This window comes from Rhamphochromis longiceps, linkage group LG12 (genome assembly GCF_057381845.1).
Source record: "Rhamphochromis longiceps isolate RC_006_pf linkage group LG12, R_longiceps_female_GT1.1, whole genome shotgun sequence".
NCBI lineage: Eukaryota > Metazoa > Chordata > Actinopteri > Cichliformes > Cichlidae > Rhamphochromis > Rhamphochromis longiceps.
In genome coordinates, this window is record NC_140568.1 from 19,797,618 (window position 1) to 19,869,706 (window position 72,089).

Here is a 72,089-nt window from a genome sequence, read left to right on the forward strand (position 1 = left end):
CCTTGCCTCTAGCTGAGGTACGGAAAGACAGATTTGATGTGCGGCTTCCCTCTGAGTGCAGCTCGGGGGCTTGTTAAGATGGCGGCACAGAGAAGACCACACGTCTAACCTCTTGCTTTCAGTCTCAGTGGGGCACTCTAAAACCTGATGATGTCACCATGGAACAAAGAAACAAGAGGCTGACAGAGGTAAGCAGTAAAAAAGTACAACCCGAGCATCTTTATTTCTTAGATTACACTTATTCATTAATTTTCCTACATGCTTTTGCTGCCCATGAAGGAAAAGCAGAGGTTTTGGCTTTTGAATAAACTCTGCGCTCCCTATTTGTTTTTAATCATGGAAGTATGAGGTCAGCAAAGATAATGCTGGAGCTCTGCATCTTCTGGTAATGTGATTCGATGCATCACCTGCTTAAGATAGTCCACTTTGGGTCCATCTTGGTTCTGAGTGTGCTTTGACAGGCCTCCTGCCTTTACTGCTTCACCTCACTCAGTCTCTGGTCACCACAGCTCAGGGGGAAACAGAGCTGTCAGAGGCAGAGTGGCAGTCTAAGCCTGTCTTAACACAGCACCTCAAACCACCTCATAAATACAGGCTTCCTTTTCCAATTTCCAAGCGGCCCATCCAGCTCTGTCTACATGCTTGCTCACTGCTCCATGTCATGCACCGGGGTGTGAGTTTAAAAATGACCATGGGACATCTGGTCGACTCACAGAGGGTGGGGCTTTGATGTGCTGCTCTGCAGCTCAGTTCAACTTTAGCTGAGCCAAATCCTCCAGGCAGCGCAAAGCTATTGACTGAGAAGCCTTAAGTAGGTCTGGTAGGTCAGAGATAACTAAGGAGTTCAGGTGCCTTGAAACAGATTTGTCACGTGTGAAAAGCTTAGAGACAGCAGCTCCTAACTACTGCACCTTCATCTAAAAACCAGTGCGGTCCAAAGGCAGGTTGTTTCATCATTTCTCATATCACGAAGCCGAGCAAAAGGAGGAGTGAAAACATGTGAGGCTGTTTTTTGATGGACAGCACTCTCGAGGCTGGTCTTTGCACTGCCTTTGCCCATCTGGAGCTTTCAGCTACAAGACTTCTTTTACCATGAAAGCAGAACTAGTGATAGGCTTCATCTAAACGTGCACATCTGGCCTCCACGAGTAACATCTCACTCTGCCTGCTGTCCATCTCCAGAAACAAAACCTTGTAACACTGAGAAAAACAGAGAAAGTGCAGTTTCTGCAAATTAGGAGCTGCATGTTTCAAAGCTGGCAGTATTCAAAAGTTCTGTAATTCCCAGCACTTCTAATGAAAATCCTATGATGAAAAGGAGATTTGCTGGGGACTTTTTCCAGTCAAACTTGGCGCTTTGGTGAATATATATATGTATGTATTCAGCTCTGGGCCACAATGGAGTCCGAGGCGCTCTGCTGGACAAACTATGTGATGACAGCATTTCTAAATTAGCCATAGTATTTTTTTCCTCAGCATGATGTTTTCTAGATTAAAGCTTTTAGACTTGCACATATTTGAAACTGGTTCCAGTTTTAATGACCGGTTGTTATAAACCCGTTAAAATAGCTCTACAGATGTCCTGGTCGAATAGCAGAAGGGTATGAATGAGACTGACTCTTAAACTACAGTACCCACGGTCATTCTAATCAATAAGTTTGCTTACAAGTCTTCTATAATAATGCTCCATGGCACAGAAATAAGATATTTGCTATCTGTCATTTTTTAAATTACTAATTAAAAAATAATATTATCACCAAATTTAGTTAAAACAAAAAAATATAAAAAAAAAAAACATGGCAGGGGATTAATTATTATAAGCACTATTAATATCAAATTAATCAAATACTTCATTGTTTACATACATTAATGATCACCTTTGCTTGTACAGTGTAAGTGTGAATCTGAAAACATACGGTGAACTGTATATGTGCACTTTACACGCAGCGGGGGACGGGGCTGTCACCGTGCTTACATAAGTGTCACCTCTTCACGAAGAAAGCGGTCCTCTGTGCAGAGGAATCCTCTGAAAAGGGCAGTCAAAGCAAACGCTCACACGGAGACATCACCTGTTGTGTGCTCTGCTGGACACCTGCAAATATCAGAAGTCTTCAGTAATTCTGAATGCAAAAGTTCACAATGCAGTATGATTAGCACTATAAGACTCTAATTACCAACAGCGACATTTATCTATTCACGACTTTCTGATACTAATTACCCCTGCACAAATGTGAGAATGGATTCTTTTGCAATTTAATTAGTTGCAAATTACACATGAAGAAAAAGGAGGCAAGTTATGTCTCAGTACTCAAGTGTAAATTCTGCTTCTAAATTTGACCTCTATGTGGCAGCAGGGTGTTGTTTAGTTTATTTTAAAAAAAGATAAACAAATAATTTCATGTAGGTTTGTTTTTAATGTTTTGAATATTAAGAAAAAAATGTGCAAATAAATATTACAATATTTGAAAATCAGCTTTATAAAACCCTCGAATTGATTTTCCTAACCAGTTTCCTGTAGCAAACTGCAGCTGGGTGAATATATATGGCATCTGAAACTGTTCTCGGTGACTCAGTGGAGGAGTCACTGCTGACGTGGGTGGGCGCCTGGGGTAAGCGCTCCCGTGTCCCAAGGCTCTGCTCATTCTTGCAGCGTGCTGCTCATGATAAACCTCTTGACGGAAAGATGCTTCTGCTGGGAAATGAACGTTAGACCGGCCTTTTCGTGTGTGATGAAGCTGCCTCTCTGTTCCACTCCGACTGCTACTTACTGTCAGCATGTACCCGTTACCCTGATGAGCAATATGTGAGTCACAGCTAACATACTTTCATGAATGAATCTATTCAGGAATACTAACTAGAAAAGATGAACTTTGAACGTGATGGGTGAAATAAGACAAAATGCAAATTTAGAAAAGTAACCGTCATGAAAAATAAATTATTTTGTCAAATTTAATTGTGCACATTTGTAGCAACTATTTAAAATATTTAAAGTATTGAATTATTTAAATACAATCCATCATCCCAGTATCTCCATAAGGACTATTTTTTCCCCCTTTTTTAAATTACACAATTCAAAATTGTGGTGTAATTTGATAGTTCATGATTGTTCTGAATAATCCCCTTTGTCCGTCTGTACTCTCTCAGTCGCTGCGACTCTGTCAGCTGAGACGAGGCTCGGTGACAAGTTACAGAACAATGCTTCGCTCTGTGCTGAAGTTGTACTGAAACTGCAAAGAGAAGAAGAAGACAAAGAGGTACACACACTGTTAACAGAATAAAAACATCACCAACAATTACATCAAGCAGCAAATCCACCAAAAATCAAATGTTACAGTCAAACATTTTCATAACTATAAACTAAAAAACAAACTGATTAAACATTAAAGAATAATTTGCTACTTTCCCCAAAGACTGAGAAACTAAACAGAACCACTGCCCCCTTGTGGCTTGGCATGGACAAGGCTAGAAATAAAGTGAGAGCCTGAAACACTGTTGACTTCTGTGGCGTTAACGACAGGAAATGCTTCATTTTTTTGTTTTGTTTCAAAGATTTTATGCATGTTTATTATTTAAATTCGTTTTTCCAAAAAGATCAAAATCCAACTGAGTAGAATTAAAATTTTAGTGCCACAAACCTGTGATGTCATGTTTAAAAAAACAACACTGAACGTCAAAGACTGTTTTTGGCCTTGATATGGAAACACTACAGACTGACATTAATGAATACCTCTGCAAAAGCGTGGTTTATAAATTTAAACGTTTTCATTCAGTCAGTTTTCGGAGCCACTCAATCTCTGGCTTCGATTAACCATCATAAAAAAATGACTGCAGAGCTCCTGGGGGTGATGTGCATATGTTAAATTTGTGGTGGCTGTGGTGTGTGATCTGAAAAAAAAAAAGCCAAAAACAATAACACTGTTGGCCCTAAATTATTAAACGACATCTCTGAAATACTGAAGTTTTCATGATTTTGTTTGTGAGCGCTTTCTGGAAACTTTTGCACCAAAAGCTGTGCCCACTCCACCAAGTTAGACAGCTGTTATTACTGCAACGCAGCACTAGGTGATGCTGTATGATCACTCAAATAAGTTTCTCCAACTGACTCCACAGAGCCACAATGGCTGAAATCGGCTTCTCCGGATTCAAAGCACCACCTTTCCTCATTTTCATCTACTTGAGGGGGGAATCTGCAACTTACCCAAAAGCTGTCACATATCACAAGCCCGTTATTTGCGAAAAGAAATTCTACCTCCCCCCACTTCACCGCCACCAACACCACACAAAAATTCAGTCTCTAACATCTGGCACAGTAAATAAATATTCCTGCGTGTACGTGTGTGAGTGTGGATGATGGATGGGGGAATGGGGTGTTATCAGGGAGAGCATGTATCAATGTCTGCCAGTTTTACACACAGGCTGACAGGACAGTGACACACTAGAACATGGGCGGCAGTCACCCAGACGAGCCGGGCTTCATTTCCTGTCCCTGCTCCACTGCCAAAAATATGTGACATGTTGTCTTCATTAATTCCACCTCTATTTGGAGCTCTCCCTCTCACATACCCCCTGTACACTACTGTCCTGCCATACATTCACATGGAAACGCACAGTCACGCAAACATAAGCAGGAAGAGAAGCACACACACGCACACACACACACACCCAACTCCCCACAAGCACTGAAAACTAATCATACATAGGTGCTAATGAAAATCTTGTCATGTGTGGATACACACTTCTTTTCCACCCTAACGTACTCCCTCTGAAAATCATTAGCCAGCCGCCAACAACATTTTTCAGCAGAGCAAACTACATAAAGACGTCACTTTAAATCGCTTACTAATTAACACTTAAAAAGACACAAATTAGATATGCGTGGCTAAAAGCAATTATAATATCCGCAAGTTTTGCGAGTCATTTGGGAAATGAAAAGAATGCCTAATTGCTGGAACCAACATCATCTGAGACATGGCTTAAGTGATGCCTGTTAGGAAATGGTCTTATCTACAACTGTGGCTGTGATTACAACAGTTTTCCTCAATTACATGTGCATATGTAGAATTCTGGAAAGCGCATCTCTTCCATGAATCTATAATTTTAAAGGGATTTAAAAAGGAGGCAATTAGGTTCTGTGCAGAAAGCGCCTCCAGTTTCTGAATAAGGGAGGAAAAAAAGAGAAGGAGCCCTACAGTGAGGCACGGACAGTGACCTCTTCTGGACAAGAGAAGAAGAAATCTACTTCCAGCTGAGGGACAATTAGATCCAAAACAGCTGCCTTTTTTTGTCTTGTTTTGTTTTATACAACCACGAATAAAGTTCTGCTTCTTTAGCAGCCTGGAGAAAAGAAAGACAAGAAAAGAAAAGAAAACACGGTGGATATTAAATTAATAATGTAGCACAGACCCGGAAAAAAAAAGGAGAAAATTTACAGACAGGATGTTTTCCAGCGTGTTTGCGAGAATATCACAGACTACGTTTCCACCCCCCACCCCCTCCTTTGTCCTGCAGATATCATTGTGGGGTAATAATAAGAGGAGAGAAGTAAAAATAACACAATGGTGAGGGATGTTTCCACTTGGAAACTAATTATCAAGCTAAGCTGTGACTTCATCCTCATCAGCCTGGCCCCACCATTAATCTTGTGCTGTCGTCCACTTCACTAAATCTTGTGTGTTACACTATCTCACATTTACTTCATCAGCTCCAGCGCGGCTGTAATTAATGATTTCTCATGCCCTTCCCTTCTCTTCCCCAGCTCAGCTCACCATGTGTCCTCCTGCTAATCACACTCTCGGAGAAGAAAGGAAGGAGGAGGAGGAGAGGAGGAAGGATGAGAAGAGGGGAGAGGAAGAAGGGGGGGGGGGGGGGGAAAGAACATATAGGATGAGCAGTCAGGCTGTCTCCAACCGGGACACACACACACTCACTCACATACACATATATGTACATGCCATTAATACCTGTGCTGACAATGAGCTTCATTCAGATGACCATATGACAAGATGGCGACTCTGTGTGATTTGGATAGTATATGACAGAAGACAGAGGCAGAGTGCAGAACAGACACCCGGTTTGATGAGGGAGTGTTTGCTCTGTAACACATCTCAAACCCAACAGCACCTGTTCTTTTACAGTGGTCTGTCACTTCCTGGCAGTTCTGATACCGAGATACCGTGCTAATGAGAGAGAAGGGGGGTTGTCACTCTCTTTAAAGCACACGCACACACACCTACACACATTCGCACGCGCACGCTCGCTCACACAAAGACATAGCGGCTCTCTTTCTCTTTGCCATCACAAACACATGAGCTCCAAAGAAGGAGCTGCTGCACACAGCTGATCTGCTTCATACGAATGCCTGTAGGCTACAGTGTTTCATCAGAAATGTGGAGGGCTTTGTGGCGCTTTCTACTCACTCGGCGTGATCTCTTAACTTTTTATTTATTTATTTTTAACTGCAAAGCTGATTGGAAACTTAAAAAGTTTATGTGACCGGAAAAAGGCTCCTTAAGATGTACAGCGCTGCTTGCAAGATTCTCGATTGAGCTGTGTGAGAGGTGGGGGGGAGAGTAGAATTGGGGGACTATAAGTCAAGTGTTTTGGAACAGGATACGAAGCTTTTAAGAAAGAATGGCTGCCTAGCTTGGCCGTGCTTTTATTCAATTGGGGCTTAGTGGAGCCAACAGGGCCTCGCTGTCTCAGACACTTAATTACAACCCCAAGACCGTTTGCTTTGCATTCTGGGCCAGCGGCGTCAGCGGCAGCCGAGCATTGCAGCCTCTACTCACTTCCTCCTCGATGTCTGCCAGGGATTTGATCGTAATGCCCATTAAATTGACTTGCTGCATCTGAAATCAAAAGCAGGGGAGAGGAGGAGGGAGAAGGAGAAGGGGGAAGAAAAAAAAAAACACACACAAGAAACATGGCGGTTAGGCTCATGGCTAAGTAAGCATGCTTAAAATCTTTAATCCTCTCCCTCTCTGTGTCAATACAAACGGGGCTATAGTGACAACCACCGCCAGCCAGCCAAATGGACTGCATTGAGCCAGCTCTGCCTGACTGCACGCATTCATCACTCAGTCTGGAGGAAAGGAAAAGGAAAGAATAGGGAGAAAAAAAGGCGAAGAAAGGAAGAAAAGGACAGAACTAGTGTTCACCTGAAGAGAGTTTGTAGGAAAAATCATCGGCACCTTCATAAGAAATCATTTTGCAGTTTGTCACTAGAGCCACGAAACCTTTTGATTTATTTATTTATTTATTTATTTATTTTTTTACCTCTTTGGGGATTTTTTGCGAAAACTTCTCCGAGATCACAAAGGGCACATCATCCAAAGCTGCAAAAAAAACAAAAAACAAAGTTGAAGTCTGACTTTTATACATAAACATAATACTCCCCACTCTTGATCCCAAGAATCTCCACGAGACTAAACGTGGGATTATAAAAACAGCAAAGCTATCAACATCCCCAGCCACCCTGACACCTCCCTTCCTTCCGTCTACGGAGAGAAGATGAAAGGCTTTTTTTTTTTAATTCTCCGCTGTATTTGAGCACCTCCACTCTCTCTCCTCCAACCCAGCCCTTTCCTAGCCCTCTTCCAGTTTAATTACTCTTGATTATTCCCGATTCCGTCTTGTCTGAGAGATGTTCACCTCCGAAACAAAGACACACTCACACTAGGCACAGAAAAGCGGAAAGAAGAGAGACAAAACATTCACCAGATATCAAATTTGCATGAAAATAAGCCGCACTGTTCAGCTGGCAAAAAAAGTGGATTGAAATGAGGACTTGCCAAGAGCGTGGTGGTATAATTAGCATTTGACCAAACAAACGAGCTTCAACAGAGCTATAATTAAGCAGGCCTGTAATTAAGTGTATGCCCTTTATCATAATGATCGTGGTTAAAATGGTGTGATGGCTGCCAGTTGATTATTAATGGTGTAACCCCGTCCTGCATGCATCCTGCACTGGAATCAAGGTGTCACGACTGTCAGGCTAGAGAGCAGCCCTTTGTTTATAAAATACATTAGGGCCCAAATTAACACAGGGTGACAAGAGACACAAAGCCTCTCGTTTCCAGACTGAAGGGAAAACTGCAGCTGCTCGGCTTCATTAGAAAACTCCCAAATCTGGAGGCACAAAACTTGCTGCAGTCGACTTCAACGCGAGCCCCAAATATCAAGAGGCCGAGCTTCCAACTGGTGTTCTTTCACCCGCAGTCCATCAGGCGCTGGCACAGGAAACGGAACTCATAAACGTAAGCCAGAGCTGTTCATGAGTCATCGTTTTGGGGGTGGAAAGGATGGGGGGGCTGAAACTCCTTTTGGCCTTTTCCTGTTCACACAGCAATATCTGAAAATTATGAAATTCTAAAATATCCCTCACTTTGACACTTATGCGAGTTGCTTTCCCTTTCTTTTTTTTTCTAGGTTATTACACAGATCCACGGTTTGGCACTTTCCGCACAAGTGCAGCACAATGTGATCTTTGTAATCAAAGCGTGACCCGCGCCCTGCGTGACCGCAGGAAAGCTCGCTCACTTCCTCGGATTCCAATCATCTCCCGTAGTAAAAAGTGCAGCAGTAGCAAGACTCTGCGACCGTGATAGCCGTTTTGTACTTAAACACAGCGGCGTTTTCCCCTGTGCTGCTGTTCTCCATGAGCCCCTGTTTCCCCTGCCTATCCCAGCCCAGAGCGCTCCTGCTGATTCAAACTCTCTCTCTCGGGTAAATAAAGGTAAAAAAGTTCTGTGTACATAATTGCAAAAATAACAGACTAATTTGGAATTGTTACACTAATTAGCACTTAATTAACAAATTAACAAAGCTAGCACTTCTGTGGTACAGTTAACACAGGATTCCCGAAGGAGACACAAACACAGTCTTAAGGCGTCACAAGCCTTTGTTGAAAAAAGTCATGTGAGTCAATATATGATATAAATTTGAGCTGATTGACACTAGATGAAGAGTTCATGCATTATCAAAATGATTGCATTTCAGGAAAGTCGGTGGATCACCAAAGTTATTACTCCTCTGTGCACCACCATTCAATTTTCTGGTAACAAATCCAATATTTAGAATAGTTCAGACTGGTTCAAAATCAAGAGACATTACTATCAAGCAAGCGATGTCACAAGTAGGTTTTATAGGTGCTAGGAGTAAAAACACATTGAGCCCGATCTCATCTCCCTGCAGCGGTTTTGAATGCGTTGCTATTTGAAGCAGAGGGCAACTAGGTAGGCATGATGGCTTGTTCAAGCTCGGGACTACAAGTGAATAAACATGCACTCTGTTGCTGGGAGTACCAACGCCAGGCACAAGTAGGCAGGGAGAATACATCTGAATCAATAGCCAGCAATGGGAAGCAGAGATTGTAGCTGCTGATGGATCTGCGTGGCACAGACAGATGAATGGACAGTGCTGAAGGCCAGAGAGTTTCTTTATTGCTCAAGGATTACATTTAAAACCAGATCCCACTTTGTATTCCTCCCCCATCTATACCAGAGAGGCTATCTTACATCCAGACAAATGGAAAAGCACGGGTGGTGACTTGGTGGTAAGGAATGGATGCTGTACTGAGGAGAAATCTGAAGGTGCAAAGGGCAAAAATAATGTAAATCCAATCTTCTGAGCAGGAATCCCAGTATGAAGCATGTTCTAGCTGCTTAAATGGCCCCGCTACACTCCATTAACTCATGAGTGCATTGCAGTGCGGGGAACTGGGCAGTTATTTGGCATTTGGAGCCTGTCAGTATATTCAGCACAAAAACATCTGGAAGGAATTTTGGCATAGCGTCTAAGATGATGATGGTGATGATGATGATGATGATGATGATGATGATGATGATGATGGTGGCAGTGAACACAGAGGTGGTGTTAAGTAAGGAGGACCCTGCGGATTGAGTGATTGTAGTGTAAAGAACGAAGTCAGCACAGGCCCCGTGTGGATCATCGCCTTATTAATGGCTCCGTCAGGTGCGATGAGCAATGGCTGCATTGTCATCTCCAGCCCCTGGGCACAGATGAATGGCTGTTTCAGGGCGGGAAGGGCTCCCTCGTACGCTGGGCTGAGCACTAATCCCTCACTCTTCCATTGTTGGATGCACTGTCACCCAGGATTTCAGCAGTGCCATACATTGCATTTCCAGGGCTCTAACAAACATGGCCGCGTGTAACGCAAGTGGCGGCATACCCACAGACACACACACACGAACACATAAACCACACCGAGTTGTGCTCCGACACTGACTGATGGAAAAATATGCGTGGGTGATCGAGCATACCCCATATTACCTGAACCACAACTGGAGAGTCGCACTTTAGGAATGTTGATGAACTTTTATTTTACACTTCACTAATTCAGCAGAATTGCATTGATCTCTGTCTAGTATGATTACTTGGGTGAATCTGTCTCGCAGCTGAATTGGAGAGGGGGTGGGGGTGGGGGCGGGGAGGCGGAATCAGGGCGATTATGCGAAAAGTGCAAATGAACGTCTTTTACAAGTTTTTACTCGTGATCGAGCTGCCATCTATTGTTTTGTGTCACAAAATAATCTGAACATAGAAATAATAATTTTTAAAAAAAGTTAAAGCTTTATCTGGTGGCTGCTGCATTTCATATGCCAAACAATTGGATGCTGCTTTTTTCTCTGTGTGTAGCCAGAGCTAGACATGGCACTGCCTCCCCTGTCGGTGCGACTCTCAATTTGAGTTGGATTCTTTATGCAGACCATGGAAATGCTATTCTAGCTGCTGCAGACCCTGCTCTCTGTCACCTCTGCAGATAATGGTGAGTAGATGAACAGAGAGCTGGAGGAGGACCCCCTATGCCCACTCACAGCCCTTAGCCTGAGTCTGACATGAGAAATAGTGCCCAGGCCTGACAGCATCTCGGAGACATATTGTAGTTTATTTTGTCGCCCGGGCATGCCATCTGTGCCATTCCAATAGAGGGTGTGTGTTCAGGCTGCTGCAAGAGAGAGGGCGCGAGGCTCTGGGTCCCTCAGTAGCTCTGCAGCCACGGCAGGTCATTAGTCAAATTGCCTAATGAGAGAGAATACAAATGGCCCCCTACCCTGACAGGAGGAATTTTGGAGGTGTCAGAGCTCCTGACCCGTGCTATGAGAACAGATGATAGCGAGTTGCTATTTTCAGATTCTTTTAATGACTATGGCTCTATGAAACCCATTCTTTTTCTTTTATCTTTTTTTCTCCTCCTACTTTTTCAACCCCTCTAGACAGATGAGTGAAAAAAAACTTTGCAATAGCGGAAATGTAACTTTTTAAATTATTAAAATGTTTACCGGGGAGTCGATTAACATTCTAAAAAAGAGAGTAAAACGCTGATATTAAAATAGATCCCGCGCTGAAGTGATGTTGAGGGTTTCTGATAATCTATTTTTATTTTCTTTCTGCCGGCTGTGTGCAGTTTGTTTCCGCAGCGGTCTCACGGCAGCAGTGTGTGCGAGCTTCTCTCGCAATTCTCCCGACAGTCAGTCAGTTAGTTTATACTGAAATATTAATTTCATTTCGTCCTAACGCTTAAAAAACGTAAACAAGCTTAAAAGGTTTCTGAAGCACTAAGAGTTCGCCGCATAAGATCCAGTAGATGAATGCATTTATAGTTGCATGCTACAGGCTGGGGCTGCTACAGAGTTCAGGAATCGTGGAAGGAAAGCGTTGAGTGAGTGGAGAGAAACTGCACCATTTTTTAAAACTCACTCTTTGCCCACTTGACTGCTTATTTTGATCTTTAATCCATTAAATTAAGTAAAACAGTTACTTTCCTAACATATAAGATAAGATAAGATAACTCTTTATTGTCATTGCACAGTCATACATAGTACAGTAGTACAATAAAATTGGAAAACTGTCCTATGTCGGCACTACATATAACACAACACGACACGATATGACACATCACAACGCAACAAACAACACAACACAGTATATTAACTTAGTATAAAAAAGAATAATAATAATAAGTGTATGAGAAGAATAAATGTATAAATGCAGTGTATAAATAGAATGAGATATGAAATTGGCTTTATAGTCAAACTGTAAGCAGAGCTGCAGCTGAGATTTTCGTGACAAGTACCAAAAAGTAATGAGACAGACTGGCAAAACTAGCAACAGACTCAAATGGAGTCTGAATAAACTGCTTTATTGTTGAATTCACCAGTGTTAAAATTTTGCTCTTTGTTACCAGAGGGGTGCAAAACAACATGCTTATGTAGAATGACCCACTTATTTTTCCATCTGTGACAAGCAGTCCTTGAAATCTGGTTGTGGGTAGGGAGCCAGCCGACAGCCTCAGTCGGGCGCTGGTCCATCAGTCTTCCAGAAAGTGGGCAGAGCCAGCAACACTTACGGTGCCTTGGCCACGAACACCGCTGCATAACGCAGAGCGCTCTGAGGGGGTGCGTACATGTGTGATAACTTCTCAAGACCGAGCCTGTATATGTAGCACAGGCTATTTAGCGTGAAGCACCGAGGCTGTTCGGTCACTTGGTTTAAAACCTGTTTTAGTCATTCTTCTAAAGCACTTAATGCTAGAGAAGTACAGAGAGAACCCTCCTTGCTGGCTGGGCTGAACTCTCATGAAATTAAATGGACAATCAGATTTTAATCAGCAGCACAGTGTGTTTTAAGACACTGCCATGGCATTGGCATTGATCCCTAGCTGTGGCTGCTGGTAAATGTGCAGCAGAATGTGTGTATAAATGGGGTACGCCTCTCTGGACAAGTGTAAAAGCTGGCAGAGGGCTGACAGTAAATTGCATGTGCCGGATGGGACACAGCAGAAGGCACAATTATACAAATCCCCTCTTAATTAGCGGTTCTGTGGGCAAACTAACCCGTAATGATGCGAGGGATGTGGTGAGCCCCAGAAATCCTAACAAGAAACACTCACCAGCACTGGAGACTTGGTCATATGGCCCCAGCTCCCCTGAAGTATCGACTGACGCGTGATCTGTTTTGATCAGTGCAGCTGCAGGAGATGATTCCCATGTAGCCCTGCTCCTCCACAACCCCTAGCCCTTGCTGAGCTACTTGCCCTCTGGACTGTGGGTAAAGCAGCAGGCCCTATGTGGTTGTGGGTGGTATTATTAAGTTCTCCATGCTCACAGTACCAAGCAATGTAAAGTGGCATCTCACACAGTGAGTAATGAACTGTGCCAGAGCGGAAGCAGGAGGGATGACAGCCAAAGAGGCCTCCTTGGCAGCCACTAACCTGGGCATCCACCAATTTATCATCCCCTAGAACCAATCCACCAATGCTGCACTGCCATTTGTCATTAATTATGCTAATAAGGACACCATTACTCTCCTGATGAAACAGGAGACTGTTATTAGTATAATGCATTTACAGTCTGATACATATTCACTTGCTTATTACTTTTACAGTGTGAGGATGAGTGGACTTTGAAAAGAGATATTTTGCAGCACCTAAATAAAAGTGCTGTTACGTTTGAGCCTGGAACTTCTCTGTACACGCTAATGGACTATTGCAAAACGATAAGCCAGCCATTTCATAATAATGCAATATTCCCTGCGCCTCAACAAAAAAATGGCCCCATCTATGCAAGCACACGGATGTGTTTGAACCTTTTCACAGCAGACTTTCATGGTTTTAAGCAAACCAGTGTGAGCAGAGTCATTTAATATAGCTTCTGGGAACCCCAGATGCCCTTTTCCAAAACGACTTCATTCCCAGAATCTCATTGTGCTTTCTAAATCACACCACAGTATGTATTAGAAGATCATTAATTACAAACTTAACAAGTCAGCAGAGCCATTAAAAGATCTTTAAGGCATATTTGACCATAAATCTCCTTAAACTATATTTAATGACTGGATTTTTGTGAAATATTTTTTATCAAGTTCTAATTAGATGTGTGATAACAAACCCTGCTGTACATGGGGCAAATGAGGGAGCCGTGACAGGCCCATCCATTGAGCCTGTCCACGTCTGGACACTGAAACTAATGGAGCACTGCTTCTATCTCAGGGATGGATAGAAAGCAATGAGGGATGAGACTCCAGAGTCCAGTCTGGCCTGCAAATGCAAAGCCATTTAAAGTCTCTTATTTGACTGTAATAAAGGTCCAAAAAATGCCCGAGGGCCTCAAGGCTGGAGTCAAAAATTCCATTAGGATTTATACAGGATTGATCCTCAAATACTTAATGGCACCGTCGCACCAGGATCAATCATGTTTTGCTACTAAACCTGGATCGTCTAATTGAATAAAAGTGACTGAATGGCGTGAAAGCCTTTAATCCAGATGTGCTTTTTGACACTGAGTCGTACTCCACAACGTCTGACTATATCTACAACTGGAAATACTTGTTGTGCCTGTCATTTGTTTAAAAATAGAAACTGACACTTTCTGGAATAATGCAAAAAATGTGAAAACAACAAGATCTACATAACAAACCATCCAAACTTTATTCTAAATAGGAAGCAACGCTTGAGATGTGAAGAGAAAGCAACCTTTTTCGCATTTCAAGAGACTTGGATTAAATTTTCTTTTTTAACACAAAACACATTATTTCTTGCTTTTATATTTTAGCACAGGATTTGCACCGTAGTATTTTGTGCCAGTGCTTCGCTTCACTCGTGCAGTATCCACCCAAGACATGCTGCCATGTCAATATGGAAAACGTACATATAGGTTAATATGAGCACAGAAGCACTAAACTATATGCCATTCATTTATTATGAGGTAATCAGGTGCTTCTTTGTATCAAGACTTGCTAGCAGTAGTTTGAGAATGTCTGTACAGGCATTAGATGTAAATACTACAGTTCTCCCTGTGAACTTTCCCTCTCTCTCTCTGTATGTTTCGCCTTTTGCTGACCAGGGGAATTAAGAAGCAAAACGTGGGTTTTAAGAGCGTTCCTTTCATGTCTTGATGCAAGCTTTGGCATTACTTCAGACATCAAGATCGGTTTCATAGAAATCCCATTCCATCTAAAGTAAAAGCTCGGCAGTAAATCTGCCCATACCTCCCCCATAACACTTCCATAAATGATTCATTCAGCTCAGTTTAGCTGATGCAAAACAGAATGTTAGTGAATTGTGGATGGAGCCCGAGCTGCAAGTGGAGGACAAACCCAGCTGCTTAGCAATTTCATCAATCTTTGGAGAGAGAAAGGAGAAAGAAGCGAACGCTGTACACTAATAATAACTTTTGTGTCACTATCCAGAGGTCGTGTTTTTTAATCCCTCAGCCTAAAGAATTGTGTTATTCTAAAATATAACCCCAGCGGTGCAGAAGCAGTTGAGATCCATCATGGTTTGAGATAAGAGCCGGCTGATCTCCTCCCTCTGCACAGCCTCGCCCAGAACTACACAGGGAGATAAGATGGAACTTTTGTTTGAAACCTGATGAGAACCCTCTTAATGAAAGTGCTGCGCCAAAAATAATCTTTTTTCTCCATGTTAGTCAATCAAGAAATAGTGTAGTTGGTAGGGGGGGAAAAAGGAGAAAGAAAGTAATTTTGCATAATCAGTGAGCACCATCTGGAACAATTAACCAAATTCCACAGAACTCAGAGGATCAGTCATATTGGCTTATTAAAGATCCAGAATTATACAAGTAATAAATCCATGGAAAAACGAAGCGTACCCCTGCCTGTCACGACTATTTTAACTTCAAATACAGTGGAATACTTGATAAGGCTGAAAAGAGGAGATTAATATATGCAAATTATGTCGAGCATTTAAAAGCCCCCCAACAACTGTCTCGTTTTTTTTTTCCTCTTCTTTTTTTTCTGTCTCTTATTACAGGGCTTTATGTTTTATTCATACACCAACTCACCTGTCATTTCATAAGCTATAATATTATGAGGGTATTATTAAACAGCATAAAGTGGAGCTTTAATTGGAAAGCTCCATTGCATTTTCCAATTATTTGCAGCAAATTAAAAGCAGATGCACATAGTTTAATAAGAATTCTAATATTGTTTCCTGAAAATCAAAAATCACTGTCATCCTGCCAAGATATTTTGCAAACCCAAGTTAATTTTCAGCTCCCTATTTTTTTTCTCTCCCTCATCCTCCTCTGAAGGATGAACCTTCTCGTGTATGTTAATTGAAGTTCCCCTAATGGATAGGGAAATAATTGCTCTCCATATTATGTTAGATCAGGGCCAATGTCAGTATTTATTTTTGATTAATGCTATAGATATGTAAATGTATTACTTTTTATTACATTTACCGTTTTATCAGATGGATGCCTGCTGAATGCTATATATTGTCCAGCAGGTAATAAAGACAGACTGCGATGCAACGTGGTTTTATTTTAGAGTTTGGGGCTGCTTTTTTGTGTTTTTTTCAAAACATTTACATTTATTTATTTATTTTATCAGACATATGCTTTTTAGACAGATAGCTCAAATGCATGTATAATTACTTTTAAAAATATCCTGATTTTCTGCCAAGGTATGAATAAAAGACCTAATTGGCAAAGGGACTTGGCATGGATCAAAGCAACGGCGGTGGAAGAAAAGCAAACGGTTCGAGCTGCAATGAAAACTTGATAACTTTTCAAATGAGCTCCAACTGTCAAGCGAAAGAGGGCTGCAAAATAAATGTGAATTCGTTTTTAATATTCTGGTAATAAATGTCAAAGCTTCTGCACATCACATCTGTACATGATGTGACTGCAGATGACAGATTTCCCAGACATGTTACCTCTCCTCCCCTCAACTCGCCTTTTTTTGTGTGTGTGCGCGCGTGTGTGTTGGGGTTTTTGTTTTGTTGGGAAGTGACGGAGGGTTTAATCAAGAAAGCAGGCAATTCATCAATCCTAAAGAAGGCGCCTGTACAACCCTGACAGAGCGCACATGGTTTTAGACCAACTCGAACCTGGCCAGCTGTCAGCCCACACACACGCAGGCGCGCATGCACCAGCGCACAAACACACACCGGGGCTACCGACATGCTAACAATTAACACAAATAGGCTGTCGGCTACGACCTCACACTTGGTCCGCGGGCCATCATACTGTTAATGAAGGGAAGGCGCGTCCTCTCACACTCGCAGTGTGATGCTGCGAGGCTGACGGGTACGCAATCTCAAGTAATAAAGCGAGAAGCGTGTCAGGCTAACTCCATTATCAATTTTTCTTAAAAATCTCGCCAGCTCATAAAGAGGAGAAGGAAGGGGAGCGTGCACCTGCAAAGGACAGTTTTCTGGAGATAAATGGTGACTGCTGCCAGCGCCGTGTACAGTATGTGCAGGTTCCTTCGCTGTCACTCAAAACCCCGTCCCAGCGGAGGAATCCCACACCAAATGCCACAAACTGTTCAGCTGTGTGGTAACGTCTGCTCCTTCAGGGCCTTACTTGTCCTGACCATCTAAGAAAATGACTGTCATACACGCACAATGATGTATTAATCAGTAATTTTGTCAATGATACGCTCTTTGTCTCTTCTGTATTTCTTTTCCTTTTTTTTTGTTTGTTTGAACATCACTGGATTTAAATTCAGGGTCCTTAAAAGATAAATACATTTTTTTTTAAAAACTGAAATAAAATCAGCATCCTGAACTGCACATATCCACATGTCACATCATGTTTTTATATATTTAATAAGATGGGTGTAGCACGGCTATAGCCTGGGACTCTGCTGGAGCAGCAGGAGGATTCCTCACCACATGGTGTCTCTCTCCAGCTGGATAAAAACCTGCCTCATTCACCTCGTGTGGCTCACACACTCTTTTAGACTTGAACATCTCAGCCGGCTCTGACTCGGTGGTGCTTAGGCTGTCATAGTCTAAGCTCTGTTTCCTAATGAATTAGCCTTTTTTGTGTGTGTGCGTGTGTATGTGTGTGTGTGCGCGTGTTTTAGTCACGGAGCATTGCAACTGTTGTTGAGTTTCTCCTTGACAAAGCCAAAGGAATACCTCCAGTGCATGCAAAGGTGCATATGTAAGTATGGCATGTGACGGACCGTCTTTGACAGCTGTTAAATGTTCTCTTGAGCATAATGCCGAGCTCCTCCGGGAAGCCACGTTCTCTGAGACGAGCAAAGCTCTGTCCAGCATCCAGCAGTGAGAACATCTGAGACAGAGCATTTGTAGATCAAGTGCCATCGGAGCTGCTTTTCCAAGTACAGACAGAAATTTGTGTTGTTTTTACAAACGGCAAAAACGACACAGAAAGCATTAAGCATTATATCAACTTTGACAGCAGTTTAACAGCATAGTGCATTCTGGGAAATATTCAAATATTCACTTCATGTAATTGTCTATAGTGACAGCATCATAAATAGCACTGACAAGCATATTTGTGTGTGTGTGTGTGTGTGTGTGTGTGTGTGTGTGTGTGTGTGTGTGTGTGTGTGTGTGTGTGTGTGTGTGTGTGTGTGTGTGTGAGTGAGACACCTTTTACCTGTCATGGTGTAGAGTCCAGTGCCGTGACGCTCAGAGTAAATCCTCGAGCTGGAGAGAGAAAAAAAGCAACAATATTCAGTCACGTTACACACAAGAAAAATGCTTGTTAACTTTGTGTTTTGGAACACCTGTGCTCCCAAAGACATCCCTCGGGAATTCAAATATAATAAAGCAGGAAATTTATTTACGGATTAAAAGCATTAGAACTCCTCCAAAATACAAAGGGCTTTCTAAAATGTCCAAAGGCAAAACAGAGCACTGAAATAACAGGGGGAACTTGAAGAGGAGAAATGATCGAAGTTAAACTGTGCCTCAGCTGCCCAGGGGCTCGAGCAGACCTTTAGCAGGGGTTTGGAGCAGGATCTTGTTAATTCTGGAGGAACTGAGAGATTCCATTATTCAAGGCAAGTCTGTTTTTTTCCCTCTTCTCTCCCTCTTTCAAGGCCTTGTATTACAGAAAACAGCACAGAATGCACTTTGCAGGGAGTTGAAGTTAACAAACCATATAAGATTGAAATCCTCATCAATCAAGCTATCATGAATTACACCCTGTGACTCACCCCTACGGATCGATAAATCCACAGCAAGCAGTGGTGGTGCTGGTGGGGGGAATTCACAGCTTCAAGAGAGCTGCATAACATGACATGCTTTGTAGGTAAAGGGAGCAACGATGGCATTATAAAACAAATGCTCTTATAACGATAATGCAAAGCAGTTGGCGATATCAATAAAAAAAGGGGGAATTGCTTTCATTAGAGCACACGCGAGTTTGTTGTTAGAGACCACGAACAAGACAAGTCGGTTATAAAAGGAATCTGAATTATAACGCAGACAGGACAGATTCTGGGAGTGAGCAGGTGTGAAGCTGCAAATAACAAAGTGCGTCCTGCGTATTATGTACTGTTTTTGGTGTGTTTATGGGAAAAAACATAATCAATTTTTCACTGACGGAGAGTGTAAAACTTTAAAAAAATTAAGACTAAAGCCGGATCTGCACATTCTATTAGTACGTGTGCAAGTTGTGACTTGCAAAGACTCGTATCTACGGACGACATAAATAAATGCAATAATTTCCATCAAGAGCAATAAAACAAGACTCGTGACAGGCTGTGGTATTTATGAGCTGAAGCCTGCAACTCAGATTTATTTGCAATGAAAGGGTCGACTTTTTCTCCTCCTCATTTACATCAGCATTTGGCCATGTTAAATCCAGGCCAATGGTGAATTTTTAAAAGGTTGGCATCAATCTTGTGGGAACGATTGCCATATTCAAGGCAGACTTCTTTTACCCTGCAAAGGTTGATTCCACAGCTGAGGAGCTGAGGAAGAAAGGTGCGCGTCTCTCAAAGCACAGAGACGTCCCTCGGAGTGATAAAGTGGAGGCAAACGGTTTAAATGTCTTTTAAGGGATCGCAGTTTGTGGTGTTATATTAGCGCTCGGAGGAGACGCAGAGAGCAGGGAGCTCCGCATTAAGTCTGGCTATTTATCTGTGAACCTAAAAAGTGAATGTGGTACTCGTGGAAATCCCTACTAGGCTCGTGGAATACTGTTCCACAGGCAACCTCCAGGGTTTCTTTTCCCATCTGTTTGAAAAGCTCAAAACTGTCTCAGTCCAAATTGGTGATTTCTAAATACAATTTTAGGTGGATTGGAGAGGGTAACATATGGCAAATCAATTAGACAACTAATTCTTAAAACAAAACAGGAAAAAAAAAACATGGCAAGTGCATTTGCTAATCAACAGCAGTGTTATGTTGGCCACAGGAGTTTTGACAACAATTAATCCTCATTTCAGGCAAGGAGAGCCATATTGACACATATTCCTAATTTGAATATTCAATTATGGTGTAGTTCCTCATGAAATTAGAGTAAAACTGGGAACGCGGCCTGATAGATTTACACAATTACAACGTGGATCAAGAGTTCCCCGTGAAATCTGCCCGAGTTAAAATCAGTTAAAATAAGAAAGCAAACCAAAGCACAAAGGATTATTCGACAACATGAATTACGATTCAGTGGTGTTCGTTTTTTGTTGTTACAAATAGCAAATGCGGAAAAGAGTTGTCTACTTAAAAAAAAAAAAAGGAGGAGAAGAGAAAGTGGAAGAGACAGTGGCGACAGACAGGCAGGTAGGTAAGATGAGAATGAGAGTAATATCACTGACTGAAGAGCCAGAGCTGCGATACAGAGAGCTGGAAGCTCTTGTTTTGACACACATCCAGCCTTTGCCGTGACAACATCTCCACACCTTCCTCTATGTGCCAACAGTGCTGCTTTGTGGGAGCTGCTTTCTCACCCATCATTATCCTTCTTTAAGTTCAGTGTCAGGTGTTGAAAAGAGAATCTCTTAGACTTTGGTGGCAAATCACCGAGTAGTCTCTGCCCATCAGATCTTAGCTGATCATTCGATCATTTCTGGCACCGCTCTGCATCCATTCGCTTGATCTCGGCTAGTTTTTGCAACTTTTTCCAAAACGTAGCAAAGTAATGAGTGAGATTGAGCCGGGAAGGATTGTTCTTCAACACTTCAGACAGGGGATCTGTCATGCGACACGCTGACAGTCACCGTGTCTCTTTCTCTCAAGAGTTGTGTGCAGTGGGAAGTCTTGGTTAACCAGCGTGCAATGAAAGCTGATACAATAATCGTGCGGAGCAGCAGCAACGCGTGAAGTGTCACAGGTAGAAGACTGTGCAATCCTAAATGTATTGATACGCGTGCCATTTCTGAAACTGATGACTATCGAGCCTTCAGGTGTTAAAGGCAAAAAAACCTCTGAAATGGAAGAAAAAGAGACTTTGCCTTGACATTTTTATCACTGCACAGATTGATTTAAAAAGTGTCCGTGTGTACAGTGGCCCATTATTTTAAGAGAAATGTCAAAAACCTTGATTCTGAGTGAGGCAAAAGAAATTGCAATGTTAGAATAAGGCTAATTTATGCTAGCAGTCACTGCAGAGGTCAGATACCAGCTTCAACAATGACAGTTTTATCAGGAGAACAAATGGCAGCGTTGGTCAGGAGGAGGAAGCAGGGAGATACTTTACTGGCCACATTAAAAGGCTGGCCGGATGGTGCTGTTTTTTCCCCCCTAACATTATAAAGTCAGGGACTTGCTGATACGGTCAGTCTTGACAGAGAACAAGCTGAAGTGGTTGACATCAACCTGCTGCCATGAATGGAATCAGAACACCGTCTCGGGTTGAGACGCTTCAGACAAACCTGATAAAGAGACGTTAAGCACACAGTGTTTAAACGTATTTGCGCAGCAGACGGCTCAGCGGGCCTCCTCCCTATAACTTTTAGTTGCTCAATATGGCACAACAGCCTGAGCCAGTGAGAAACAAGCATTTCAGCTTTACTGTTTATCCATAATTTTAACTACTAAACTGCATGAGGAAAATAAATTATTGCATTACAAATCCCCAACATTCCTTTTTGCAGTTTTACAAGCACCTGCTAGAGTCTTGCATTCCTCTAGAAGCAGAGCTTCTTTAAGGCACCAAGGACTTTTTCTGAACTTGTTAGAGCAGCGTCCTCTGATTTTGCACCTGGGTCACGAAATAAAGTTCAAACTCACTAAATCAGAATACTTTTTGTCTCCCTGGGAGAATTCAGAGCCCATATAAAAACTGTGCAACTGCTGTTCACTTTATGTTTTGTGTTACGTTACTTGTTGAGTTCCTTTGTTTGCTTATGTTGTCATTTATATGGTGTCCTCTCTATGACAGATCTCACTAGAAACAGAGATTTTAATCTCAAGGTTCCTAATGCTTAAATGAAAGTTGAATTTAAAAAATCGGACTTGTTTAGGACTTTCCTTCACGCTGAATAGAAAGTAGATCACATTTTAACACCTGTCTGATTAACATAAAACCTGAAATATGATGAAAAACCATTTCTTTGTTTATTATCTGTAGCACTTCACAGTAGTCAATAACAATTTTTATTACATGTATGAATTTAATGCCACCTGGACACAGCAAACAAGCCAGAAGTCCAATGAATAATTTCAGTCTCAGTCTTTTTTTTAGGTTTTGCAACCCCAGTCACACAGGGTGAGGCAAGTTTCCATGGCTGTTTCCTTTATACTGATAATTTTATAAACTAATTATAAAAGAGACTCGTTACAATAATCATGAAGGTAAATAATTACTTGAAGCCATAATTCTAGTATAAATTTCCCTATACTGTGCTTAGCAGTAGTAAGAGTGGTTAAAATAGGTCTGATGGCGCTGACTGAACCTCTGAGTCACGCCAAAGAAAAGCCCTCACCAGGCTCATTATTTCACACAGAAACCACTTATAACGAGTATTAGTGCCCACGAAAGAAAAGCTAAAGTGCTTTAAGATTTTTGCAAATTCAATTTCGGACTCTTAAAGCGAAACCGAAACTTCTCAGCCCCTGCGTTTTACAGCTGACAAAAACGATACAAAAGCAATTTAAATATAACACCTTGGCCTCGATGCAGTAACTGCGCGTGTCCCGTAATGATGCAACGCTCTGCAGTTACTGCAGCTCTGTTGCCGCCGAAAAAACCTGATTTGCGGTTTACGTTTGTATACAACCCTAACGAGCTCTCGCCGCCCGAGGCAACGTAACATTTGAGAGGGATCACTGCAGCTTTCAAAATTATAAGGGTCATTAAAAATTTATACATTATTGACTGTATTTAAAACATCTTTTCCACTGACTGTAAAGAGCACTTAAATTTAAGAGGTGCTATTCTCCAACGGCCATAAACTTGTAATAGATAGCCCGAAGGAGGCGTGAAGGAGAGAATTTTCTCTTGCTGAATATGAATAAAGTATAGTGGGGTAACACTGCACAGACAGTTACACTGTGTTACTGTACTTCTTCAGGGAATCGGTGCTTGTTGAGGAGCTGTTTATAAATCACTGTGTCAAACTATCTTATCTGTGACTTAAAAAAAATTACAGAACTATTTATGGCTCTATGTATGGCTGTCTGAAGTACATGTAAGAACTGCTACTGTGTAAATTGCCCACAGTTTGGTCCTTATGCGTCGGTGCATTACGGAGGGAAATACTCTCAAAAGAAGAGTCTGACTGTGGAATGAATTTTAATGTTAACACAAAAACAGCGGCCTGTGATCTCAGCAGGCATCAAGAGTAAGGGGGGGCAGTGGGTGTGTGAGTCGCTTCGAGGTACAATTTATTCCAACCTCTGTGCCTCACCAACTTGAAAGTGGGCTTCAAAAGAACTGAGGATTACCGGCAAGAGAGCTGTGAAGGCGCACGTGGGCCCGAGCACTCGATCTAACTTCATCACATCAAAGATTATTGACCATCGGCTTCCAAAATATGGACCATTCACAAAACTCCACGTGGTCTGAACCTGGGGTTTTGAATCCACAGCCTTCCAGTTTTAATGGTTCTCACCCCACTGCACAGCCACGGCGAACAGAAGCTCTGTTTTGAATACTCCTGCTGGTGGCTTCCACCGCTCTGGCCTGCTGGAGCTTTTACTCAGCCCGGCACAGGATGGCAGAACGTAGCACTTCAAGCTGGCAAAGACGTCAGATCGCTGTGCCAAGCTTCACCCTCCACAGCACCGCCACACCAAAGGAGTCTCGATTGTTTATTTACAATTTGCTGTGGAAATCCCCAGCTCTTCACTGCGATAAATAATTGAGCTGTTTGCTCTGGACACAGTACAAAGGTTTGCTCCGTTCACTCGGAGGCCCGAGGCAGAGGAAGCCGGAGCAGCATGAGCAGAGGCGGGGACACACGAATACCAGCGTGGAGGAGATCTTGGTGCTCTCCCTTCCTCTGCAGCTGTCGCTCCCTCTCCGGGCTACATCTCCTCTTTTTTTTGTCTGCAAACTACAACCCTCTTGTCACCGCAGTCGGAGGAGCGACCTCCCTCTGCCTCCTGGGACACTACACAAATAGCAGGAGTTTAGCCCTCATTGAACTTCTGTTCTTGTTCAGGGGTTCCTGTCTAGTTAGCCCCGTCTATCCAGTTCACCCTCGCTACCTTGTTGTCCAGCAGCAACCTTTACAGCAGATTGCCCAGGAGTGATCAATTGCTCGTGTCTTTGTTGGCGTACAAGAGGCACAGGAGCGTAACAAAAGCTCACAAGCGCAGGAAATGAAAAGTAAGGCAAGGAGGAAAAGTTAAAACCCGAGACGCACAGCTGAATATTGTGGCGGGGCGTTACCTCGCTGTGCTGGGTCGGGCGTCGCTTTCGACCCTGCCGGACGTGACTCTAGACGGCTGACGCTGGTGAACATCTCCCAACCGATACCATATTCCCATGTTGTTTAGTTCGCTGTGTACGAAAAAAAGCCACACAACAGCTTGGTTAGCAGTTTTACCTGCAAATGGCAAAATGATTGCGACGAAAAGAAAAGTTACAAAACTTCACGATTTCATTCATTCCCGCTGTCAAATAGCTCACCCTACACAGGTGTAGTTAACAAGATGGGTCTTGGACTTTGCCGTGATCTGGATGTCACATACAGCTGTCTTCGCATCCTCACGAGGGCTCATTTTCACACAGAGCCTCCTCTTCCTCATGGCAGCTTCCTCTGATGAGTCAAGTACATATGAGGATGTCAGAGAGAAATTGCTAGTTGATTATTCAGTTCTGTTTTCTCCACAGTTTGGGGCTAAAGAAAAGGAAAAAAAAAACCTGTCGACAGTTTGAGCCTCTAGGAAAAAATATATATTCACAAATCCCATTTATGCTTTGCTATTTAGTCATTACCATCCTCCGAATAAAAGATGAGCTAATATCAGTTTGTGGGTGACTTGCTGTGCTCAAAGGGGAAATGAGTGGACACTGGAAAGCCACAAAATTCACATGTGTTATTATCATTTTTATCGCTTTAGTAGGTAAAATGACAGAACTAAGTGAATCCTCCATCAGCTTTAGAGCACAACGGGGATTTAAACTCAATATTCTAGATAGAAACTCATACATAATGTCACATGTATACATTAAACATGGATTCACATAAAGTAATAAAACATTAAATTACAACATAGCCAAACAAAACATAATCTCTTTTCTTCATTCTGGCAAAAAGAAAAAAGAAAAAAAAAACACATTGCCATGCTTTCCCTATATTGCATCTGTGCCTTGCTCATTTATTTCCCCAGCAACACTAGAAAGTGCAGTGTAAATGCAATGATAATAAAAATAATAAACAAGCTGTCCTCACTCCCCACACCAAAATATTATTACATTTCCACGGCGTGGATAGTGAGGGGGAAATACGTAGCACTCAAAAAGCACTAAAGCATTGGGGAATGCATTTCATTAATATTAGATAACCCCCATCCACTCGTCCTCTCCCCAAATAAATACATAAATAAGGCCCTCATAAAGAAAAGCACAGCTCCAGCTGAGATAAACAATGACTCATGATTCTCTTCTCTTGTACCTCCAGGGCAAAATGTTTATTTTATTCCCACAGCCTGCCATAAATTAAGCTAACCTGCACCCATAAAACATTCACTATCTCAAGCAAAGCTGCCCCTGAGGACCTCGGCATAAGCTGGTCGGAGAGTGGTGGGGGAAAAAAACAAGCAAGAGGAAGGGAGCGAGCCTGTGGTCGGTATTGACTGTTTACCTACTTGTGTCCATTGTTTCTTGCAGTGGTGTGAACGACTCTGGCAGGGCGTCTTTAATATCAGTCAGCTTCATGTCCACGACAACATCGGGCCCCTGCACGAACGACAGCGCGGAGGCAGCAACTTTTAAAAATAATATATGCAAATGCAACTTTGGAAAGGACAGAGAGCAAGAATGAGAAAAAGGTTAGTCATTTTTTTGGGTACTCAGGGAGGAAAATGTAGAGATAATAGACTCAATGATTTACTAAAAGCTCAAGAAGTCTCTAAAGAGAATGGTTGACAAAATAGCTCACGTAATTACTCTCTAATAGCTTTTTCTGGAGTGAGAGAATGCATGTGTGAACTTGTAATCATTCTCAACCTTTTGGCGAGAAGCTATGGGGTGATGGGAGACAGAGCAGGCAGTCTGATCAACAGAATGGGACTAGTTAAAAATAATCACGGACTGTGTAGCTGACATTTTCAAGCATGACTCTTCCCTGTCTCCCATTACATTTTCATTTTTTGCCATAATAAATTGCAATAATACACAGCGGCAGTAGAGAGTGGGGCGAGCCAGGCGTGACTTGATGCGTCCGAAAAGCCTGGATTCCACTGCCACTGTTGCCCGACAGTCATTACCATTAGAGACATTTTTTATTCATAGTTTTTACACTGACGTAAGGAGGAATATGGATGAATGTTATTACTATGCATGAAACCTTTTTTTTAGTGTTTCCCCCCCTTTCTTTTTCCGGGGAGAATTTTTCCTTCGCAACCTGACAAAGGGGGCTATCTACCTTCAACCTAGAGTATGATAAATCACAAACTATTTACTTCTCCCCACATAATACAGGGGCTAATTCTACAGAATCTGTTTTTGTCATAGACAATTACAGTGGGAGCTCCAATGACTGGCAGACAAAATAGCCTTTGTTGATGGCTCTGTCATGTTTTATTTGCGTCAAAGTCTTCAAAACAATGTGGACACGCATTTTAAGATAATATACAGGAACTAGGGGAAGGCCATTTGTATGCTATATACTAAACCGAGGGCCAGATTGAGCTCCGGCACGAGGTAGCTGCTGCCAGGTTGCCTGACTTTAAGGGGGATGCCGAAAAAGAATCGGACTCGATTAAGTCCTAAAATTGAGCTGATGCAAAGTAATAACAAAAATGCAGGTTTTGTTTACTGCCTGCACCGTCCACCTGCAACCCACGGAAACTTAATTAATAGACGACCAATAGTAAGCTGTATGCGCTGAGGTTAGACAGGTTGATTATCCTGGCAATGTAAGCAGGTGTATTTATGGCCACAGAGCAGCTGACAGCCAAGCAGAAACACATCAGCTGTAGGCTGCAGGCAGGAGAGGAGTCAAAAAAATGCCCCAACAGCATTATGAGAAATACAATGCAAAGATCATTTCAGCCACAGAGGAGTCGTGGCTACTCAAATCAGGAGCTCTCTCTCTGTAAATATATATATATATCCTACAGCATTTTCTCTTGCATAAATAGGAGGCATTTTCTGATTCAAATATTATATGTACATAAGCTTTGGTAACCATGGCTGCTGCTGATCAGATAAATTGGAATAGTTAAAATGCAGCTCATTGCTATTTCATGAATAAACATAAATAATATCTTCGAGGGCCACCAACATGAAAAATACCTCTTCCAGGTATTATCCATCCAGAATATGCATGCATATCCATTTTATCGAAAACTTTAAAACTGCACTACCAGTCCTGGCTTTTTTAAAGCGGGACAAACACAAGGCCTATTAAGATATTCTGGCAGCAAAAAGTGAGCTAATGACCATTGGCATACAACAATCAAAAAAGAAGGTGCAGCAGATGAGGAGCTAGTGCAGAGCACATAGGAAAAGGGAGAAGTTTACATTCACGCTTACAGTTTTCCTGGTGAAACAGAGGTAGCGTGTGACCTTGGATTTGAATAAGCTGTCCTTCCTCAGGTCGGCGTCAGAGCCATCTGTTGTTTGTGCAACCTACGTGGAAAAAATAGGGGAAAAAAAAAACAAGGAGAGAGAAAACATGCAGGAGGTGGGATAAAGTTAATGTATGTATGCCATGAGCGTGCTGCTTTTGCCTCTTCCTTTGCATACTAGCCTTAATTAACGCTTGCCTACACTACTGCTCCATCTCATTAGTGCTCTGCGTGGGTAAAGAAGTCTTAGCCTCCAAAAAGGTGGCTAAAAATATCATCTCTTGGGACTTGGCTGATTAAAGATGCCCTGACAAGGATCTGCTCTAATAAGGGAGGCAAACTTCAACGTGGGAAAGCAGGGAATATATTTATGGTAAATGTGGAATGTATCTTTTAAAAAAAAATAAACCTTCTGTAATGTATCCAGAGTGAAGACGTGGGTAAACTGAGACTGAGACACTGCGCACACAGCACGAGTAGTTTTACTTTATTTAAGGAGACAGCTTTTTCTAAGAATAAATTACAAAGAATTTAAAGTCTGATTTCAAAGACCCGAGCCGCTTGCCCTTGTACAACAGGCTCATTCATAGTTGTAAACAAGCAGTAGAGTCAGTAAAAAAAAAGAGAGATTGCATCAAATTGACAGCATGTGGGTACCACAAGTCAACCTCAAGGTCCTATACTGCATTGCTATGTAAATTTAGGTATGCAGGGCAGAGTGATAAAGCAAAATATAACCTGCAGACTGCATCGCAGAGACTCTTCCATCGTTCGAGCAAACATGCTTGGCTGAAGCGTCATGTTCCATTGGCTATCATGTGAGAATAACCTAAATAACTGCCAGAGTTACTTTCTAAAGGGATCCTTTACAAAGAAGAGTCAATCTAATGAGGTTCATTCAAATGAAGAAGTCATAGATCTCTGCACCCACCCACACACATTACCCCCTTGACAATAATGATGAATGACCCCGGTGACTGGTTGAGGGGGGGGGGGGGGGACATGGTATGGGGAGATTCATGCAAAACCACCACTGACTAGATGGGATGAGAGCAGAGGCTAGAGTGGGGAACAGAGACAGATAGTAGGATGAGAAGAGAGAAAGAGGAGAAGATGAGCAGAGAGAGGGATTGCAGGGCCTCTCCACAGCAGTTCCATGAAAGGTCCCAGAAGGAGCCAATACATCACCAGCCTCTCTTACTTCCTTACAAGACAACCCGTCTTGGCCACCTTTTTCCAGGTCAGTAGCCAGCGCATCCTGTCAGCGTAAACAAAGGGCTCGCTTTGTGAAACCCAAAGTCAAGTTGAGGAGTAACGAGGGCACGGTCCTCTGAGGAGGCACCTCAGGCATCATCCTGCCACAGCCGCCGGCAGCAAGAACGCGACGCAGCTTGAATTTGAAACGCCAACCGCTGAGCCACGGCAGCAAAAGCATGTGTAAACTTGTAGTGGATCTTGTCTAATACATACACGAGTGCCACTGTATGGCGCCGTCATTACACAGACTTCAATGAGAAGAATGTCACCTGTCTGATAAGAGATATCACACCTCTGATATTGAAATATGGTCGTGTCATTTGATTTAAAATGCAATGTCAGATTCAACTACTGCTTCTTAAAAGCTTATGCTCGCAGTGATCTGAAAGCCCACCGATGAAACAAGTCTTTAGGGGGTATTGAATATTCCTATGAAGCATCTCTGGAGACAGACATAAGCAGCAAGATGCCATGAAGCACTGAGAGACACAGCTGTGAATACAGATATAAAGGCATAAAATCAAAACTCTCTGGAGAGTAAAACCAGGTGAAGAGAAAATATACGAGGCACAGGGAAACAAAGAAAAACACAGAAGCTGAGAAGTATTTCAGATCTTATTTTAAAATAAATCAGCTTCTGACAATATATTAAAAAAACACACACACTGTGGCTATTTACAGGTTTTTAACTCTATTTGGGGGGTCTGTAAAATAGCGTAAAAGCGCACACATTTTAATGATTAAAAATAACCATTAAGTTCCTGTTGCTTTGAGGCCCACCTTATTAACAGACCCGTGACAGCTGGACAGACTAAATGAGGAGTAGATCAAGTACTTAAAATATGTGTGTGAGTATGCACAGTACTCTCATACAACACTGAAATGACTTCCATCATTACAATTTATTCCTCTGATAAAGCCTTTATAAGCTATGTTTGCTGTTCTGTTTGTCTGCCTGTCATTAGGACCATGGAAAAAACTACCAAGAAAACCTGAGAAGTGGAGCACATGGGTACACATGGGTGCCCTTTACATTTGGGCCATTTTAAAGAAAAATCACTTTCTTCAAAACGGCTGAATACAGCATTTGCCTTGGTAGAGTTTTTGCCCCTTAAATCCCCTTGTGTGTGTGTGTGTATAATATAATAATATATATCAGGGTAGGCTAATGAAAATCCAGCTGAGTGACATGAAAACATAATGACCCACACCCAGTCCTTGTTTATTGGTTTGCATTTACAATTTAACACTTATCCTTATTGTCCTTCAGTATTCCAGTTCTGACATTGCCCCTGTGAGCATACGCCACAGACAGATAGATTTAGTTGTATCTACATGGTAGTTATAGTGGCTGTCCTGCTGGCAGCTTGAGCTTGGACACAACAACAAATTTCCTCTTTGGGGACACTAAAGCATAAAGCAAAGTAAAACTACAGTTACATGATCCATTTGTTTCTTAAGTCCCATTTTGAAGCTTTGAGATACAACTTTCAGGTGCAATGCAACAAACTGGAAGTTGTGAAGGGGGCGGGTCCGACTATGAAGCCACCCATTGGCTAATGGCTTGTCAGTAACAAGTTGTTAGCCAATGATGGTTCAATGCGTGAACCCCAGATAATCCTCTCTGAAACAGTATGACCAAGATTTAAAAAACAGACATATTTTGTATAGACATACTCCAATACACAGTCCAATATTTCAGTTGGAAGTAGGGCTGCCACAAACGATTATTTTGATAGTCGACAAGTCACCGATTATTTTCAGATCATGCATCCATTGGACATAAAACGTACAGCTTATTGCACCAGCAGCATCTGCTCTTATATAACTATCATTAGCTTACAGCTTTAAGTGTTTAAGGTATGTGCTAACTAAAAAGAAAGACAAGATGATAGTTTATAAAATTTTTAATGAAATTTGCAGATTGTTTCGGTGGAGTTTAATAAACTCAGCCGTTGCTCCTTGCTATCTAAAATATAACAGGACACTGGAGTATATTCTCGAGTATCTCATACTTCTGATAATCAGTTGTCTGCTTGACGTTTATTCAGCTGTGTAAAAACTATAACTTTAATCTCAGCCAAACCGATTTACTCAGGAACAAATAAAATACTAAAAAAAAGCCAAACAATAACATTTTTAAGTTATCTAAGTGACTTATATATCATGTTTAACCTGAGTAGTGAAAGACGGCGTTGGTTTTGAAAACGATTTGCCGAGAGTCCGGTGTTCTCACCGGCTCTAATGAGCCTTGAACCCCGGCTAACGATCGAGCTGGTGGGTAACAGACGTCTCCGAAAACGTCGGAGCGCTTTTGAAAATATGTGGTTGTCTTGATAAACCAAGCAGATATTTGAAGTTTACACGGCTACATTCTTGCCTGAAAATATGTTAAATGTTTATTTTGTGACCCAGAAAGAATAATAAGCGTAATATTAAAACTAACTAGCTGCCGCCATTGCTGGAAACTGAGCAGGGCCGCGCGGTTCCTGAATTTGGACACAGCTACGATACCGGACACTGCTTCTTCTTCCTCTTCGGGGTTTAACGGCAGCTGGCATCCTTGTACATGCAGTGCTGCCATCTTCTGTTTCAGTCCGTTATTACACTCTTAAATCCAACTTCTTATTCCTTTGTAAGATCTTTTGGGATCTTACAAAGCTTCAAACGACGCGTCGACTATTAAATTAGTCGTCGACGATTTTAATAGTCGACGTAATCGTGATTAGTCGACTAATCGTGGCAGCCCTAGTTGGAAGCAATGTCCATCATTACTATCTATGTCATACACCCAATAATTTGCTAATGCAAAGGATTTTCCTATTATTCAAGGAATAATAGGAAAACAGTTAACACTGGCGCCTCACAGCAACAAGGTCCTGAGTGTGACTCCACTATCTGGCTGGGGCCTTTCAGTGTGGAGTGTGGAGTACTCTCTGGGTACTCCAGCTTCCTCCCACAATCCAAAGACATGCAGTTAGTGGGGTTAGGTTAATTGATTATTCTAAAATTGCCCATAGGTGTGAATGTGAGTGTGAATGGTTGTCTGTCTCTAAGTGTTAGCCCTGCAATAGAGTCGCCCTGTGACAGCTGGGATAGGCTCCAGCCCCCCATCACCTTGATAAGGATAAGAGGATGGATAAGACGTATTCACTCTTTCTTACAATGCCTAAATGTTTTGTTCATGGTTGAAATAATTTACAGAGAGAGGAGGAGCATTAACAAGTACATAATAATGATGTGGGGCAGCTGCATATTGTTTGCTTGAGGCTGTGTTCAACTAGCCACTAGGTGGCCATTATGCAAATGTGCAGGGATGTAGACAAGCCATGCAAGAAACCCTGTTTTCCTAACAAGACATTTTGGACAGAGAATAACTTTTCTGGATGACCTTTGAACTTTGCAGGTGTTTGACAAGCACAAAAATAGTTTATGACAGAAAAAGAGGTAAACCCAAAAAGCATAATATGTGTACTTTAAAGAACTAAAGTCACTTTGAAATCTACTTGACTTTCTTGTTGAGATTCAGCGTGTGTGTTAAAGTGGGTGCTAAAGCGTGCGAGCAATTAGTTTAGCTGAAAGCAGAGCGGAAGAAGCTAGCTGCCATAGCTCCTTTGCAACCCATGAACAGAGCATGAGTGAGCAAGAGTCTACTCAGTGCGTTTGATGTTAGGTGGCTGCTGGTGCTTTAGCAAAGCTCCTGATCCCAGTGGAACAGTGTTTGATCTGGGCCTGCGCTCTCTCGTGTTGGAACAACCTGCTCAAGTTCAGAGATGTGAGCGTACGGTATCAGAGAGCAAAAGAGTTAATCAGCTCTTTGATCTGCTTTATAAAGTATATGGAAAGCATGGTGAACAGTCCGTATTAAGGAGGTATTTGAAAAGATTTCTTATATGAAAGGAGAAAAAAAATCAATACAGCTAATATCCTGAGACTTTCCCTCCTCAGTGGTGCATTAGTACACTGATACCAACTGCAGATATTTTTGTTTGTATTTCAAGTCTGCAGATGAAAGACCACATAGTGATGTTCGAAAAGATATTCTTGAAGATGGGACAAACGCATTTGAAATAGATCCTATGAGCCTGAAAGACCTTGAATCTTATCTTGGAGGATGACTTGCACTTAACTTTTTATTCTTTATGCTCTAATCTTGAATCATAACTTTTTAAAATTGACTTAAAAATTTGACAATAAAACCCTCTTAAAGGTTGTACTGCAGTCCTTCTTTTCTACAAACGAGTATCTTACTCTATCAGAAGCTACCATCTCAAATAGAGAAAGTCATCAGATTTATTAGGCAGCCAAAGTTTGTGGGTGATCCACTAACAACACACTAACGCTTAAAACCAACCACAGCCAGTTTAGTGACCAACGCAGGTCACAAAGCGCAGCTATGAGGTAGTTTAAAATAATCTACTAGCAACATCCCTGCAGCTAAGCACTGATAACTTGACACAACTAGGAGTCGACAGCCAACCTCTGGCACATTGGGAAGGCTGTACATAGGCACAATACTTTACATAAACTACATCCTAATTACAGCATGCTAACAAGCTTACAACAGTGCATTTAAGATTAACAATATCAAATTTCTCATATTTAGCAACTGCCATGTTGCTAAACACCATCTTAGTTCATTCTGGCAGCTGACCATTTCAACGCAACGTGCAGCTGAGGCTGATTGGAGCATACACATTGTGATTAAGATTTATTTATTATGATACCCTTGCAACAGATCAATAGCATTAAGCTATGGCTCCAAGTGTAGCGACTCACACATTTGCTTGGTAAGCGAAAGGCATCTGGTATAAAAGCCTGCCAAATCCAACATGCAGAATTACACACTATGGTGACCCTTTGTGACAAGGGAGCAGCCCAAAGTAGCTCAGATGCTAACATTACCATTTGAAACTAAAGTAGTAACCTACTAAGTTTGGTCAATTAGTTCTACTAGCATGTTTTCATGCAGTAACAGTATTTCCTGCAAAAACAGAGTGAAATCAGATTTATATTTATTTTAAAAATTCGTTTTTAATTTTGCACTTCTCGTCTACCACCCTCTGGAACATACACAGTGTTTGCACACACAGCGTAAGGTGCAGTGGACTGGTAGAGAATGAAATCTGATTTCCCTGTGTTTGTTACTGTGTTGCGTGTACGCAGTTTCCGTGCCGATGGCTCCTTTCTGATGCCAACCCAACGTCATCTGCTCGATAGGAACAAGCTGAGTGTGTTGGGTGGAGCAGGAAGAGATAAAAACAGGGGGAAGAGGGAGGCTTTGGGGGCCTAATGAAAACAAAAGAAGCTTGAATAGGAAGAAGGGAAGAGGAAGAGAGATCTGCCCTTGAGCTTGTTTCGTGCTTTGATAAACTTGCGCACTGTCTTCTCTTTTTTTACCCTTTAAACTAAGTTACAAAAAAAAATCTAATTAAGCAGCCTGCCCTGCACTACTTCACATTTCTGTTAATGGTGAAGATGCTGTGAGACTTGAACATAAAGAAAACATGAGGACAAAGTTAAATTATATGGGGATAAACCTAACATCATTAAACCTTTGCCTCTGGTGTGTCTACAACACTGGTGGCAACCAACGATGGCAATCCGTCTAATCATCAAAGTAAACTTTATGAATAAGTCATCTAGCAGATCTTACAAAAACACCTTGAAAGGGTGCCAACAGCCTGGGTGTGCATTATGCTACACAATCATTTTCAACTGTTACATGTGCAACTCAGTACAGAAAGCAAAATAAATCTTATTAGATCTCCAATTATGACAACAATCACTGATTAACAATTTGGATTCTGGTCCTATCACAAAAACACTTTAAAATGTTAAATGCATCATCAGGACAAAAAAGTGCTTTTTTACTGAACCTGTGATTTTTAAAAGAAATGAAATAAAGTGCAGACTTGCTCTCAGCCTGTTTTAGCAAACACACATGCAGGTGCCTATAGTTCAAAAAAATTACAAATGGGATATTTTGACCTTGGAGTCGATGTAATGAAATATGAAATATGAGTCACCTTGCTCTCGAGTTATTATGTTCACAAATTTAGGTGTCCACTTCACCTGGCCACCCACCCACCTACCCAGCATGATAATGACGATACCCCATCAGCCTTTCATGGGGTAAAAATCATCAGAACCTTAACAGGTGTGGTACAAAAAACAGTTACAGTTACTGTAAGTAATTATACCCATCATAATAACTATATGGGGTTACCACTGACAAAAGTGGCTAGGTGTCACCTCTGCTAATTTGACTCAGAACTGGATCTATCTACTGTATTTTCATCGTTGGCGCCTTTTGGATAATTTTAATTAACTGGTTTTGTGTATGTTAATTATAGAATAGAATAGAATAGAATAGAATTCAACTTTATTGTCATTGCACATGCACAGGTACAGGGCAACGAAATGCAGTTTGCATCCATCCAGAAGTGCTTTAGTGATATAGATATATTACAATATATATTAGCAATAATATAGATATCGTTAGCTTCATAGCATAATTGCCTAAGTCATTTGACTAAGTCAATGACTTAGGCACTTATGCTATGAAGCTAACGATATGTGAGTATATTACAGAAATGGGTCTATTATGGTATGTTATAATGTACACGGTATGAAGTATGTTGTGAATATTCTATAACTATAAGTATGTACAGGCTGTAGTGAGTACAAGCTATGTACAGGATATGAACAGGATATAAATATGAAAAACTATACAGAATATGAAATAAATAACTTTACAGAATCTGGGATATACAGCTATACAGAAATGGGAACTATGCAAGTTGTAAACAGTTGTAGGATTAAAGATTATCGAATGTACAGAATGATTATTTACACAGAGCTATACAGTAGTGCAGTTAAGATAAGTGAGGGTGTAGATAGTTTCTACAGAGGCTATATAAAGTGCTAGTGGTTATATTATATGAACAGCCATAAAAATAGTCCATTTTTGGTGAATGACTTCTTTACTTGGAACTAATTAGTGAATATCTGGACATCTGAAAACTATGGATACAGCTTAATAACCAGGCTTGCCAGCATAAGGTGATAACAATCCACCCTTTCATCCATGTATGGTTTACATCATGGTGGCAGGCAAAATGCTAACACTGTGCGCCCCAGGGCAGCTGTGGCTACAATGTAGCTTGCCATCGCCAGTGTGTGAATGTGTGTGTGAATGGGTGAATGACTGAATGTAGTGTAAAGCGCTTTGGGGTCCTATGGACTAGAAAAGCGCTATACAAATGCAGGCCATTTACTGAACCTTCAGAATGCAATTGGTGATTTCATGGTGTACGTCAGTCTTTTATATATAAAACCTATACTCGGGATGTTTGTACTCACAACATAGTAGCCATCAGGGGCCTTGCTGGGTGAAGACACTACTCCAACTGCAGTGATGGGGTCTATGGGAAACTTGCTGCTGACTTCAGACATGTCGAAGCTCTGTTAGAAAAGCAGAAGAGTACCATTACAATTGGTACAATTGGTATCAACGGTTCTTTCTGCAGAGGTGAAACACACACATACACACACACACACACACACACACACATACACACACACACACATATATATATGCGTGTGTGTGTGTGTGTGTGTGTGTGTGTGTGTGTGTGTGTGTGTGTGTGTGTGTGTGTGTGTGTGCACGCGCGCGTGTGTGTTTCACCTCTGGCAGTCATTACACAGAGGATGCACACAGACTTTCTTGGCTAAAATGGCCACAATATTGACTTCTTGATGAGGCTTATTAGGATCTAGAAGAAAAAGTGTCCGCCTAATCCAGGATCAAATGACAAGTGAGACCAGTGACAAAACAGCATTTGGAGACTACCCAATGACTTCACCAAATCACAAATTAGGGGGAGTGATCACATATTTTCAAGGAAGTCCCAATCAATTGCTATCTCTTCCTGTCTAAGGGAATTTTTTTCTAATGGGTATGCAAGCCTCTTACAGGGTAAGTGGCTTTACAAAAGGTTCCCTTGCGCAATTTTATTAGATTAGGTTTAAAACATTCTTGTACTAACTGACAAAGTTGCTGCATTCAATCTTGATATTTAGAAAATCTATTGCAATTAAGCTGATCAAATTAGGGGTTTTACTCCAGAAAACAGCTGTCTCTTTAACAAATGCTAGATAGCTGTACTTATTCAAATGAAACAGGATAGCAAATTAGCTAATAGATTGAAGAATCTCTTTGCAACATTCATTTGTTTAAAATGAGCTTTGTTTTTCCAGCACAAAAACAAGGCCTGGAGAACTTATCCAGGCAGATTAAGTAAAAAAAGAGAAACCATTGCAAGCATATTGCATTTCCAAAGACAAAAATCACCATGAAATCCAAGATAGTATACAGTCTTAAATAGTACTGAAGAGCCAGTTTGTGGTTGTAAGTTATATGGAGAATTATAATATTATAATATTATAATAATAATCTTACAAATTATTTAAACATGTACCTGCGAACATTTTGCATATTGCTAACCTGTCAGGTCACAGGTGACAAACTTCAATAATTCTTATGTTAAGAACCATTATTAGAAACTATGCTCATAAAATTAAGACGCTAATGCGGTTTATGCTGTATCTGACAGTCATATTTACAAGCTAAGAGCAGTTCTTTGGCTAAAAAAAACCAACTTTCTGTTTAGCTAGCATACTTACTGGTTTTAGGGTTTAAATAGTTTTAGCTTTATCCTGTATCCATCTGGAAAGTGCTTATTTACAAGTGCCCAGTTACAACTGCTTTACCGAGAGGGGTGTGACGCAAACACAGCTCTAGTTAACGTCCAACATGCATCTTGTGTTATAAAACGCTAACGCCCGTCATATAGCAGTCTTACAAATTACCTGGAGACTTGAAACCCACCACAAACTCAACGGTGAGCTGACACAGAAGCTAAACCCAGAGTCCTTTGTGTTTTTACCTGCTAAAACGTCTCCCCCCGTTATCACTACCACTTTGTGAACTTTGGCCTTTACATGCCAACATGTAGCAAGGAAATACTTCCTGGTGTTCAAGGGAAGAAATTATTAACTACAGTCCAATATTTGGTCTTCCAAGAATATTTTTTTTCCTGTGATTTATTGTTTTATTAATAAATAAATAAATTAAACGATAAAAAAAACAAAATGGGACATTTTATTCAGCAAACGGCTTAGATATCAGTTGCTTAAAACAAACAAAACAAAAAAAAAAACTTAAATTAAGAACAAAGCATGCAAAGAATTTCAAGGCCTGCAATGCCAGGGTGTATTTTTTAGCAATAACCTACGTGATCCAATTTGGCTGTTGTAACTAAATTAGGTTGTGCTTCACTAAATGGCTATCATTACATGGCTATATCTACAGGTCACGCCTCCTGGCAGTTGGTTGTCTCTCTAATAGTCACATGTCGTTTCTGTAATCAGATGAAAGTAAGACCAAGCCCAGTGTATTGACTTAGCTGTAACATTAGGATGTTCATGTCTCTCTGAGTGCAAAACTTGAAAGCCTCTTTGTAGACTGTCCAAAACACCAGCAGGCGGCAGATGCTTTCCCATCATCGAGTTTATTATTTCTGCCCCCACCATACCAATCAAATAAATTATTTCATTCTGCGACTATTATCCTAATGTACTGTATTCAAATCAAAGACTTGTTGCTCTGCTCTATGACATGGTGCCATATGCTGGCCGAATGTCACACGCAGTGAGATGTATTTATTGGCGATCGGTTTTCCTTCTGAAATTTATGAAGAGGGGGTGACTTTCAGAGGAAAGTGACACCCCATGTAACAAAAAAACATTTTAACACTTCCATTCATGTGGTTGATTTTACCAAGGATGCAGACAAAAATATTACCGCTTGCCTTTATAACCCTTCCTTTAAAAAATCTTTTCTGATGTTGATTGTCTCACTATCCAGTATATTAACATTTAATGAACATAAAAGACCTAGAGAAAATAAAATGTTTGCCTTTTACATTTTGTTTCAAATCTTACTGTCGATGCAGTGCGATGACAATTCGAATAATTCGCATAACATCTTTCATGATCCTCCAAATATATCTGATTATCAGATTTTACTCCTTTAAGTCATCATTTGAGTTTGTAATGGGGAGAATAGTTTGTCTTGCATAGCCTGTGGCTGACAGAATAAAACAAGTGTAAAGATCCTGGCATGTTGCAAACAGTGTTCTTCACGTCATACAACACAGCACTGATAACTGTGGCTAACTGTATGTCAGTTGGAGCTGCAATTAATTCCGGTGAGGAAGTTTACACAGTGGAAGAAGATTTTCCTACTTAGTAAGCCCCTGTAACACCCCGTATCATCACCACCACCAACCTCACACGCACCAGCACATGCTATCACATCAAGGTGTTGACAACCTACTGAAACGCGCTCGTTTTGGGCAGAGATTTGCAGTGGTGCTGAAGTTGATAAAATAAAATCTCAGGTGTTGGTAGGGAGAAAAGAGTAGACGGAGGGGGAAAAAACCCCAAAACAACAACACATGCTCCAGCTGCGAAGAGGTGCACCTGCTAAAGTAATGCTCTAATTATGGAATAGGTGATGAAACACTCATTGAGAGTCTGGAGATAGCAGCAACACATGCTAACTGTGAAAACCATCAGCTTTTACAGTGTTTTAATGTGTGGCACATTGCATGCTGAGGGTTGTGGGGTAAGATGAATGATGGCTGTGGCAGATTTCTGTGGGGGAGCAGCCAGTGTAGGACGCATAGCATTACAGCTGGCATTTTGAAAAGGTTCATTAAAACTGTGATTTCTCTGTTCACGCTTTGTTTCATGTATACTTTATGACACATCTCGCTTTAAAGTTGACCCCATAAATACTGGATCATCTTATCATGAGCAAAATATCATGCACACACACACACATTCTAGTAACAATCTTGTAGTCGTGAGTGGTAATCAGTGGATGAAAGAAGAGCCCCTGGACTAAAATTATACCTTGGTGAATAACTTTGCACCTGAATGATTAAAGGAAAAAAAAAAAACAGCAAAGGTTTTCTTTTCCACGTGTAAAGGTCATTCACTGTGTTCAGTAATTTGCTGACACTAGACTAGGGAACAGAGATGGAGATTTCTGTGTTGCCACCCCGAGAGTAATAATATCCTATCTCAACTTGGGAAATCTACTGCGCCCCAACGTCCCCGTCACCCGCATGAGCCCATTATGGGCTATGTAGAAATCTGCAGGTCTCATTTTATATATAACCCTCAACCCCCTCCTCCTTGCTTTTCTACACATTAAAAAAAAAAAAAAACGTGTCTCCTGAATAGCTTATAATAACAAGCTTTAGGAAGCCTACCCTGAGCGTCCCCATAGAATACAGCCTCGCATGGCTCCATGATATCATGCTTCTCTCTAATTAAAGGTCAGTTTGGTCGAGTCTCATTGCTGCCCTGGCTGGAAAAAAACTCCCGAAACATGATGGCTTCTCCAAATGTGATTTAATTTTCCATTTATGCCATCTGTTTTCTTGGCCAAAGCACTGAATTGCACAAGTTGAAGATGTATGAACTGTCAGATTCACTCACTAATTCTTCATGTTTGCAGTTTAAAACAAATCATCCATAAAAAGAGGAGACTTCTTAAAATGCTTCTAGATAACGCGGCGCTATTTCCGACAAAGCTTGCTGTATCTCAGTAAAAACAGAACGCATTCATTTGGAAATCCTTTCAAATCTTAACTCGAAAAATACAAAGAAAGCATATTTAATAAGTTTAATATCAAAACTGTTTGAGTTTGAAATCAATATCTGCCACATGTTTTGTTTTTTAACAGCACATAAAAGTGATCTAATCCTAAAACAAACATCTGGTGAACATTTCACTGCAAATTAGGTTAACTGCAGGTCTGTAACGTGACTGGGTATAAACAGAGAGGCTGAGTCTTCCACAAGTAAAGACAGGGAGGGGTTCGCCACTCTTTTAACAACTGTTTCAAGTATTCCAACAATTTAGGAATAGCATTAGTCCAAGGAAAATTGAAAAAGATTACAGCTAACATTATTGTAATGTTAATGATATTAAGAATCTAATATCATTATAAGAATCCGAGAATCCAGAGATATCCTTGTACTTCAGGGGCAAAGCTAAAAACAAATGTTAAATTGCAATGATCCTCAGGCTCTTATTCAGTCTCCTTCATCTTCCTCTTTAGGGATCTGCTGTCTTCATCTCACCCTATCTCCTTGTATCCTCCTCATGTCAGACACACCTTCTGCATGTCTTCTCTCACTAAAGACATAGACCTTCTCTTTTCCTCCTGCCTGAAAGCTCCATCTCTAATGTCCTTTGTCTAAGAGTTGGACTGCTTGTCTTAAATGTCCAAACCATCCCAGCTTTGCCCCTCTAACTTTGTCTCCAAACCGCCCAAGCTGAACTCTCTCACTGTAATAATTTCTAACCCTGTCCTTCCTGGTTACATCCAATGAAAATTTCAACATCTTCAACTCTGCCACCTCCAGCTCCACCTGATACAGTTCTGTTGTGGAAATCAATGCACCAGCTCGACAGACCAGAGTGAGCAGAGTTTGTCGCTTAAGCTATAAATGCAAGTTAAATCTGCATCAGGAGCTCATTTAAGTTGGAATTAAGCAAAATACAGTAGCACGCTGTCTTGTCTGGCTGAATAAAACTAGAAATTATTTCAGGAAATGATTGTTATACCGTTAAAATCCAGCATTTATGACAGCATAGCTGTGCATTAGTGCACACAAATGTGTAGGCATCATTAATGCTGAACAATATATACATATTTTATGATTTAGATAAGGTCTTCTTGTAACACCTACATTCTGCAGGTGTTACAACCAAATACATCTATAAAAGAGTCAAACAGGCCAATCTGCAGCATTTGGCAAACTCTGATCATAGAAAGGTAGAATAGCTTAACATACCACGTTTCCTTTTTCAAATCGTGCTACTGGGATCAGGTTTTAAATGAGCATGCAGTATATATATTTCAAGACGGAAACACTTTTTTTTTTCAATAACACGTGCTTCAGAGTTTAAATAATTCACACATCGTTAGATTCTGTAATTTACATCTTAAACAGTTTCCAACTTTTTTGGAGATGGCGTTGTACACAACTTCCAAAATCAACCGGTGGTTTTTATATATGGCCTCTAAGTTTCATTTGTGTATTTATACTTGTGCATGGATCTTATGTGACCGTCCTACTGTAAGTAATTGCTTCTGTAGTATATTACATTTGCTTATCTCTATCAGCTTACACTTTATTGCTCAACTTATCATTAAATGCACCCATACACGCACATGCATCTGTGCATGCAGACCACTAATGCATGCACACATACGTACACACAAACGCACACACACACACGCGCGCACACACATACACTTTCCTCCGTCTGGTGGGGAGTCTGGACTGCTCCGACTGACTGCGCCTCACTGCCCTTGTGCAGTGGTGTGCCAGTTGTGCCTTCCCCCATCGCTGTGAATGCCACCATCTGGTGTGCCACGTGGACATCATAATCTCCCCTTAATTACATTAGCAGTGCAATCAGTTACTGCATTACAAGGCCGGGCGAAGAGCTTTTAAATCTTGGAGGAAATCATAAATAATTGCACTAAGTACCCAGCGCCAGATGTGCGTGCCAACTTGGCTGGCATGAGATAAATAGTAACCTCAACAACGGTGTTCAGTATCCAGTCTGCAAATATTTTTTGGGCAGTACGATCCCGTCGTCCTTTGCTCTCAGCCCCGCCGTTGTCCTTTTCCTTCTGATTCTCTCACTTTGTGAAAGCACGCAGCGAGGCTAGGCACCTTAGACAGTCTGGTACCTGGTGCTTTTGTGCATCCCTGCAGCAGTTTGACGGATATAATGCAGGAAACCATCAAGTTTGCAACAAGGTGTTTCAGTGCATCGCAGTCCACCCCATTACGACACCCTTCATTCATTTCTCAGTTACATAATTAGATGTTCCTCAGGTATCTTGTGTAGAAATTGAAATTATTTATGAATTTTTGACTAGTTGCGTTAGGTGTATGTGTGTGTAGCTTGTGTGTAGCTTAACAAGACATCATACATTATGAGCTACTGTCACGTCTTTCACCTCAGAGGGAATGTCACGTTGTGTTGTACTTTTCACTCATCTTCCTGTCATGCTCTTAGCTGTTCACACTGATGCATATCTCACTCAGTTTATTGCCAGCATTAAGCTCTCTTGGCCATAGGCTACACAGGACAACCAGCAGAGTGGTCACTAAGCTGTGAAATTACAGGTACTCAAAACCATTTTTACTGGCAAGCTAATAAGTGCAATGTAACATTTCATTAAAACATTACTAGTGTTGTTATTGATAGATCTGTGTTTTTTTCTAGTATGACATGTTAAAGCTTTCGCTGTATCTGTATCTCCAGTACAAACTTTAAAACCACATACTGTATTTAGTCTTCTGATCCAAATACTGTTTAAAAAATGCAAATATAACGGTTTGTGGAGGTAAGCATCAACGACACAGCTCTCAGTTCTCACTCCTTCTTTATTCGTCTCCAACATCAACTGCGCATATCGCGCCACAAAACACAGGAACACACTTCCTCTACACTGGGTGTGAGTGGAGCCCTCTAGTGGTCCACCACAGGTTGACGTTTTTTCTGAGGTAAATGGCCATGGCTTTACTGCTGCAATACTTGGTTTTGCGCCTCCTGCCAAGAGTTTAGAAATTCCGTTATATTCAGAGCAGTGCCACACTGTCATTTGGATAATGACAGTGTGGCACCATCACGATAATACTCCCATCCTTCATAAACTTCTCTGGCTACCAGTCCCCTCCATGAGAGAGCTGAAAACTCTTCTAGGGACTTATCAGCACATCTAACCTTTTTGTTTATAACCATAAAAAAATGTTGATCTTAGCAACATGACTGTTTAAGAATATGTAAGCCTCTGTAAATAACTGCACAATGACTGATTTTTCCTATATGCACTGGGGGCTACAACCGTTTTTGGATTCAACACTTGAGGCTTTGATTGTCAATACATCAGAATTGGCATATTGCAATATATATGAAGCAATAGTTCTGCCATCTCTCCTTTATGTCTGTGAGACTTGGACCCTTTATCAAAGACACATAAAACAGCCAGAAGCCTTTCATCTGTGCTCCCTGAGATGATTGTGTAAGATCAAATGGCAGGATAAGATTCCAAACATTGACGTGCTTGCAAGATGTGGGATCACTGGCGCTGAGGGGATGACTATGAAAGCCCACTTTTGCTGAGATGGACATGTGGTTAGAACGGATGACACCCAGATACCAAACACGTTGATCTTAGGCCAACTCAGCTGTGTTACAAAGTGTTCTGGATGCCCACCCCTGATAAAATAATGCAAGATAGAAACCACCGCCTGACACACACCGACTCAAAACTGACCTAGTTGGTGACAAAAACCTTTGTTGTCGCAAAAGAAACTAGATATTTGAAAAGAGGAGGGTTGAGGATGTGCAGCAGAAATGTGCAAGCCAAAAGGCCAGTGCCTTACAACCTGTGTCAAGTTATGACCGTATATGTAAGTTATGTGCAATCTGCATCATGCAAGCCAAAGTGGAGCCTAGCATCACACATGACAAGGCACTGACCCAGTGCAAACACAGCACAGCCACCACACGCCACAGAAACTGCTGATGCTCATCTCTCAACGCAAGAGGAGAATCCATACATACTGCATAACTAGTAGCAGCTACACTGAGACCAGGTTGGATGCTCAGAGGTTCACAGGCCATTATATCAGTCCTTGTGTTATATGTGATATAAAGTAGTTCTACTTTTAGAAATCATACAAATATAAACAGGTTGATGCAGGTCAGCTGTGTCGTTACCATTTCCTTATCACATAACCACATAAAATCATGCAATATGCATCAAACCTTTTGTCATATGTCTAAATGTCTATGTCCATTTAGGTTTGCATGAATATGCTGCACTCATGTACAGTGCACCACATATTATATGGTAGATTTAGTTAATGACTGGTTAAAGAGTAGGTATGATTTTATTTGACCAAGATTTTCCATGGTTGATTAGAGCTCCAGTGATTGTGTTAGAAATGGCTAATGGGTGCGGCGTAGTTTCCTGTACTTGAATTGAACAGCAGAGATTTTCTGCTTTGCTCTTGACGACAGACCCCTACATTACAGTTTGCATCTCCCTCGCAGTGTAAATAAGATATAAATTTACAAAACAGAGCCCTCAACAATCTATCTCCTAGATGGCGATATTGATATTAACACGTGTGTCCATTTCAATTTGATCACAATCTGGCCTTCAAAGTGCAATTTGAATGAAGAGGTGTCTTTCTAACGACACTATGTGAGGATAAAAACAAAGCAGAGTGAAGAAAGAGAATTACAGATATTGACTAAATGTGTCTTATCATTTATCATAATTTCTCTATCCACTTTGTCACGGCTTCAGCATTTAAGGAAGATAGATGATACAAGATGTTGTCCTCTCTTTCATACTTTCCATGCTCTGGGAAGTGTGTCCAATATGGACTTACTTCACCTGTTTGCAATTCATTTGGCACATGTTTGTCACTATGAGACTGTTGTGTATTTCTTGCATGTTTTCCTATGCGCCGTGCTGTAGGACATCTGGCATTTTGACCTTTAACCTTTACGAATAAAGGATATTCATGAGTGTCTGAATACGGCCACTAACAGCAACTACTTAGAGGACATTGTGTCAAATTGCTACACAGGTGATTTAGTCGAGTAAGAGGTTGATATATGTTATCCAGTTAGTTTCTGAAGGCTCCACAATGTCAGACTGGTGTCATTAAGGAGCGTGGCTTTGCAAGGTGTGCCATTTGCGATGCTGCATCCCGGTGGGCTTTGTGCTGAGGTGGTCGTCTCTGCAAGGGCGACCATTAATATCTTAGAGGGACTATTCCCATGGCGAGGTGACTGGTTGAAGAAGGTCCTGCTCCAATGCAGACACCTACAACATGAAAGTTCAAAAAAGTGCTGACTTCCTCGTGAGCTCAGCTAGCAGCAGCCATCTGTTCCACTGCTAACTAATGCAAAACATCCAGTGTCACCAAATCTCCAGAAGGAATGTGATCTACTGTCCTTTGTGTGGTTTTTTTTTCCAACAAGAGAGAGGTTATGCGACCTAAAATTAAACAAATCACACATATAACAGACAAGAGCTGGAGAACAAAACCCACAAAGAGTTATTAGTTTAATAAGATGTAGTAGGCTTTAGCTCTCACAATATTTCCTGTTCTCTATACAGTGATCTTCATATCTATTACACACGCAGGACTTTGTCGCTCAACTCTCTTATGTATTTGAATGTGTTGTTTGCCCTGGTGTGGTGATTTAGAGGGAACATTTTATCAAAGCTAGCCAAGCAAGTCTGGTCCACTAGGGAGCCAGGCATTTTATAAGGGTATAAATAATCAATGACACTGCATCTGTAATGGCCAGTAATGCTGTTTGTTACCCCCCCCCCCCCCCCCCCCCCAAACCCCTCCCCCATTCAGGATGGCACGTTTGTTGCTTAAACAATAGAAATAGATTGCTATGCCTAATTGACAAGGCAGGGGAATCTCTCTTTATACGCCTCAGTTTATTTCTGTGTTTATTGCCCATGACCCCTTTTACATCATGCAGTGAGGTACTTCTTTGTTTTGTCGTTTCAATAATCAAAGTTTTTAATCACATCTGCATGGTCATTATCTGTGTCATATCCATTTTTCCTTCAGTAGAACTGTTCATGGAGTAGGCAAGATTTATATGAAATAAGACCTTGTGCATGAAGGGGATTCAGACTCTGTTATTCAGTGTATTCTCTTGAGTTATGTTAGCTGTTGCTTGCTGTGAGCATCAATCTCAACTTAGTTCTATGGATCAATTATAGTACTGTGCAATTTTCAGAGAAATGTTTTTGTTTTGTTTGTTCAGCCATAAAACACTTTAAAAAATTCAACTCAAGACGAGCCGGTGTTGTGTCTACAGATAATATACAACTTAATAAAGAAGAAATGTTTAAATTGTCTCTTTAGGCACTTTGTTAGTAGCAGCCTGTCACAAAACACATAATTTGCTCCCATTTCGTTAAGTGGATCTATGAAAAATGCCAAAGATAACACAGTTTGACAGGCGTAAAATAGTGTTTTTGCACCAACAAGGTGATTCCCAAAGATACATTAGTTGAAAACTTGGCATGTCTCAGAATGGTGTGCAGTGCGTCCTTAAAAAGTTTGAGGAATCTGGACAAGTGGATGACAAAAGAAGAAGTGGCGGGACAAAATATATCTACTGCAGATGAACAATATGAGAAGATCATATCCCTGAGAAAAATCCAGCAAAGGCCTTTTAGCTGAGTCATCTACTGTTTATTAAAAATGCTGTTGATTGATGTGTAGCTGTCAAGAAGCCATTCTGAAGAAAGAGTGACAGGGGAGGGTGGTATCCCAAATTACACATGAACTGGACTCAAAATCAGTGGCAACAGATCAAATTGTAAGCTTTTGCTAAATCATCATAAGTATGGAGTTCAGGAAAGATGTGAAAGAGTGTTAAACACTGCCACCTGTTAAACAGTAGGGCGGCTCACTTTAAGCAATGGTGTTGGGGATCTTATCAAAATTCATGGAATTATGAATGTAGCTAGTACTCTCAGCCTCTAGTACTAGCTTATACCAGGTCATCTGACTGGCAATGGCTTCTGTTTTTAGCATGACAATGATCTTAAACACATTAGAATTGCTGAAAAAAAAAACAACACAAGAATTTTTTGCATTGTATTCTGTATTTAAATGTATGTTTGTCCATGTTGCACCGGTTTCCAATTTTCTGAGTAAAATAAAAAGTGGCTCAAGACTTTTGCACAGCACTGTATATGCCAAACTTACATAAGCTTTAAACAATTACGTCAGGTTCACTTGAAACACCATAAAATAAGCACAGATATTAACTGTTAAGATAACTGTGGTAATTGAAATGTTTCTAATAGGTTAAAAGAAGCGTTAAGATTAAAAGTGTCAGTAGCACTGCTTATGTAAGATGACTTTTGAGATGCATGCACCATGCCATCACTGTTGCCTTCTCTCTTACATTTCACATATTTTCAGAAAAAAAAAGCAACTCGGAGCTCTAAGCCCAAGCACCCTCTACCAAACACGATCCATACAGTATTTTGAGTTTCACCCCTCCCCCCATTCTCACCCATGAGCTTCTGATTTCCATTATTATTAATATCTGCCTGTTTAATTTTCAGCTCTGTCATAATGTGTCGGCCTAAACTACAAGAGACAATCCCTTATTGATTACTTTCCCAGCAGCCCCGGCGCATGCCCCAGCTGATCACGCCTCTCATGCACAGACATCTCATGCATTTCAGATAATAAGCTGCTGCTCTGGAGTTGAAACAAATTGGATGTGCAGTCAGTCACTGTCCAAGTGAATCATGTTGCAGTCTGTCAGTGGACTAGGCTTGGATTATCATCTTACCCAAGCGAGGCAAAAAAGGTAGAAAAAAATGCCACAAGCACCTGCGATGATGGCGAGGGGGTATATGTGACTTGTTGTTGCAGACTTACGTATGTTGGGACTACTGATCACCACATATGGTAGAAGAAGATCAAGAACATCATTAATATCAAGTAAAATTTCAGTTTTTAATTTGTTTTGAGGAAACTGAATAAACTCACTTTCCAAATTTTTTTCTTGAACTGTAGGAATTTCATTCATGCACTAAATCAACGATAAGTAAAAACAGGATGCAAATTGCTGTTTACATGGCAGTCTAATATAGTGCTGGAAAATCCCGATATGAGTGGGATAAGCTCTGAAATTCTTTCTCCGCCGTCACACACTGCTCTTTTGCATGACAATAGTGGTGAACTTTGAAAAGCAGCTGCTCAAAGCATCGTGCTCCATGCGCATGGACATGGACAAGCCATCCTGTGCCAAAACACTATTTCCAGAACAATGCTGCCATTGTATTTACTTACTTATACATTCTGTAACAGAAAGAAAATAAAGCATTCTGTCACCCTGGACTTGGCTCCGTTTCAAATTCAGTGCACTTTCACGTGGAAAAATCAAAAAGGGAAGTTTTTGGAGTTGCACAGGAAGAAATGATTAATAATACATCAGGATTATAGAACACAGACTGTGCTGCACTGACTTTAATAAGTCCACAGAGAGAAAACAAACCCAGACTACAAAAAACAACCGCGCTTGCTGTCTGAAAAGCATCTGCATTTAAACTCCAGAAAATTCTCTCCTTAGTGTAAAGTATTAGTTAGCACCATATGATTAAAATGTAAATGATACCGAGCGCTCACGTTCAGTTACATATCGGCAATTTTTCAAAAAGTATAAAAGAATGATGGTTTTATTTGAGAAGTACACCTGGGCTACTGTGCTTTGCTGCAAAACCCTGAGAACTAGAATAATTGGCACCCTAGTGTAAGACTCCCTCTGTTTGGTGCCAGCTGTTTAAAATATGGATGATATTGTTTTCATTGCTGGGCTTTTGTTGAGTTCTGCTTTGGCCGTGCAGTATAATACTCTGACTCTGACCTTTTCTGGCATGTGGAAAAGTAAATAAACAAGGCACTGATGTATTCCCTGCGTTACCAGAGGAGCTGAGCAGCAGATTTTCCGTTGATCATATTCAGGTGTCTAGATACAAAAAGCTGTCTGCCGCTGCCTAAGCAAGAGTGGCGAGATGCCTTTTTTTGAGTGCAACAGGAACAGAATAATGGATGATGGGGAAGAAGAAAAAATTTATTGACAGCTGTGATCGGTATATAGCATCCTCCCTCTATTGGCAGATTCCCACTGCCAGCACAGCTAAAGACTATTGACCATGAGATGTTTTACTCTGAGCAGTTTGTTTTATTTTGGGTTTGTTTTTTCAGAAATACAGCTGCCTGTGGAAGTACCAATAAAATGCAAAGCAAGCAAGTTTAGGTGCAATTTGAAAATAAAGTTTTGATGTATTAAAGTGAATTACATCACATTCATATATATATATATATATATATATATATATATATATATATATATATATATATATATATATATATATATATATATATATATATATATATATATATATATATATATATATATATATATATATATATATATATATATATATATGGTGTCTATATTTTGTGTGGGTCTCCCACTAATTTTCCCACTCATGGCTGCCCATTGTCAACTTTTGCATAAATGCATAAATACGAAAATGATTCAATTTAAGTCAAGCCTTTCTTGTTATACACTGTCGTCTTAAATCATGCGTAAATGTGATAATTACCCACGCTAGGCCAAAAGGGCCCATCACTGCCACTTTAAATCCAATAAACGCCGTGACCTGATCACTATAATTGACCATCTATCAAGGTCATTGAGGAGTACAATGATGTTAACTGCTGTTTATAATTCCTCTTGATCATTGCTAATTACGGAAAGTGTGAGAAACCAATATTGCAGATACTCAGAGAGCGGCTGTCAGCCAAGAGGTAGGACTGAACGTTTTAATAACAGTTAGTTTGAAAATGACCGCAATTGTTATTTAACGTGACACACGTACAACTTCAAAGTGCCTGCAGACCTATTTCCTTACCCAGCATCCTTAATATTTCTGGGGTCCCATGAACTGATAAGGATGATGTCAGGCACATCTGATTAAGCCACACCCACAAAGTCCAGCCTGTTAATTTACTGTTTTTCTATTTTATTTTTGGTTGTTGCTTTAGTCCCAAAACATGTACTGTTATATACAAGAACAGTGTGTTACACGTGTTACATAGTTAACTTGGCGTTGCATTTAAAGGCATATCCAATGAGAAGGGGTTTAGATTTACTCAAGGGAGAATGGCAGCCTTGATCATGAATTTCATTTAGCCCTATAATGTTCTGTGAATATGAGGTGCACTTAGCAGTCAATTTTTACACAGATGTCACACATGACCTCCAATGACAATTTAAATAAGCCTAAATACGTTCGTTACAGGGGGGGGGAAGCATATTGCTACCCTTTTAACAGTTCACATTTCAATATAACACTGCCTGTGCTGGCATTTGCAGTCCACTTCCTCAAGTCTAGTGTTCTCAATGTGCCGCTCGCTGGGGCAACAAGTCATTGAGAAAATGTACAATTTATTGAAATTTTATGGAAAGACCCTTACCCCGTTTCACCACAGCACAATTACGTAAAAGCCATCTAGCCCTTGAGTAACCCTTTTTATAGTAATTCATTTATGACTCTGGTCACAGAGGGGATGCCTCTCCTCCCACAAACACCCTAAAACATGTGTGGATGGCATGAGGATGAAATCCGCAGCGCACCGAAGGGCACAGCTTTCATCAAGACATTCCTTTCTTCTTCATAAGCACATCATAAAATATTTCATTCCGCTTTTATAATCGACTTGTTTCATTACGCAGTTGTACATTTTATTTCCGTGAACGACAGCGACATAACCGAGGCTCGTTTGGGTATTTCAAAATACTTCGCCTTGACAGAAAACATGGACGGTTTTAGTGAGCATTAAGAGACGGTCAAAGTAAAAGGACGGAGACTTGGAAATAAAAGGAAAATGAGACAAAGAGACTGAGTGAGTGGTTGGGAGCCTGCTATAGTCTGGTCTCTCCTGAGATGAGTATGATGATTGCACCCACATTCCACTGCAGAGCTAAAACCCTTGGAGGCTTTTGGAATGTGAAAACCTACTTCTTCTCTCTTTATAGTACAACACTTAGGCAGCGTACCACTTTTTTTTTATTCCCCCGCCCTGAACATTGCTCACATTGCTGTTCCCTGAAGCTTGAAAGCACAACATTTCTCAGCCAGCAACTCCCACTGGGACTAAAGCCCAGAGATGGAAATGCAAAGGATATGTTTTATTGGACAGTTGCAGACAAATAAATCTAAATATGTATTTTGGTCATGTTTGTGTGCCGACTGCATCCTGAGGGAGTTGAAATGATTATATGACATAAATAACAGCGCGGTAGCATGATATTAGGTCACATGTTTACACACACAGACCTAAGGTCAGGGGGAGAGAAAAAAAATCAAACACTATTTCTCTTCTTTGAAAGTGAACATTGTTTGGTTGCATGCATACTGTACACGTTGCTGGGAGCCATGCTTCCTGGTGTGCACTGACTATTAATGAGAGATGGAACCATACAGTCAGGTAAAATATACATACTTAAGTGGATAAAAGTCATAGCTCTGCTGAAGCCTGCCAGCAAGGCACAAATCAACCTGTCCAGTGTGGAGGGAGACGGTGGGTCACCCTGAATGAAATGGTTTAGGCTCACTGATCTGCATGAAGGAAAGTCGATGGGAGGTGTCGATGAGAGGGCAGGCGGGGACTCCTGCAATCACATGTCCTGTGATTGACACGGCCTAACCTCAGGGCTGTGTGAGATGTCAGCATAGTGCAGCCCCCTCTAATATGGCCTCATGTTTCACAGTGAATTATAGGCAAAGCATCTCTTTTGCTTTGTAGTTTTGTAGCAACATTATAAGCTTTCATTTAAATTGAGTAGATTAAAAAATAAAATGTGAATTGTTCTTTACATAATAATGTGAAAGTGTGAAAATATAACAAAAAAAATCCAATTGTATGTCTTATTTGTCTTGTTCCCTGGCCTGTGTTGAAATCACCGCTCTCTCAGTACGCTATGCTTATTAGTATTGGCACATCCACTCTGACTGATGATCGACTTCCTCTGACTTTTCTGTGAAGTTGATGAAAAATGTCATCTCTGTTTCCTTTACAGTGTTTCAATCAGAATCTTGTTTTGTAATTTAAACCATCCGCCATAATTATACAGAGAGAGAATAATATAAATTTAAAACATGCTGGCGTGGCATTGCTTAGTAATTATTCAAACTATTAAACACTATACATCTGTTATAGCACAAAGTTCTGTAATATATTTGTTGAACAATATGTTTTAATTAAATGTTGCTTTGTAATGTGCTTCATTTTTTAGATGAAATACTAATATTTGTAAAAATCCTTCCTCTTTCCTATTTCTCAATACTCTCTTACGATAACAAAGAATAAAAAAGCCCAGGCGCTCTAACTTCCTCATCCCACGCAGTGTCTTTGAAGGTAGAGCAAACTTGAGAAAATAAAAGTGGCGGCCTATGGCAAACTGCACTTCAGAGAATTCAGCCCCTTTTTCTCTCTGCCACATGTGACAAGTGAGCCATGCAGCTTTGCAGAATTATATATCTCTGTGTCTAATTATTTCTTTTCAAGTCCATACAATAAAAGACTGCATGCTTTTCTCTTCTCGGGGCTCGGATAGCGGGAGGAGTGCCCTCCAAAATATTCCCTCTCATGGCTCTGACATGCACATCTGTCTGCACGTCATCATAGCAACTTTCTAGACGTCTTTGGTTTTAATGAAAGAGATCTAGGAGCTACAAATGCAACGGGTGACGCGATGACACATTTCAATTCCTATTGTGCAAATAACACCTCTCACACTTTCTTTTAATCTTTATTATTCACTGCTTCACAGTTCAAACAGCGATGAAGATGTCAGACAATTGCCCTTCAAAACAAGGCATACACACAGGCTCTATTTTAACATAGGTGTGTTAGATAGAATTATCTGTGCACGACAATGGGCAAAAATGTTGCAGTGTTGCAGAAACTATTTGCATTTTAGAGCCAAAGTCCTTCAAGATATTTGATACAGAGTAAAACTATTGCTTTTTCATTGCATTCCTGTTTTGTTGAATTCAACCATATTTCTTGCACTGAAAGGCTGCTGCGAAGAAATTCTTCTGCTGCAGTGCGGTCACAAGGGGGTAGCATTGACACAGTTGTTTAAGCCCTTTAACAGGCAGCCCAGCAGCAGGACAAACTGCCTTTGATGTAATTGAGGTCTTAGACCTCTCAGAAAAGCATATATTGGTTTGTATGTGGAAATGTTCAAGGAACAATGGATTTCCATAAGTGGATGTAAAATCGCATTTGGAGCATCCTCGGCATGCTAACCACTCTCTAAACAATAACAAAAAGGAATCCTTCAGGATGTGATGGGTAATTCCAAGGCACTTACAGCCTGGAAATGTAATGGAATGTAGCATTGGGATTAAATGTGTGACTAAAAGATACAGACCAGACTAGTTTTAGGTACTTCCCCGGGTAATTCATTCAAGTAAATTAGTAGATATTCTCGGCTCAGTACAGCAGTGTTATACATCCTAATAGAAGTAAGTAAGCAGCATAAAAACACATCTTTTTTGTCTCTTTTTAAAGGAATTATTAAAAGTTGTATTTTTGCCAGTGATTTGAATTTTTTTTAAAACCCCACATCATCTATTTTATTCTACATTAAAAAATATATATATATGAAAGCAGGTTGAAATATAACCTCCAGCCTGTATAGATTAACCTGTTAATTATCAATCATTCCACGGCCACACAAGAATTCCCCTAACTAACATTTTTGCCTATCCATCTTATCATCCAAAGTAATACTTAAGAGTAAGACTCTGGCAGGGACTCATAAATAAAGGTTACCTATTTACATATTCAGTTTATCATGGATATTGCATACTCTGTACATAAAAATTCAAATGCAGTGTTTATGAAATATGATCATGCAGCAAATGTGAGAAGACACAGAGCACAGCCCATTCATACACAGCGAGGATTTAGTGCAAGTGATTAATAAAGAATGAAAGAGACATTAGAACCGAGGAAATTAAGTCTTGCTCAAAAGACCTAGTCACAGAATATATTCAAAGTAAACTTCTGTTGAAAGTGTATATATATATATATATATATATATATATATATATATATATATATATATATATATATATATATATATATATATATATATATATATATCTTTAAAAGCTCAGACTAAAATTGTTATTTCACAGCCTTTACATCAGAGCCTCAGAAGGATTTATATGAAGCCGGTGACATATTCTAACTTGTCTGTGTCAGAAGAAAATAAAGACATTTGTAAAAAAGAACACAAAACACTTTGTAAATTTGTGCCTGTGTGGTCTCCTTCTCTACAGTAAAATTGAAATCTTGTCTAATAAAATTGATTGCATTTCTATGTAGTTAAACACACGAGTATAATATGTGTGTATCCAAAATAAAGAGAAAAAATCCTTTAACTGCTGAAGGACTGAATCCATGCACTCAACTACTCAAACTATAAAGCAAAAAGCTGTTTGGTTTGTACTTAAAGCGACTGTGAGAGAGGAGTAATGGCATAAAGGAGCAAATACTGTGCAGCAAGTGTCTCATCTCTTCTCATGAACTAGTTAACCTGAAAGAATACGATCTACAAATGTGTTTCAGCAAAAGCAAATTACCTGGGTTTTGTGGAGGGGAACTAATCTCTCCAAGCATGACACTGGACAGGAAAGGCCTCTTACTGTTATTATGATGTGTCGGCTTGTGTTAGATGGAGGGCCTTGATGGCCGCATCAGGAAGGAGCATCGAAGCCCCTCTACCATGACAGCGCTCTGATGGATGTACGGGTGGTGGAGGGGCAGGGAAGATGGAGGTTAGAAACCTAGAGATGAGCAGGAGAAGGAGGGTGATAGAGGTGCAGTGGGGGTTAGATACAATAGTAAATACCTACAAATGCAGCACATTAGCAGTAGTTGCAGATCCAGAGAGGACATTAGCATGCGCGATGAAGCTTTCTGTGGGACAGGCCATCTCCAAAACAAAATAAAGGTCCCGTGTGGTGAATTTTCAAAGCCTATTTCTTGTGACCTGCGATGATTTGTTCCCTATATGGCGCAGACCGATGATAACAGCCGATTTAAAAGCAATTTAGCAAATCAGAATATCTGTATGTCAAAGTTTGACACATTTTTCAGTACTCTATGAAGCGGATTCTTGGCATTAAAAGATGCAAAAACAAAAATTTTGTATTGAATTGAAATGATTTTGAGAAAAAAAAAATGCTCTTACCATGTTAGTTAGGAGCTTAAATTGCTATCCTGTGAGATCCATGTATCTCTAAAACTTTTCGCAAGCTAAGAAAAGCAGCTAATCTTTACTCTAGCTTCCTTATTTGGCTTGAGGAATGAGTGTTTTTTAACCCATAAAGGAACAAACCTTCATATTATCATGTTTTATTACAACTGAGGCTTCTCCCATAGCAGCATCACAAGACACTACCTGCACAAACTACAAGTGTGCATCATTAATCTGCTTATTTTTTTGCCACAACATTCAGTAGTAGCTTTGTTGTCATATGCTGGTGCAGTAGAAGCACACTAGACAGGTACTTGTTGGTGTATCACAATGTTGTATTTTCCCCCCCTTCATCTGAGAGTGCTCACAGCTGGGGGTATCTTGCACACAGTATCCATACTAAAATATTAATAGCCAGTTTTCTTCCATGTCAGCAACTTGTAATTTGATTTCTGGTTAAGAAATGCAGTTTTGGGTGGCAGATCTCCCAGTAAACACTGGTCCCTAAGTTCCACCTCGACTTGCTCCTTTTGGGTCCCGGGAGACGGTGGCTTGGGGGAAGACATGGTGCTTCTCCTTGGCCTGGTAAAGACTGGAGGTGCCAAGACACAGCGGGACAGGTGTTCTGAGCTGCACACAGGGGAGTCTCACCAGGCTGCAGTGCCTGGCCTACATCCATCTTTGTACCTGGGGAGATAAATGGAAAAACGTGACCCAAACAGTCCAACATCACAGCCATGGCAGGAACGTGTTCTAACAATTGGGAGTTGGGAGGGTTTCCCATATCATTACTAAAAATGAGGCACACGCTGCAATTAATTCCGCGCCTAAATAAATGTCTGCTGCTCGCAGCATACCTCGCCGTGGCAACAGAAATAGATTAATAGTCCAGAATATAAAGAATAATCTTATTTGGCGCTACGAAATATAAAATGGTCTTCAATGCTTGGCTCATTTCTTGATCAACATTTTTTGTCATCTTGCAAACCCTACTTTTTTTCCCAGCCTTTATTGTATAAAATGGTGTGATCTTTCCACTGCCCTTTGTCTTGGAAGAAAAATTAAATCTCATTTGCATTACCACGTCTAAATGTCAGCCACCGATATTTTGTTAGACATTAGTAAAGCTGGCAGCGAGAGGCGCTGGATAATTGCACTCAGCCTAGCAGAGGGATTTACATAATTTCAGATAGCAATTAAAGAATCCTTGGGAATTTTCTTCCTGGCCTCTCTCTCTCTCCAGCTCACTTCTACAACAGTACAAAAGAAGCATTCGTTTACATTAAGCTCCATGCTCCTTGCTGTTCATTTGCATGAAATTAAAGGTTTTCATGATCTTGAACAGCGGGGTAACATTTAAAATGCTGTTTTAAAGCCTTCACCTTGGAATAATGAAACGCTTCTATTTTTTCTTTTTTTCTTTTTTTTAGAAGGCAGTGGGAGTTCATTGACTGCCTGTCCACAGCAAAACTTTCTCATTTCCCATTCAGTCATACAATATAGCTCGGTAATGCTTTAATTAATTAAAAATACAACTTTTTGCTCTTTTTCCAAGGTCCCTCTTTCTCTTTAATCTAACCTTGCCATCATCCTGCTCATCTCCCGCAAAGGCCTGTTAATGAGACAAAATTCAGATTCCAAATTTCTTGCTATACATTCAGTAACAACTAAACATATACTGCAATCTGGCTTGTGCCTCTTTTTTGCAGAATAAATTGATGCGTGCACTTTTGCCAGTGCTGCAAAGATAAACGTCTCATGTACAGTATCTTTAATTAGGTCCCTATGGGTCCCTGTGTTATCTGCCATGCTGATTAGAATGAACATTAACTTGCTTTAGCCCCGAGTCTGATAATATGCAACTGCGTGTGGTGACAGGAGCGCAAAATCCAGTCGGACGTCATGTCGTAGACAGCACATTCGACCACTGTTCTTGAACATATGATATTTTTCTCTATATGCGACTTCCGTGTTAAAAGTCAAAGCCAGATTGCTTTAAATCCTCCACAAATTAATGGCGTAGCCCGGATGACATATTTGATATGATTATAGATCATCAGGATTTGTTAAACCGCACTCTCCCCTCTTGGGAGGTCTGCAGCTCAGCAGTCCAGTGTGCATACTTTTCTTAACAACACTGTGAGTTTGCCGGCTCTTACTTTTGCGTTGAATCTAAATATTATCCAATGAAACGGAAATGCAACCATGATAATCTAAAAGAAAGGAAGGGGGAGAAATAAAATCTTGAAGAATAGTAGTGCTTTGTTAAGACAAAAAAGCTTTGTCACAGAGCTTAGAAATAAATACAAAGCCTCATCAGAACAATACCCTTCACACTTCTTCCTTGATTCCCCTTCCATCCTTAAAGGCATCACAGAACATTTTCACACTAGTCGTCCCACCGCTGTGAAATAAATTGTGACAGTAACTCAATATGAAGTGAAATAGCTGAGAAAGCCTTGAGTTCACTTGCGCTGACAGTGCTGTTTAATTCCATCTTGTGCCAGCCTGACATTTCTGCTGCCACTAAATATTAAACATGTGTACCCGTTTCATTTGCATCTGGTAATGAGGTGGGAGACAGCGCCCAACTGGTCAAGCCTCTCTCTCGTGGTAGTGCGTTTCTGCTACCTCCAACACAGCCACACGGGCAAGGGTAAACCAACAGAAATATTTAGAGGAGAAGGGGGCTGAGGCAGAGTGAAACAGGAAAAAAACCCCGAAAGGGTGGGTGAGGATGGCGAGATAGTGAAGGATAGAGCACCCTTGTGTGTGTATCTGTGTGTGCGCGTGTGTGTGTGTGCTCTCCAGAATTCAGAAAACCAGTCTGAAATGACCCTAGCTCTCAAGCAGTGTCTGCTTTGGCTGACATTTCTCCCTGAATCTTTTAAGATGCATTCCTTGCTGCAAAATGCATTAGTGGAGAGAGGAGAAACAGAGGCACAAGAGAAGAGGGTTAAATGTGATTGCTCTAAATGTCATCACATCTTCATAATGCAATATATATTCATGATCTGGCAGTCCAGGAGGGAAAACATCACAGTTGTGCTCTGTAATTCAAGTGTTTTACCCCAATTTTGATTCACGATGCAATTCTGGCCAGACGTTTCAAACCAGGACATGCATCAGTTTTTAGGCATTATACATTTGGTTGGACTAGTGTCATCTCAGGTGGATGCTGTGTGATGTCGGTGTTATTGAAAAGGCACTAGAATGCTGACAAAATAAGCAGGCTAGGTCTAACCTTACCCATACAGCAGTTCCTTTATCTTAGACAGCGGGATGACTGAAGATGGAGCAAAAGGAGAAAAGTATCCCAGGTACCCCTGACTTTAATCATTATAAGGAATGTTTCCTTTTTACTATTGTTAAAGGAGCAGCCTTCTCTTAGCACAGAGGCTTAGCATGTTTAGCTAAGTGTTTTGATTCCATCTATCTCGCTGGCTAGCTAGCTCGCTTGCTATCAAGCTGTGCTGAAAATAAACCATAATAATTGACTGCAACTTAAATAACAGCACTAATTAAAGTAGTCACGTCAGTGTTGGTTTTTGTGGGTATTTTTTAATTCATTTGGATACCAGGCCTCTGCTCCAACTGTTCATAAAGTGTCATCGAGAAAAGACTGTTTTTGCTTTTCATTTCATCTACTTTGAAACTGTTGCATATGTTTCCTGTACTTTAGTGATGAACTTTGTGAACATACTTTCAGCTTCACAGATTTCTATTGATTTGGTGTAAAAATAATACACAGTTATTGCCATAAACAAGTATTAAATATGAAGCAATTCAATGCTACACAAATATATATCCTAAAATAATTTAGAATATCCATCCTTGAAGTTCAACAATTGCAGAAGATATCACCTGCCATACAATAAGTACATGCATGGAGTATTTTTTCAATACTTTGTGATAGGTTAAACTCACAGAAAGGAATCTGCTCTTTTACTTTGATAATAAGTAAGCCCAGATAAGTGCTCTGGGTTGTGGATAAAATGATGTAAGCATTATGGCTGCTTCACTTTGAATTCTCAGACTATTTTCAGAGCTTTTATAACAACACCAGTCCTTTAAGATGACACAGAGTACTGCTGAACCATTTTTGCTTTCAGGGGTGTAAAACCTCAATGCAGAGGTTTCTTCAATTTAGGATTAAAGTAATTTGAAAAACAAAACAAAACACACAAAAAGACATGCAATTAATTGCATGTAATGTAAATGTAAATTTGTCTGTGTTATTGTGTAAATACTTATGCTATTGTGTACTTCACACACATGGAGAGATGCCAAACTGCCCTTCATTGTTTTTGTAACAATGACAGTAAAGAGCTATTCTATTCTATTCTATTCTATTCTAATTTAGCGATGTTCACAGGAAACACACTTACATTTTTAAATGTGCAGAGCATTCGAATTTTGTATTTCAGCTCCATGTAGCAAAAATTTGTATAATAAGTAGAAGTACAAAATAAAATCCAATGAGAAGACAAAATATGTATAAATACTAATAACACCTGTACACAATTTAAGTAAATTGGTTGCTTTTCACCACAACAAATAACAACAAACTGCAAAATTAGAATTTTTTTTGTCTCTTTTATATTTATTTGGTCTGCTAAATAGATTTATTTTAATTTCCTTTACATGATACAGATTCTGTACTGAGCTGCTCAGTGTTTAGGACAGAAAAGCAAGGTTTTCTGATGCAGTCGAAATGAAAGCGCAGTATTCCCTTTCCTCTGTCAGTCTCACACACTGACACCGACCCGCCACAACCAGTTTGAAAAGAAATCAACACCAGTATGAAGAAACTTTACACACTGTATGATTTCTAATGCATGGTTTTACCTTTTTATTTGTTGCTAGTGTGGGAAAGCGATGTATTCCTGTCATTGCCCTGTTCAGCATACCGCTGTGCAACAGTTAAGTTTAGATACATTGTACCTCTATGTGTGCTTGTGTTGCTTTCATAGTATGTATCAGATATGTCCCAAGAAATCAAACTTTGATCAAAACCAAAGCTGACTGTCAGTGAGAAACAGGGAAATATCAAAGAGCTTACAGTAGAAAGGTAGAGGCGCTTGACGTTGGATGTGTGTGTATATGTGTGTGTGGTTATGGGGGCTTCCCACTTCTTGTTAATTTTCTTCCGTTAAGCGCATTCAGCATTCAGTCATGGAGATCTGTGTCCACTCCCAGGCCTCCGGTGGGACTGCGTGTCCTGAGGTTTACTGTTGCTAGCTTGTCATGTCCACGTCAGCAGCACTTATCGCCTTCTGTCTGAGCGCTGAGATATTTCCCAGGCATTTAGCTGCCTGTTTGTCTTCTCTTGATTTCCCCTCCAAATCTGTCACATATAGTCTTCACCTGACACCTCACAGAGTGTTCTTCTCTCAAACACTGTCAAAACAGGGAGATCCAACAGAGAGAGATAGCAGCAGGGAACCACAGATTGCCAAATGTTATACACTGATGAGGTACTGCAAATAATGACCTGTGTAGCCAAAACGGTCTGGGATCGTTTACTTCATCAACACACCGACTGCTATCCAAATAAGAAAAAATGAACAGTTTGTGTTCACAGTTTTGCTTTTACAGTTCTTCTGGGCTCTGAAATATCAAGTTCTTCTTTATGCACATTGTCCTCTGCATCAATACCACCGAGCCCAGAGTTTTCACATCACTAAGACTTTCTCTGTCCCTTTATTTCTTGGAGTAAAATCATTGGCATAAAAACAATGCACTTCACAATGAAGGCCTGGCTCACAATCAAACACTTCTCTTTGGTGCATTTTTCTTTCCTTGCCTTTCTTCCCTGGCGAAAACCCTTCTATTATTTCAATAAGCTCTTGGTTTTTAATACATTATTGATCTTAAGGTTGAACTACAGGCCATTGCATTACCAGGATTGTAAAGCCTATCATGACATGACACTCATGTACTTGTGAAAAATTATACCAATTATGAAATCAACCAACAACTAACCCAAAAAGCAATCAATTGTCACATTTGAAAGCATTTTGTCCCACAATGCTATTGGCTTTGAGGTTACACAAAAAGAGTGGGCGGTGGATGTTTAATGACTTCCAAATAGTGGTTTCTCCTTTTTTTCCAACTCTCATTACTCTCCTCTCTGAGATGCTTTTGCTCAGAAGCAAGCTTATGTTTGATTCTCTATGTTGAGCAACTGTGTGCCAATAAGACAATAGTATTTGCCATTGATTTGCCTTTATGAGCACTAAAGGCTCAACACTAGCATGTGCACTTAAAAGCCTACATTAAGGCGATGAATTATGATTAGTATACTGCATACCAGTGCATTAGGAAAGGATATATTCATTTTAATTCTGCAAATGCCACAAAGCTAGCCAAGAAAAGCCATTTCTAGAGACTCTAAAGTGGTGGGGGCCAGGCGCTGAGTGTTGGTGGGTCAAGTGCGAGCCGTGTCTTTGACAGCGGCTGCCTGCCCGTGTTTCCATATCGCAACATTCAATCATGCGGTACCCTCATGCAGAAACCTTTAACTCAATGCTCATAAATGCAGGAGAGCAAAGCTTCCTGTCTGGCCCTTCGTCAGCAAACTGTGTGCTTATAGAGTATTTGCTGCGGTCAGTGGGTAAATCTTATTACTTTGTTTTTGTGCTTTAATCCTTAAAAGATAGTGTTTTTAACCACTAATAAAAGGCACGTAGTAAGAAGAATCTGCCGACCAGCGCTGCTCATTGAGAAGTAGATGGGGGTATGACGAACTACAATTAAAGTCACCTTTATTGTTTCAAATCCAAGTCATCGGGCTGACATCTAAATGACACTTTAATGAAAATTTTAGACAGGTTATTTTGAATAGTTTCCTAAAAGATGCAGAAGGTTGAGCAGTGGAGAATTGCAAGTGTCTTTTGGGGTAGAGGGGGGCGGGGGTGGGTGCTTGGGTGGCTTGACGGCCGTACAAAATCTGAGCCAAATAAATGAAGTGGAGATGGTAATACAGTGTGTTATAGCGGAGAGTGACAAGCCCGTTCCTCCCATGAAGCAGCTGAGCTGGCATTAAACAGACAAGACATCCCGTTCAGTCAGTTATCAGCCCAGGAATAATGAAGGAACAGGCCGGCAGACCAGGACGAGTCACCCCAGTCAGCCAAGTGAAGAATTTAATTTCGTGCAGGTTCCTCTGCAGCCAAGCATTTCCCCATCGGAGGTCCACTGGTGCTTGGGTGAGCACGGACAACTCAGTGCACCCGACTCCGTGTCTCTCCGGAGTTGACAGAGATGTGTGGTGATGGATTTTAGAGTGACTGTGGGAATAGGGTGGACTTAAGTTTGGGTATGGCTGTTAAAGAGAGGAGAGAGCGATGACAAGCTAACTTCAGAGAAAAGTAAGAAAGCGATCACTCGTGTTCCTCATTTTCCAGAGTATGGGTGCATTATTAAATCAAAGACAGTGAAATGTGAAATGGGTCCTGTGTGACCTAAAGATACTTGGTAGGAAATAATATTGTCTGTACTTAATGTTGCTCCTACTTCACTGGCCACAGACACAGCCAGCAGCCACTTTGAACACAAGATTTAAATACTAGGACCATAACACTAGGAAGGCCCAGAGCCCAGCCATTTGGCTTTTCTACCTTTAAAACCCGGAGAGCAGCCAAATGGCTGGTAGGCTTTTAGCTAAGCTTTAGCTTCAGGCAAGTGGAAGCTAAATTGGCTAGTCATTCATATGTAAATTGGGTTGTTACCTGGGAATTCTGGAGGGAGGGGAGTGGGGGTGTGTGGATGAGGGGGTGGGGGAGCTGCTAAAAGCGGTGAGCTTCCTTTTGTTTCATCTTGATGCATTCTCAATCATCCAGGGAAACAAATCTCCAAAAGTCACCAACTTGGAGTGTTTCAGTTTGCCATCTTAGGGAGAAATCAACACACATGGGTGTATGTCCTTTGTTGCTGAGATTTATTGATAAAAACAGTACAAAAAATCAACCATTTGTACACATTTTTACAAATAATTATAAAAAGTGAGTGAGTACATTTCAACATTTTCAGCAATCACTCACAATCCTGGCACTGCCATGGTATCTGTAGTCTGCATTTACCTTGGCTTGGCTTCCTGATCAATTGTCCACTAACAAATACATGTATCGCCGTTACGTATTTAAAATACAAAATATGAGTAACTGTATTCTGTTACAGTTACCGTTTAAAAAGGTGGTATTTAGAATACAGTTACTTTGTTGAAATAAATAGATTACACAGCGGTATTTTCCTGTTTCATATTGTGGCGGGTCAGGACTGTTTAGGTTTTGTTTGACAGCTATGTTCTGTTGTTCCAGGCGGCAGCGTTACGGTTGCAATGGTTACACGGTGACGCTCTCTCTCTCTCTGCGTGTTTCCTGAGTGAGAGAGCGCCTTTTTGTTGTTGTGCTAAGCTAATAGGCAGAATGCTACAGGTATAGCTCTAAAGCAGTGGTCCCCAACCTTTTTTGCGCCACGGACCGGTTTATGTCCGACAATATTTTCACGGACCAGCCTTTAAGGTGTCACGGATAAATACAACAAAATAAAACTAGTACCGGTACTGAAAAAAAGAAGATTTATTCATAACACACGTGAAAAGACCCAGGAAAACCGAGTTAACGATCAAAATGATAACAAAATAACGCTGAAAACCGATAAAAACCCTGAAAACCATACATTTCACACCTGAGCCTCAACTCTCGCGGCCCGGTACCAAACGACTCACGGAGCGGTACCGGTCCGAGGCCCGGGGGTTGGGGACCGCTGCTCTAAAGAATGTAGCCTCATAGGCAGTGTAGTCCATGCTGCAGGGAGAATGGACTGCCATACCCGTTATGTGTCTGTGAGCGAGGGAGGGAGAAAAAGGAAAAGTACAAGTTGTCATCGAGCAAAAACGGGAGCTGGAAGCATGTAAATATGATAATAACCACTGTAGCCAAGAAGAGTGCCTGACGAGCCCAGTTGTAAGTAAGCTATTAAGACTCGACTGTACGCTCTGTTCGTGTTTTCCTCTGAAACAATAAGGTCCGTTGGAACAGTCTTTCAACGCCTCTCTCTGTCTCTGGCAAACAAAGTTGACCCAGACAACAAAGTAAAGCTAGTTTTCGGCTATGAGCCGACACGGAACCCACCGTATTAGCCAGAGGTCCCTTTACTACGGTTCGGAGCCGCGGACCGTCAGTAACAGTAATAAATCACAGCAATAGTACATTCAAGGTCAAGGTCAAGGTTCTTTATTTGTCACATGCATAATTATACAAGTACAACACACAGTGAAATGTAGCCTGACACGCTCCTCAACATGTGCAAAAAAATTGGGGGGGGGGGGGGGGGGGGGGTGTAGAGGAAAAACATTATATATATGTATATATGTATATATATACATATATATATATATATATATATATATATATATATATATATATATACATATATACATATATATATATACATATATACATATATATATATATATATATATATATGTATATATATGTATATATATACATATATACATATATGTAGTTCACGTAGTTGTAAACAGCATGATAATATATTAAGTAATCCAAGTATTGAGAATATGTTACTCTCATCGAGTAACGTAACGGAATGCGTTACGGAATACATTTTGGGGCATGTATTCTGCGATCTGTAATGGAATACATTTTAAAAGTAACCTTCCCAACACTGCTTACATGTCTTTAGCACTCACATGATTTGGCAGCAGCGAAATGCCAAGAAAATTGCCAGGACATTTTGACAGAGAAATGTATCAGCTGTTGGATTAGAGCACAAGATAAAGAACTTTAACCCAAAAAACGTGACAACATAACATGAATGGCTTTTATACAGTCTGATTTATTGTGCATATAATATACAAAAGCTTTCTTACTTGATAATTTCATTCAAAGGCTCCTTTCTTTGATTGAGATGTTGCCGCAATTGTTGTTTTTCTCATATTGAGGAATTGAAACATTTGCACGGGTTTTTATATTTCTCAGTCTAGCAGTCAAAATGAAGAGAATTTAGCACCGAATCCTCCTTTAATGCATTTGCAGTAGTGTATTTTTCCTATGTTTGATCATGTGGGCTCTCCATCTTTCTGATGTCAGGGAAAATATCTTCGCAGACAACAGCAGAATCTTTCATAAATGATCCCATAATCTGGGATCGTGCTTGGCTTTAGAAGAAGACTATGACTAACATTATCACCTCTTTCATACATTCAATATTTCATCACACTGTGTAGATAAGGGAATTGTTCTGGCAAATATTGATCCTATCAGAGAAAAATATCACAGGATTAAGGAAATTGTTCAGATTTGTTCTATTAGTAGTTATTAGACTTCTTTTTTTATACTTGCAAAGCAGTCACATAACTTCAAAGGGCCTTCTGTGCTGTGAATCTCTTGCTGCCAGTTTCAAGTCACAGCCAAGGATTTGTGCTGTGTTTACACAGTACGTGTATTTTTAAATATTTAGTTAACCCTCTATGGCATGAATTTTAGTTTTTCAGAGAAAGAAATGTTTCACCCTACTTCATGGGGGGTGGGGGCTTCTTCTTAATATATGAATCAATAAATTAGTGCCCCTCCTTACCTCAATGGAACAATATACAATAAGGGTACTACAATGTCACAGTTTTTTGTATATACTCATTTTGTAAATTTATGAGAAAAACAACAAATTCATTCAAAATTTTCATTTTTATTTTAACAAACATCAAAGTGATTTTCATGTACGTGTTTCATGCTGCTACATAACTGGTAAATGCACTGCCTTTTCTATAGCGCTTTTCTACTTGAGCACTCAAAGTTTTTCCACAACATGTCTCATCCATGCCTCACCCACACACACACATTCATACAAGCACCTTTTCTATATGTAAGTGCTTCCTTTCTGACATTCACACAGGCATTCACACTCTGATGAATGCATTGGGAGCAACTAGGGTTCAGTATCTTGCCCAAGGGTACTTTGGGATACAGCCTGGAGCAGCTAGGGATCGAACCACCAACCTTTCAATCAGTAGATGATTTATATGAAATGTATTAATTACCTGCTTTGTGACAAATAACTAAGTGCTTTTTGTGTGTCTGTGTCTGTGCTGATGCATGGGTTATGTTTGTATGTGTCTGAATGTGTCTAACTACTCTGTGTGGAACTTTATGACTTTTTGAATACAATTATATCCTGGTACCTTACATCTCTCCTCATAAAGTCTTCTCTCCATAAAGCTCCCTGCCCCCAACCCCCCATACACGCACACACACACACACGCACACACATCATCATCATCATCATCATTATCATTTGAATGCGCACACTATTGCTTATCCACACACATCACATATCTACAGCCCTTAACTGAGCCCTGATCTTCTAACTGTTCCTCAGAGCAGATTCTGGGATCCTCTCTTACTTCCTGTCACTCTCATCCAGTTCACTGCCTTTACTACCTTATGACTCTAACTGGCCAATCAAATCCTTTCCTCCCATAAAATGCTAATTTTAGTGAATGATTTGATTGCTTACAATTCCATCACTCAGTGCTCTCAAAAAGTGATCCCAATCCCTGCTCCAGCACACCTGACTCAAATGACCAACTCAGTATTGTGTGCGGCAACTGGCTGATAACAGATCGATCATTTGAATCAGGTGTTTTGGAGTGGGAAAGCATCTAAAATCTTAAAACATGCAGTCCCAAGGACCAGAATTTAGAACCACTGCTTAACACGTAGCACCACGATCTAACTGCACAATGTTGCGCTGAGGCAACAAACCAAGAAGGGCTGTTTTAGTAAACAAATTCAATCTGAATTTTTCTTTAAACAAACAAATTAAATAAATAATTCTTCAGATTTTCTTGAACATGCACATATTTTTTTTAAATATTCTTTTTTCAATTTAAATGGGCACAAATATAATATTAGTATTAGCTGTAGCTAGCACTGCGTCTTATGCAGATTTGGCACCAGATAGGATTGCACCACCCCCAGGTCAAAGGTCAAACCCTCTGCTGCTCATTATTTAACTGAACACTGAGGTGTTTTGGGTTACAAAATAAGTAAATAAATGAAAAAATCTAATTAAGGTACAGTGTAATCACCAAAATATGGTTTGTCGTAGAGGGTTACATTTCTCAGGCTTATTAGTCTGGTCTTCTGTATGTTTCTTTTGCAGGTGAAAGGCTGACTCCACACCAACAGTGACCACTCATTTGGAAGCAAACCAAGCGCCCGTGGCAGTAAAGACCTGCCCAGGGTTCAGCTTCTTAAAGCGGAAATAATTGCAGAGGTGCACGCTCCATTAAAAGCAACTATTTAATACAATAATCATTCAATTAAAAATCCCTTGTAGCAGCTGCCATAGTTGATTTGGATCAAAAGAACATGTTATTTGTGTTATGAGGCAAACTGGTAGAACAAGGGCCACAAAACAGTTTTTCTTCACCGAGATTTATAAATGTAACCGCACGCCAGCTGAATGACTGTTTGCATTAATCCTTAGGTACAGCTATTTATTATTTTTTTCCTACGTGAACTATGATAACTGATCGTCTTATATCTGACGCAAGTAAATGACAGTTTCTGAAATAAAATATCTTGGTGGAGGAGAAGAAGAGTGGGTCTGGAGGCAGAAGATCTTTCAATTATAGAAAACTTTTTTTTGGATTTTGTGTTTTTATTACCACACCTTTCATCTGAATGTATTAGCTTTTTGACGGGAGTCAACACACACACTTTTCTCCCATAGTGTGTGTTCTGTCCTCTATCCTTATCCTTGCCTTTTTCTTTTTTCCCCTTCCATAGTTGCTTGTAGCAAATGACCTGACTGTGGCTCTGGAGGTAGAGCTGGTTGGTTTTCCAAGGCTGGGAGAAGGATGCTTCTTCAGTGATTTGGCCCCTGATGCAGCCGTTGGTGACGTGTGAGTGTGTACATGTTCAACAAAGGGCTTGTGTGAATGTGTTTAGGGTGGATGAAGCCTTTTGAGTGCTCAGTTAGAGTAGTTTGTTTTATAACATGGCCACCCTTCTATGAGCCTTTTTCTTCCAGAGGTTTTTTTTTTTCCTTTTAAAAGGGAGTTTTCCCTTCCCACTCTTGCCCAGTACTTCCTCATATAGGATCGTCTGATTGTTGGGACTTCCTCCAAATATTGTAGGGGCTTTGCCTTATATATTTGCCTATTCCAACCTGACTCTTAGCTTCCTAGAACAACAATAAAAGTTGTGTCTACCAGCATGTAACATTTTCACTTGTACCTTCATGGAAATAATTTATTTTCTATTCATTCATAAGGTAAAACGTTGTATCCAGGGGAACTCTGCCTTCGGTAAATGTTTGGTTAAACACAGTTATCTCTTCAACTCTCCAGGAACATGTCAGCAAATAATTAGCAATGCATGTTACTGTACATTTGCAAGAGCCGGTATTTGTTTTCAGATTTCTGCTCCAGTGTTATCTGCGAATAATACAGTGTTTTATTTTGGGGTTACAATTTAAATCGTGACATGGCTATAAATTATTTTGAATGGTTAAACGCGCACACACCAAAAAAAGTTTGAGAAACAAAAGGTCCTATTTTGTGGTTACTAGCCAAATGGCCTTCTAAATTGGAAACATAAGACATTACCCTGCTGGTTTGCATGCAAGCCCATTCTTCATTATGGAGAGATGGCTTTGTGTTTTTATCTTGTTGGGTGCCTTTCGAGCAAAGGAGCACATTACGTTGAGCCTTTGTTTTATTGTGTTCAGCAAATTAATAAATGGGAAGCACAGTGGGAAAAATAGATATGAAAATGTGTACTTTGCATTATTGAAAAGCCCATCCACTAAAGGTTACCAGCAGCTATTGTTGTACAATCTGTGAAATGTAATTAGAGTGTGTGTGTGTGTGTGAGAGAGAGCAGCACAGATAAAGCTGCCTCTGCCATTATGGACTCCCTCATAACATTTTGCTTCCCTCTGAAACTTATTCTCTCTGAACTAATTTTGCATGACATGTTGCATTTCTGCTTCAGCTATCATGAGGTTACCTGTGAATTAAACCGGGTGTGTAACACAGCGACTTTTCAGATCACGCAAACACCTTACATTTGCTTTGATTTATTCATTCAAACAAGACAAGAGTCGCACCATTACTTAAATGCCTTACCGTTACAGTTGCTGGTGTGTCGTGTGTAATGAAATTAGATGGATAAGCAGTGTTAGAATTGGATTGATTGATTTATTAATAGGATTGATTTTGGAACAATGGATGATTGGAACATATCAATAGCAGAAACAATTTTAACGTAGATTTCACTTCATAATACAAATCCTAAGAGCGAATTCACTGACACTGCATCTTGTTCGAGGAGGCAGCACGATCAGTATGCAATATATTTAGTAAAGCTCACCTGCAGCATCATCATTAATGCCATTTGCATGTTTCTACTTTGTGCTGAACAGCAGCTGTATTACTAGTGGATTTCACTTATTGTAACAGCTTTGCATAAATACATAAATCACTTCTCTCTACACAGTTTTTCAACATCCAGACAACTTCAATATAGGAAGAGAGAAAATACCAATCGACGAAGAAGGGCTGCACACACTAAACGCTGGGTCACATGAGGTCACGTGCCAATTAGCAGAATATCTATAGACTGACTTCCTATGCTTGTTAGTGTTAATTTTAACAACATATAGCCTATTAATTAGTTTTTCTAGCTATGTTTCATCTTTAAAAAATAATCACTGACAGTACATCCATGTATGTATGTATGTATGTATGGACAGGTTTAAGCAACTGTTCCCTGTTTTTGATATTCAAAGTCTTTTTCCCTTTTTATCTACCACTCATCAGTATGTATACAAGACTAGCAGACTAGAAACTGAGTGACATTTTTAGCTCTCATGCGTGATGGAAACACTGATTCCTGGAAAATGTAGTTACTGGCAGTGATAGTTTGAACAAACTTCAGTGATTTTATGGTTAGGTTTTGGCACTCGAGAGTAAGCCAGTATGTAATCAAGCTACACATCATATAGTCACACACGTTAAGTAAGGAGATAGAAAAACAAACACATGCAGTTGTTTTAGGAAATCAGTAATGTACAAACATCATTTCTAATCAGGATTTCCCAATGGCAGCTGGACGTGTTGTTTTCCTTGATAATATTGTTGCTTTCAATAGATCTTTTTTTAAACAGCTAAGTACTGCAAAGGAATATTCAGTAGAAACAAACTGCTCATGATTTTGGTCTAATTTTTTTTTTTTTTTTTTTTGTATTGTGAGAACCATATTTGCAAATCTAAAAACATGTCTTTGGTTTGCTGCTTCTCATTTCAAATAATTATCCCAGTCTCTGTTGCATCTTTTAAAGTTGCACCACTGTGCAATCCTACGTGTTGGTTTTGAAAGGTCACGTGAAATGTCTATCACGTAACGACCCGACGAATTTCTTTTCCGTGCTTCTTGTTCTCAGATAAGCCAGCTCTTCTTTTAATGGCGCCTCTCCACGAAAAGAGTGATAATAGAAGCCAACCAGGCCAAAAGTTGAGCAAAAAAGGAGAAATGATTAAGGAACCTTATTAAAAGCAACCTTGTAGATTCAGACGCGTGATGGAGAGCACATTATGAGGCCTGATCCTTTTCAAATGACACCACGGTTTCCCGAACACGCCGAAAAACCTGATTAGGGTGACAAGCACTGAGTGATACTGCAAACCTGTTAATAACATGAAAATTAGAAGGGGCTCATGCAAAGAAAGGAGATTAATTTAGCTGGAGTCCATCTTGTGCAAATTGCGAAGTTGTGAATATGTTTTCAGATAATGAGCCTTCCTACTTGTCAGCTCACTTGTCATTTTCTGTAATTAATGTTAAG

At 40.5% G+C, this 72,089-nt stretch overlaps 1 protein-coding gene across 1 annotated transcript; it reads right to left on the minus strand.

The window, feature by feature from the left end:
* Positions 1–2,406: 2,406 nt before the first annotated feature.
* On the minus strand, positions 2,407–38,144 carry LOC146657193 (multivesicular body subunit 12B-like). Its single transcript, XM_085426926.1, has 10 exons — positions 38,060–38,144; positions 36,551–36,652; positions 27,894–27,989; positions 26,003–26,093; positions 24,822–24,951; positions 24,582–24,692; positions 18,396–18,445; positions 7,276–7,334; positions 6,789–6,848; positions 2,407–3,227 (listed from the first exon to the last, which is right to left on the minus strand). The coding sequence occupies exons 2-10, from the start codon at positions 36,641–36,643 to the stop codon at positions 3,186–3,188; spliced, it is 732 nt and encodes a 243-aa protein (XP_085283052.1). The 5' UTR covers positions 36,644–36,652; positions 38,060–38,144; the 3' UTR covers positions 2,407–3,185.
* Between the last annotated feature and the right edge of the window lie 33,945 nt (positions 38,145–72,089).

Coding starts and splice junctions, on each gene's coding strand:
- LOC146657193 (XM_085426926.1), bottom strand. CDS start 36,643: ATGTCTGAAGTCAGCAGCAAGTTTCCCATAGACCCCATCACTGCAGTT. Junction 27,990..36,550: donor CCCCTGATGGCTACTATGTT/GTGAGTACAAAC, acceptor TTTTCCACGTAG/GTTGCACAAACAACAGATGG. Junction 6,849..7,275: donor CGCAAAAAATCCCCAAAGAG/GTAAAAAAATAA, acceptor TTTTGATTTCAG/ATGCAGCAAGTCAATTTAAT.